General features: G+C 39.0%; 1 protein-coding gene across 1 annotated transcript; it reads right to left on the minus strand.

The window, feature by feature from the left end:
- Positions 1-22,857: 22,857 nt before the first annotated feature.
- On the minus strand, positions 22,858-60,185 carry C18H18orf63 (chromosome 18 C18orf63 homolog). The gene is made up of 12 exons (XM_008013778.2): positions 60,052-60,185; positions 57,444-57,522; positions 55,409-55,465; positions 50,098-50,209; positions 49,123-49,164; positions 47,226-47,302; positions 38,738-38,847; positions 35,270-35,366; positions 35,072-35,157; positions 33,707-33,890; positions 23,114-24,109; positions 22,858-22,914 (listed from the first exon to the last, which is right to left on the minus strand). Exons 1-12 carry the CDS (start codon positions 60,183-60,185, stop codon positions 22,858-22,860), a joined length of 2,031 nt encoding a protein of 676 aa, XP_008011969.1.
- Between the last annotated feature and the right edge of the window lie 9,335 nt (positions 60,186-69,520).

Consider the following 69,520-nt stretch of genomic DNA (forward strand, 5'->3'; position numbering starts at 1 on the left):
TTTATTTATATATAAATGGTACATACATACGTACATACACACACACACACACACACACATACACACGTCCTTAATGAAGAGAGAATATTTAAAAGCTGTAAATTTAAAGTTCCTGCGATTTCCTGCCTCCTAAGGGATAGAAACTTGAATTTGTTTTTGAGGCCTCCTTTATTCTTGGAAATCACCCCAGTGGGGCATGAATCTCCTCCAGGAAGAAGCCAGAATGCGGCCCTCCCTCCAAGGAGCTAACCCGTTTGGATAATAATGTAAAGGTTGTAATTATTGTGGGCCGAGTTACATGCTGCAGATTGTGATTCTTTCGAATAATTTTTAAGAATAATTTTCTTTCCCAAATATGGATATAGACCACAATGTGCAAATATTTTATTGCTTATTTTTGTGGAGTTGGTGCAGGCTGTAGGAAACCCTGATAGCTTGGCCTTCTCTTCACTTCTCTGCACTGGAGGAGAGATCATTGTAAAGGAAAAAGAGAGACAGAGAAAGAGAGGAGGGAAAGTAAGTTAAGGTCAGGATCAGGAGGGAAACAAAGGGAAGGAGTGAACTGGGCTTGGGGCTGTGCAACTTGCAAAAAGGAAGGAGTGAACTGGGCTTGGGGTCTTGCTATGCAAAAAGGAAGGAATGAACTGAGCTTGCGGCTGTGCAACTTGCAAAAGGGAAGAAATGAACCAGGCTTGGGGCCATGCTATGCAAAATGGGAGGAATGAACTGGGCTTGGGGCTGTGCTACTTGCTCTAGGTTACTGGTGTTTCATCTGTTGTGTTGTTTAGAAAGGACAATCCAGCCTTTGGGAAGTGTACCAATGCTGGGCCATGCACCCTAATATTTTGGAAGACTGGGGGGCAGGATTATCCCAACTAAATTTCACAAATACACTTTTCTTCTAAAATAAGTGGATATAATCACTGCTGATTAACCCGGGAAGGGGTCACTAGCCCATGGCATCTGCAGCCCAGGGTGGAATGAAGAGAGAGGTGGAAGCGCCTGAGGGAGTTGTTCTGTAAGCTCCGCTTTCTCGCTTCTTTAATGACTTGCAATTAACTCAGATCCAACATGCGCAACAGTAAACCCAAGGAGTTCTTTCATGCCCTTCCCTACCCATGTTTATCACCCTGGATTTTGTCATCTCCATGAATGGGACCATCATCCACCTGCTTGCTCATGGCAGTAGCCTCTAAACTGTCCCTGACTCATTGCTTTCTCCATAGTCTCTGGATCTCATTAATGAGGGTACACACGCTTCTGGCCATGAGGGAGTGAGATGGCCTGTGATCTCCCTCCCTCTGTAAGCAACTATAAAAAAAGGATAAAATATAGAAAGCAACTATTTGGATATAGGGCAAAACAAGGCTGTGATTCCTGAGAAAAAGGAAGAAAACAAGGTGAGCCCTACCATCAGCTGGCCTTTCTGCCTAGAGGTAAGTCTTGGGCTATAGTCCAGGGAGGGAGAACTCCAAAATAGTGAGGCAGCTTCACAGAGAGGAAGAGACAGAGGTCAGAGACCAGGAAGGTCAAGTGGCTCTGTGAATAACCTGTGAGGCAGAGTTCTCAAGGGAAGGGCCTACACAGATAAAAGCGCTCCAGAAATCTGCACAGGAGTTCATGGAATCTTTTAAAAACACAAGTCTATAGAAATATAAGGCCAGATAAGAAAAGCTTCTGGTGAAAGAGTAATTATGAGGAGTTTTTTTGTTTGTTTGTTTGTTTGTTTTGAGATGGAATCTTACTTGCTCTGTCGCCCAGGCTGGAGTGCAGTGTAGTGGCATGATCTCGGCTCATTGCAACCTCCACCTCCCATGTTCAAGGGATTCTTGTGCCTTATCCTTTTGAGTAGCTGGAATTACAGGCACCCACCACCACGCCCCGCTAATTTTTGTATTTTCAGTAGAGATGAAGGCTCACCATGCAGGCCAGGCTGGTCTCAAACTCCTGGCCTCAAGTGATCTGCCAGCCTCGGTCTCCCAAAGCACTGGGATTAACAGGCATGAGCTACTGCACCCAGCAAGGAGTTCTAAAATGAACAATTCCCTAAAATTGCAAAGCCAAAAATCACTCAAGTTCCCTCTAGCCAGAGAAAGACCTCACTGAATATATGGGGCATTTAGAACAAGCCCCAGAAAGACCATGACTTGGAAGAGGAGTCAAATCAGTCCTGGAATAAATGCTACTCTAGGCCCAAAAAAGCTTATAAGTAAACCTCAAGGGAATCAAACTAATTTCTGAATAATTTATAGAACAAGTAAATAAAAAATCAGTAAGAATATAAAGACTCAAACACAGTATTAATCAAATTGACCTCACTGACATTTATAGATGGCTTTACTCAACAACAGCAGAATACATATTTTCATAAGTGCTCGTAAAACATTTGCTACACCAGATCATACATTGGGCTATAAAATAAGCTTACATAAATTTAAAATAGATAACCACAGTGGAATAAAACTAAACAGCAATAAGAGAAAGATATAATATATGGAAAAGCCACAAATATTTGGAAATTAATAAGCTTCTAAACAGAAATTGGAAAGTATTTTAAACTGAATGAAAATGAAAATATAATTGTCAAAACCGTGAGATATAGCTAAAGCAGTGATTTGAGAAATATAGCATTTCATGCTTTTCTTGGCAAAGAAAAGTCTAATGTCAGTCATCTAAGCTTTTACCATATTCAGTTAATAGTAAGTCCTGTCGATTGTACTTCCTAAACAACTCTTAATCAGTTTCCTTCCCTCTGTCCTGCTGTCACAGCCTCCAGATCCTCCTATCTTAAGTCATCTCCAATCCCAAATCCCCAGTTCTTTCTGGTCAGCTGCGCCTCTCACCACTACTTTCTCCTTGCACTTCAGCCTTACTGATGTCTCTAGTTCCTTAAAGCTCTCATGGTCTTTTCTGGGCCATCTCACAGACATTTGCCTTGCCTGACCACTCTTATTTCCAATTCACCCTGCTAATTCCCACCCATGGAATTTCTCTTCTTTCTGGAAGGCTGGGTCCTGCTATATGCTTCCGTTCTAGCTCATTGTACTTCCTTTGTGGTGGCATTTAACGTATGCTGGTGATTTCCTTAATTGTCTGTCTTCCCCAGCAGCTGGGTCTCATCTTGTGTATCAGATTGTTTATCTGTCCCCTTGCACAGTTTCTGGCACTTATTGAGTGCTTAATGTCTATTTGACAAATGAATGAAAGCCTATTTTAGTGGAAATATGACCACTGAGTTTGTGGTTACAGGTTGAGAAGATCAGCTTTCCTGGATCACAGTTCGCAGTCAACACTGGGTGTCTCCCAGCATCCATTTGTCTTTCTTTTTTAATAGCAGCCCTGAATTCTGTTGGGGGCTCATGAAGTTCCTAAGAAGCCACTTGTCCTGGCTCCAGTAGCTACTGAAGTATTCATCACTGAGAAAATGGATCTGCTTTGGGGGCTTCAGTTCCTTGAAACTGTCATTTCTCAGTTAAACATGTTACTGGGATTCCCTGGAAGTGTACAGGGTCCTCCAATTTAGTCACCCCCTTTAATGAGCGGCACTGGGGTGAAGTTATCTGGCAGGTTCCTGTTAGGCTTTTCTGGCTGGACTCTTTACTTTTTAACTTCGCATGTTCAAAAGGATCTGGGAGGTTTCCTAGTGCACTAGAAACGGCACAAGCCATAATGTGAGATCTCTGAGTGAAACAGGCCTAAAGCCACAAAGGAGATAAAACAGATAAGGTAAGAATAAGACAAGAAAATCGAAGTGGAATTAACCTAAATTTAACACTATCACTCCTGTGGTATTTTTGCATATATCAAACAAAACGAAATAGCTATGTGGCCTGAAGACAAAATGCAGTGCCTCGTACCACGTTTTTTTAAAAAAAACAATAATATGAATGATCTTTTCCTTGATAATACAAATAATCCACATTCATTATGGACAGTTTGGACACTTTTAAAAAATATTTAAAAATGGGTCACCCAAAATAATACACAAAATAACCACTGGTACTGTCTTTTTTTTTTTTTTTTTTTTTTTTTTTTTTTTTTTTTTTTTGAGACAGAGTCTTGCTCTGTTGCCCAGGCTTCAGTGGAATGACATGATCTTGACTCACTGCAACCTCCGCCTTCCAGGTTCAAGCAGTTCTCCTGCCTCAGTCCCCCAAGTAGCTGGGATTATAGGTGCTCGCCACCACGCCTGGCTAATTTTTGTACTTTTAGGAGAGGTGGGGTTTCACTATGTTGGTCAAGCTGGCCTCAACTCCTGACCTCAAATGATCTGCCCACCTCGGCCTCCCAAAGTGCTGGGATTACAGGCATGAGCCACCACTCCCAGCCCATTGGTAATGTTTTGATGCATTTCTTTTCCTACTTTTGGTACATGTACAGACAGATGTGTATTTTTCTTCTCAAAATTAGAATTCTTTTGTAGATTACTTTTTTCACATACATCATTACCCAAAAAAGTGATTTTTGGTCAGGCGTAGTGGCTCATGCCTGTAATCCCAGCACTTTGGGAGGCCAAGGCAGGCGGATCATGAGGTCAGGAGTTCGAGACCAGCCTGGCTACCATGGTGAAACCCTGTCTCTACTAAAAATACAAAAATTATCTGGGCATGGTGGCAGGCACCTATAATCCCAGCTACTTGGGAGGCTGAGGCCAGAGAATGGTTTGAACCCTGGTGGCAGAGGTTGCAGTGAGCCAAGATCATGCCATTACAATCCAGTCTGGGCGACAGAGCAAGACTCTGTCTCAAAAAAAAGTAATTTTTATAACTTTCTATTTTGTGGATATGCTATAACTTTTTAAACAACTATTTTTCTCTTGTTGCACATTTAGGTTGCTCCTACTTTTTTTACTCATATAAATTACTCTGTGTGAGCATCTCGGCTTGAATCACAGGTCCCCTTCTCCTCTTGTGTTCTGGGCCATCTTTTGCTTTCTCAGGACCTCATCCCTGCCATTAGCCACGTTCTCTCCTGCTCCAGCAATGTCTCCCTCTCCCATGAATTCTTCCCATCTGCACATACATTCTCTAATAGTCTCCATCACAAACGAACAAAAGCCCTCTTCTCACTCTGCATTCCCCTCCAGCTTTACCCTGATATCCCTGGCTCCCTTGAAAGCTACACTTATTATGGGAAGATCTGATCTTGGTTACAGTGCCCATTTCCTTACCCAGTGTTCACTCCCATGCATGCTGACCAGGTACGTCCCCTACCCCTGAATTAAAACTGCTTTCTCCAAGGTGACCACCCATTGCTGATCAGATCCACGCCTCTGTCCTCGTCTTCTCTAGCCCGTTGGCAGCATTCAGTAGCGCAAACCCTCCTTCCAGACACTCTCAGCTCCTGGCTTCCCAGACACACTGTCAGCTCCTGGCTTGTGCCACCCCAATCCTTTTGCCTCTCCTCTCACCCCTGCATCCTCTGCTGGCTTTTCTCCCTCATCTGGTCTAAAAACTGTTGAGAGTACTTAAGGGTTTCCTTTCGGACCTCTTCTTTTCTAGACATTCCTGGGGTAATCTTATTTTCTCCCATGGCTTTGACTACCAGGGATCTGCTGACGATACCACACTGACTTCTCCAACCCAGACCTTTCTCAGAGGCGGTGCCGTAACTGCCCGCCAGCTACTCTCTGGGTGTCTATTACGCATCTCAAACCTAACATCGCTAACACAAAAGTTTTATTTTCCTCATATCTCTAAAATACCTCTGCTTTCCCCTAGCCTTCCACATCTCCAGTACCCACCATTATAGTCACCTGGTTTCTCAAGGCAGGAATTCAGGACTCAAGCTCAATTGCTCTCTTTTTTTTTTCACCCTTCATGTCCAACCCAGCAACAAAGGCATCTCTCTCTTTCCAAAAGTTTTCAGTTCGTTCTCATCTCTCCACCTCCAGCTCCTCTTATCTAAGCCACCATTGCATGTTGCCTGGATTATTTCAACAGCCTCCTAATGGCCCTCCTGCCTTCTGTGTTGTACAAGTATAATCCGTTCCCTATATGTTACCCAGAATAGCTCCTGTACTCCACTCACTGCATCCAGCCTTGACTGGTCTGTGTGATCTTGCGTCGGTCTGCCTTTTAGATCTCATCTCTACGGCTTTCCCCTGGGCTCCCAATGCACTGGCCGCTAGGGCCTTCTTGTTCTTCCTCTAGCACCCCAAGCTTCTCACCGCAGCCTTGGCACGCTTCGCTCCTGTTTGGAGCACTCTGCTCTGTTCATGTGGCTGCCTCTTTCTTACCACTGGGGACTCGGCTCAAATGCCACTTCAATTTAAAGGTGGCCCTCCCTTCACTTTCACCTCTAGTGTCCAGAGAAACTTACACATATGCAAATCACGCACAAACAAAAACAAACAAATGACAGTGACAACTGGGGATGATCCAAATTGCTTCAACAGTGGAGTAGATAAATTATGGTAGATTCATATGATGAGATTGTATATCTAAAGGAAAATGGATAAACCACAACTAAGGCATTGTCATGGTTGAACCTTAAAACATAATGTTGAAAAAAAGAAAAAAGTCACAGAAAAGCACATACAGTATTGAGTCCATTTAGACGACATTCAGATGTACTGTATAGAGATGGATACATCAGTGGTGAAACTAAAGAAAAGCAAGGGCGACCCCTGGAAGAGCCCTTAGGAAGCTTCTGCGGTGCCTGCGGGGCTCTGTCTCAGCCTGGGAGAGAGTGCAAGGTCTCTGTTTCTTTATTATTCACTATTATCCTTTCAATTGTACATATGACTGCATGAACTCTCTTGAATCCATGATATTCTTCACAATAAAAACATTTTACGAGTTGATGGGTGCTGACGAGTTGATGGGTGCAGCACAGCAACATGGCACAAGTATACATATGTAACAAACCTGCATGTTATGCATATGTACCCTAGAACTTAAAGTATAATAAAAATAAAAAATAAAAGAATTAAAAATAGAAAAAAAACATTTTAAAAGAAACAAGAGGAAGATGGAAATACACAAAGTGACATCGTGGTATTTGCTCATACTCATCGTGTGATTGGGAACTGCATGGTGTCCTCATATTCCAGCTCCCTCCCTGCCAAGTGGAGGCTCTGGGCTCACAAGGAGGAAGATCCCTTTCTGTTCTGTGTCCTGTGACCCAGTCAACCGCAGGCAGGCTTGAGGAATCTTGAGGGGACACCTGGGGCATCTCCATACTTTCCTTGCAGAATTACTAGTTAAAACCAGTTCAGGCAAGACAGCGCCAATCTGATTTGGAAACCCCAGTCCTCCCTTTCCCCAGGAAGAAATTCCACAGCCTGGTTATATCATCAGCTTTAAGTGTCTGAAAATTCTTTCTCTTGACCTACGCAGATTTTCCACAATTTGGAGCCTCTCTTCAAACAATGTGACAACACATTCAAGGTTCGCAAAATTTTGGAGGACTAAATCTAAATGGAGCTGCCTGTCAAAATGTCACAGTTCCCATCAGACGATGGAAATCTATATTCTTTCCTAGACACAACAGGGCTGAGATGCTGCAGTTGGGTGCGGGGGTGGTGTGTGTGTGTACACACGTGTGTGAAGAGGTGACTAATGAGGAGTGCAGGTTAATGTTCTCCTTGGCTAAATAAAGTTGTGAAGTTGATGGCAAATGCCATGTTCGGTGATCTCTGAAAGTAGAACCTGCCTTCTGTGTGTTAGTATTCCTATGCAGCAGGGAAACTCAAAACTACGTGTTTCAATATAAATATTTTCTGATAATTTAGAGCAAGTATTCTGTTTTTCATAGTCCCAGAATTGAACCGCACTTGTAATCAGGTTAACTAGAGCTAAATTTAATCACTGTGTGACCCGATTGAGTATATGCAACCTGGGGTATTGAATATCCTCCTTTATGTTGTTTTTATTCTCAATTTCATCTACTTATTTCCTTAGGGACCACAGAGCAATAGTAGGCAGCAGAGTAATGAAATGTGGTAAATCTCCTTAAAGAGAAACATAACTAAAAATACTTTCCTTTGTTTCATCTCGGCAGCCCTGTACATAGTGTGGTTTACTTTGGTTAACAAAATTCTAAAGTTCTTGGGAGGAAAACGGCTGAATTTATTGCTCTGGGAAATACCACACTTGCTCAATTTTACAAGATATAAAAGTTCTTTGTTTTATAGATATGCCATGAAAATCTCAGTTGTAACCATTAGCTGTCATTTACACTGGGAGCCGTAGCAAGTTTACCAGATTTCCTGGGGACCTTCTGAGGCAGTGGATCACATGGCCACGTGCGTTGGGGGCTCTGTCAGTCCCCCGGCTCCCCTGCCTGCAAAACAACTCTGGCTGGGGACTGGGGATTGGCAGGGAAATGTGTGACCATTCGATGGACTTTGGATGCTTGATCACAATCTCTGAGGGCCAAGCCTCTCTGCTGATAACTAAGGAGCCTTTATGCTTGTTTCTCAAAAAGTTCTCAGTGCTGTAAACGAGGAAGATTTCAGAGTACTGGTGCAAACCAATTAAGAGTGATTGTCAAGGACAACAGAGGAGAAGCAGGGAGGGCGCTCCCTGACTACACGACTAACTTCAGGAGGGGTTTTTCAAATAGATTAGCTCGGGGCGCTGCCCTCAAAGCCTCGGCCACCCCTGAGTGAACTGAGCAGTGAGGTTACATGGGAACAGGGAAGGACAGAAAAGACGAAGAGTTACCAATCTGAAGAAAGGTTTTCAAAGGAGTTGTATGTACATGCAGCGGAGACTGCTGACACCCATGAAAATGACCACGTGAACATGCCTTCTAGATCCTTCCTTTAGATCACACGTTTCTGTTTATTTGTTTTGTTTTGTTTTTTGAGACGGCGTTTCACCCTTGTCGCCCAGGCTGGAGTACAGCAGCACGATCTCGGCTCACTGAAACCGCCACCTCCCGGCTTCAAGCAATTTTCTTGCATCAGCCTCCCACTTAGCAGGGATTACAGGCACACACCACTATGCCCAGCTAATTTTTGCATAAAAAAATTTTTTTTAATGTTTTTAGTTTTTGAGATGGAGTCCTGCTCTGTCACCCAGACTGGAGTGCGGTGGTGCGATCTCTGCTCACCACAACCTCTGCCTCCTGTGTTCAAGCAATTCTCCTGCCTCAGCCTCCCAAGTAGCTGGGATTACAGGTGCCTGCCACCATGCCCAGCTAATTTTTGCATAAAAAATTTTTTTTTAAAAATGTTTTTAGTTTTTGAGATGGAGTCCTGCTCTGTCACCCAGACTGGAGTGCAGTGGTGCGATCTCTGCTCACCACAACCTCTGCCTCCTGTGTTCAAGCAATTCTCCTGCCTCAGCCTCCCAAGTAGCTGGGATTACAGGTGCCCACCACCATGCCTGGCTAATTTTTGTATTTTTAGTAGGGATGGGGTTTCACCATGGTGGCCAGGCTGGTCTCGAACTCCTGACCTCAGGTTATCTGCCCACCTTGGCCTCCTGAAGTGCTGGGATTACAGGGGTGAGCCACTGTGCCCAGCCTAGATCTCGTGGTTTTAAACACTGCTTGAAAGTAGCGATGAACTGTGTGGCTTAGCAGGGAGAATGCTGCACTAAGCATTGAAAGATCCAATTCTTGCTCTGTGTGTCACCGGCCTGCTGAACTGACCTCACGCAGAGGTCACTTTGCCTCTCACAGCCTTGGCTTTCTTTCCAGGCTGCCAGGCATGTCAATGCCACATGGCCCCTTCCTCCCAGGACTGGCTCAGGAGCCCAGCACGGCCTAGAGAGAAGTCAAAGAGCAATTACAAAACCAAGAAAGTCCCATGCAAGGGAAAAGACAGGGTGCTGGGAAGGGGGCACCTAACCCTGACTCGGGTTGACCAGGCTCTCTGACAGAACTGGTATGTTAGCAACACTGGGGGGAGTTAACCAGGGAAAGAAACCCTGGCATTGCATCATTGCCCAATCTTGAGATAACAGTTAGATCATGTTTCCCATGGAGTGGGTAGACTTGGTGAGAACACAGGTTTCCCCAGACTTTCTAAGGAATCTGTTTTGGGTAGTAAGGCTTCAGAGCTTTGTTCTCCTCCTACGCAAAGCGAGGTGAGAGTGACCCCCGTCTAATTTGCACAGACGTTTTCTCAGATTTTTCATATGACTGTTCTCAAGGGCTTACCTAGCCATTTGTCTTGCAACCCCTCATTCTTGACCTTGTTCCTACACTGCACCACTGTGTTAGTTATCTATTGCCCTGTAACAAATTAACCCCAGCATCGAGTGGCTGAAAACAGCCGTGAATATTTACCCCTTGCAGTTTCTGTGGGTCAGGGATTTGATTGGGGCTTGGCTATGGGAAGAGATGACACAGGGCACATGCAGAGGAAGGTGGGACTCCATGGGAGCCATCCTGGAGGCCCGCGGTAATCCTGCTGGGATTGATAAGATGCTGGGTGGACTCTGCCTCCCATCTGTCCACACTTCCCGTTTGCAATACTGACTATAGCTGTGAATCCTGTTCCCCTATCCATTCTTAAACAAGCAAACTTTTTGGTGACTATCTCCTGCTTTTCTGAGTCACTTAGTTTTTGGAGGGGGCGTTTCCCCCTCCTCCCCTTAAAATTTAAGATATGCTAGGTCCTGGCTATTTCTTCATAGTGCTTCCTATTGCACAGTATAACAACTTGCATTTGCTTTTCAAGTGAGGAGAAGAATCGTTTTCTGGTGTACTCTTGTTCTCCAGTTGATCCTGAAGAAGACACATCAAATAGTAATACCTTAGATTCGCATGGGTCGCAAGTAGCTCCATCTTGGAGCTTCCTTCCCCCTCTTTGTCCTCAGGTCTATCTCTCAGCATCTTCATTATGTGGATATCTATTAAATTAAACTAAATTGGAAACAGAGAGTATGAGATATTGTTATTTTCTGGAACTCACATGAGTTGATTTTTTTTAAAAAGAGGCCCCGAAAGTAAAAGCCATGCAAGCCAACTGCAGACCTAAGACCACGGTTCAATTCATGTTCTTATCACTAACCATTTAAAGTACAAACTTCTCCAGCAGCCTCATATGATTTACATTTCATGCCATAGCAGGTCATATGTGAGGCTTCCGATCTAGTTCTACGAAGCTGTGGGCGTATTGGTTGGCGACCACATTTTCTGAAAATTCTGCTTATTTCTAGGACTTTTCAATTCACTCAGAAGTTAAAAATTGCAATACTATCTCCGGAAAGCATTTTATAGTCTTACCAGTTAAATGAAGTGATTTCCTTCTTCTAAAGAATTTCCTTCTTCTTAATAGACACATTTTCCTACATAAATAATGGATCTGGAAGACAAATCATTTTTTGTTCCACTTTCTAAACTTCCAAAAAACGAAATACATTTCCTTGCAATTGTGCTGGATCTCTCCCCTGCAAGCGGCTGTCCAAAAGACAACCAGAACTTATCAATAACAAAAACAGGATCCCCCCACTCCAGGGCGAAAAGAGCTCAGCTAGTTGGACAGCAGATTGGACACTGGAGGCCCCCCACCTGCCAGGCCTCCTTTCCATTTTCACCCTTTATCTTTCTTACTTTAAATAGACCACTTGTTGGCTGGCCAGAACTTGGGCTTCTCAAGAGGAACGCAGTGGAGGTTAATTACACTCTGGATTAGGAGAACTCTTCTATCTCACCCATTCTTATCAGAGGAGGAGAAAGAGCAAGAAGGAAGTTACAGGGTCCACAGGGTGGCTGAAAAGCTTCATCTTCAGAACTGCTCTCAGCTCCCCACATTCAAGGTTGGATTCTTATTCTTTACTTGGCTCAGGAAAGGCTAACTTACTTTTTTGTGAATGTCACCCTTTTAGAAGGTCAGGAGCCATAGCCACCTAAAAGTAAAAATCTAAGAGTCTGAACACCTGGGTTCCAACCTTAGCATTGCCACGTGCTTAGTTGTATGACTTTGAGCGTATTTTATAAATTCTCTCCACATCAATTTTTTCATCTCAATGAAAATAATAACCTCAAGATATTATGAGGAACAACAATGGAAAATTGTAGTGAAAGTGCCTTTAATTATAAAATATAGTACAATCTAACATTATTATATATATTTTTTCAGAATTTGGTATAAATAATAATACTGATCAAAAAGCTTTTCTTTTGTGACCTTGAAAAGCAACTGTACAAATTTTAAAATTTTTCATAGAATAAAAATAGAAATAAAAACATTCAGGGTCAAGGTGAGTACCTGCAAATTATATAAACTCTGTTTCCTAACTACAAATCATCATTTAAAAAATGTCTAAAGGTGGCGCATTTTACTTAGTTTGTATTTCTTTTTTTGTTCGCTTTTCAAAGTAGAAAGAATTCCAGTAGATCCTAGTTGCTGTAAGCTCATTAATTTGCCGCTATGATGAAACGCTATTGGCTAAAGTAGTATCACTGCTTTTGTTTTTTGTTTTGTTTTAAATAAAGGATTCACCTAGCAAGGTTGTATAATTATTCCCAGTTTTTTTCCTAGCAATAGCAGAGATAAAAGAAGGGCCACGTCGACAGTCGACGCAGACCCTGTTCTTCTCCCTACACGGATGGTGTGGGTTTCATTCGAGTCAGAATGGCTGGTCCCTAACCCACGAGGCACACTTTGACTATCGGGATTTTTATTTCTGTATCCTCGATGCTCATAATAGGAGAGAGTCCCAGGAGTCAAAAATGGTTTACTAAATTTCTGCTAATGGAGTAGTTTTCAAACTCAACAGCTACTTAAAAAGAGTAGGATGTCTGTCTGTCTTTTTCTTTCTTTCTTTCTCTTTCTTTCTTTCTTTCTTTCTTTCTTTCTTTCTTTCTTTCTTTCTTTCTTTCTTTCTTTCTTTCTTTTTATTATACTTTAAGTTCTAGGGTACATGTGGATAACATGCAGGTTTGTCAAGGTTTGTAAAAAAAGAAAAAAGGGACAAGAGACAAAGCCTGGGCACTAATAGGGCAAGAGGTTTGGATCAGAAACTATATAAATCTAGCACTCTCTGAAAAGTGATACCTTCAATTAATAAACTTGGGAAAAACCAAAAAAAAAAAAAAGAGTAGGATGTCATGTCTGTAATCCCAGCACTTCGGGAGGCCAACGTGGGCGGACTGCCTGAGCTCAGGAGTTTGAGACCAGCCTGGGCAACATAGTGAAACACCGTCTCTACTAAAATACAAAGAAATTAGCCAGGCATGGCGGTGTGTGCCTGCAGTCCCAGCTACTCGGGAGGCTGTGGGAGGAGAATTGCTTGAACTTGTGAGGTAGAGGTTGCAGTGAGCCAAGATCATGCCACTGCACCCCAGCCTGGGCGACAGAGTGAGACTCTGTCTCTACAAAAAAAAAAAAGTAGGATAATAATAAAACAATTATTATGTTTTGGCATATTCACATAATGAAAATTTATACATTTCTTAAAATAATTTTTGAAGCCTATTCAACAAATGAGGGTTATATAAAACAATGTTAACTGAAACAAATCAGGGTACAAAACAGGCAGTATGCCAGGAATTTTGTAAGAATAAATAATAGGTTTCTACACATACACATGAAAATCTAGAGGGAAGAATGCCAATGTGTTGACAATGACTATTTTTGGGAAGTGGGGTTTGGGGTGATTTTTAATTTCCTTCTTCACATTTTTCTGTATAAACTCTTTATAATTAGGGTGTGCACTGGTGATGACTCCTTGAGTCGCAAGAGTCAATAATACCCAACATAAACCAGCTCAAAAGCAAAGGGAAATTTTTTGTCCCCAAGACTGCAGAGCTGGCTTCAAGCACTGTTTCACTGGGACTCAGACATCTCTGGGACCAGTTACCATCGTTTTTGTGTGGATCCCAGTCTCACACTGCCAAGATAGCAGCTGACGGTTTAGGTTCAACAGAAAAAAGTGCCACCTGTTTGCTCATAAAGATCTCCTTGCTCACTCTCATCTCTGGAATGAGTTCTATCCACATCTCCAAGACCAATCTATGAACGTACCAGAGTTCTCCATTTACTTTGATTTCCTTTAATGCCACTCAGTAAAGTTTCATTTTTCTCCCTAACGTTTTTGAGATTTCTGATGTTATTTTAAACTAAATTCTTGGTTTGAGGTTTCCTGGATCACGTTGCTGATATGAATATAGGCTGAAATCCACCGGGGATGGTGAGGGGGTCTTTTCAGGGATGCTTTTCCCCTACTTTATTCAGTACCAAGGCAATAGACCCCCATGGTGCCCTGCGGGTGGAGGGAGTGGAGCTGGTGAACTCATGGCTTAGGTTTACTCTGAGGGTGTAGCCCTGCAGGGACCCAGCAAAATGTGTGTGTGGCTGGGATTGGTGGGCAGCTCTGGGGAGACTCCCAGCTTTGGTGGGACCTGGACTTCTCTGTTTCTGTTGCCCTCCCTCCTCTGCATCGTCGAAACTGCAGCTTACCTTCAAATCTGGGTTATCAAATCTTTTCAGAGCAAAGTTCATTTTGGCTTCTGCTTACCTTTCTGGTTTTAGACAGGTAATTCCTTATATTATTTTGGTTCTTTGATGTTTCTATAAACTTTAAAAAATTAATCCAGCATGATGAGCTGTTGTCTGTGAGAGGCAAATTTGAATAACCTAGGCTGCCATTGGCCCCAGCAGAAAGCGATTAGTTTTCAAATTCTGATTCAGACCAAAACAAGAGTTTAGAACTAAAGAGGAAAAGAAGGTAGTGAGGCTCTCTTTGCTTAATATATTTATATATTGCTTAATATGCTTCTTTGTTTCAGTATGGCAATATTGGTAAACAGCAGAACTAGAAACGAATTTGAAAATTTATATAAAATTTTTATTCTCAGAAATAAAAACTTTATTGTTCTGTGAGTTAGGAGAATAAAATAATAAGACTTTGTAATGGTTTAAACAGTTAGTTTATAAAATTCCATTATGTTATTCGTTTTAGCTAAATGATTATACTGATGTATGTTCCCTCTAAGCACTGACCCAGGACTTTATTTTAAGGCAGCTTAACTCATGTTCGTCACATATGTGAAGATTTTATTTCAAAATTATTTTAGTGGTGAAGTAGATATAGAATAAACCATACAACAATTATGTTTTGCCAATTTTCTCCTTGAGGACGATTGCAGATTTGTATTTCTTAATACAGGAATACAGGCTGTCAAGTAGAAATAATTCCTTTCGATGCTTTGGAAAGAAGCTAGTGGAACAAAATTTAAAATATTGTGTGTATACTCTATATAATTTCATAGTATCAAAGTGTATAATATATAATCTTTGAATGCAAATAGCGAAACATTTCTTGAATATTTTTAAATTCAGGGATTTCATAGTACAATGAATATATATTAGTAAATAGGATGATCTTTGTGGAATACAATAAAACATGAATGCATTTTATTTTTTATGGAAATTAGGAAAATTTTTACTGCAGAAAACAGGAGTAAAAATACATGTAATATTTAAAAATTCAGTCATATTACTCTTTAATAAACTAAGATGACCATTTATGAGTTTTCTTCTGTTAATATTAAGTGGTAGCAGATTCTCCAGATTTAAAAAATCAGAGGGGAAAAGGTTAAAATGGACAAATCCTACCTATTTTTATATTCTCAATAGGTGTTTTTTAATTTCCTGGCTAAATTATACAAATTATAATTATAAATTATATAATAAATATATATAATATATAAATATATAATTATAAATTATATAATAAAGTGTCTATCCATTTCTTCACACCACAAAGATTCCTTTGCTCTTTCTCTGTGCTGCCTCACAGCCACACTTCTCGTAGAGGCCTCAGACACTCGTCTCCTCCATGCCCGACCACCCCTCATGTCTTCAGGAACTGAGTTTGGATTGTGGCAGCCACCCAGACCCCCTCAGACACCAAGTCCCCTCATCTTTTCTTAAGTCCTTTGCCTGGACTTTTCACTGCACTTGACACTGTGAGCTCCTGACGCTTCCTTCTCCCCGGCCTCCCTGACCTAACCTCTGCTTTCTGACTCGAGCCGACTGTCTCCGTCCTCTTTCCTCCCTCCCCGCTCTGCCAGCATCAGCAGCGCTTCACTCCCTGCACTTGCACACACACTTCCAGCTGACATGTCTACATGGATGACTCCCCAAATGCTGTCAGTTCCTGAGATTCTGTCTCATCGATGGGTTACCTTTACCTGGGTTTTCCGCTAATGCCACCAACCCAGTTTGTAACACATAAACCAGGCATCTATCTGCTAACACTGTTTCCTACCACACCTTCATTTTCTGTTTTTAAGAAGCGACACTCTCCTTGCAGTGACTCAAGCTTGAAAATGCAGCTTCATCTCTGCCTCCACCTCTATAGCACACGGTGATCTCGGCTTTCCAGGAGCTGCCATTTCTGGGTCTATCCCTGGGGTCTGATTTTCTGTCTCCGCCCTCTGGATTCCTTTTCTGAAAGTCTCGGGATGAATGTCCCTGGCCTGGGACAACCTTCTAGTTTCATCTGCAGTCATTCTAGTCCCAACATGAAGCTCATGCTGAACACACCAGAATCGGCATCCACTGCTCCCTAAACACACATGCGTCTTCATGCCTCTGCTCATTGTAGTCTTTCTCTTTGGAATGGCCTTCTTCCCATTTCTCCTGTGACCCAACGTGTTCTTCCTTCAAGGTCCCTGGGGTACTTAATGCCAGTCAGTAAAGGAGACTGAAAAAATGCATCCAGAGATGTAAGACTGTAACGGCCATGGGAGAACAGCATTTAAAGAAGGAAATAATCAAAAGCAATGATATTTAGGGGAAAATGAAAATAAGGATTTAGAAAAGTCCCCTGATGATTCTTCCCTAAGGAGCTGTCTGTTCTTGCGATTTCCAATCCTGGTCTCCCTTCTCTCTTAGATCCACTCCAGTAGGGCTTCTACATCACTCCATGGAAACTGCTTCTCAGGGTAACAATGGTCCCCATGTGTAAAACCCCACCGTCAATTCCCAGTCCTCTTCTTACTCCAAAGCCCACTCCTCATCGTGGTTGACGATAACCCCACGCTTCCAAGTGAGCCAATAATCTTGCTGCCATCTCATACACGTTTCTCTCAAATCCCCAAGGCAGTGGGCTCTACCCTTCAGAATCCCCACTTCTCATACCGTCTGCTGCTACTACAGTGGTGCAAGCCATCATTGCCATCTGTTTCTTGGATTTTTTTTTTTTTTTTTTTGAGATGGAGTCTCGCTCTGTCACCAGGCTGGAGTGCAGTGGTGATCTTGGCTCACTGCAACCTCCAGTTCCCAGGTTCAAGCGATTCTCCTGCCTCAGCCTCTTGAGTAGCTGGGATTACAGGCATGTGCCACCACACCCAGGTAATTTTTATATTTTTAGTAGAGACAGGGTTTCATCATGTTGCCCAGGATGGTCTCAATCTCCTGACCTTGGGATCCGCCCGCCTCGGCCTCCCAAAGTGCTGGGATTACAGGCGTGACCCACCACGCCCAGCCACTTCTTGGATTCTTAACTGGTGTGCCTGTTTCTTCTCACACCCCCGCCACCCCAAGTCTATTCATAACACAGTAGCCAGAAGGGTCCTGTTGAAACCTAAGTCAGACCACTTTACTTCTTTGGCCTCAATCCCATTTCAGTCAGGGTAAAGCAATTCCTCTCTGCTCCTTTTACTCTAGCCTGGGCTCCCCCAGAAACATTCTGCAAGCACACAGGTCGTTCCTTATGCCTGCGAAGCACGTCCTTCAGAGGACAACTCCATGTGGCCAACCTGCTCTCCTCCTTCAAGTCTCTGCTCAAGGAGGCCTACCCTTACTATTTCTCTTACCTTGCTCTGTTTTTTTATTTTTCCACTGTACTTGCCATTTTCTAATGCATTATATAATTTAATTACTTATGCTTATCATCTGTGTCTGCCTGCTAGAATGTAATTTCAGTGTTCACAGATATATTTTAAGTATCTACAATAATGGTTGCACATAGCAAATACTAAAATATCTGTCGAATGAAAGCATGAAGGCCTTTGGAGAAAAAAAGTTCTATGAAGCGCTAAGAACGTCAGGTAGTTTACATGGGTCCAGCAGCAGATGCATGTGAAGAAATGGAACCACAGAGGGAAAGAAACTTGTAATTTATCTAAGCCTTTCCATTCCTATACAGAGTCACTCTGACATATGAAAACTACATCTATTAGAAATACCTTTATTATTTTCAATTTTGAATAAGACACTGTAGTGTACAACAATGTGAACATTTTAAAAATCAAAACATAAAGACCATGACATTCTTAAATATTTATAAATACTGACGGCCTATTCTTAAGTATCAATAAATACTCAATATATTAGCAGTTTCAGCATAATACCCCATCATATGCAATTTGAAAACAGAGCAAAAATTGGTCAACTGGTTAGTCAAATAAAAGCTGATCATTAACAAATCCATAAATTTTTTTACCTTTTTACTACAGTAAGCAACAAATGTAAATAAAAATATGTAATTATGATATATAATAAAAATAAAAACAAATATAGTAAGCAACCAATACTGTAAAACATAACATATGAGTATGTGAGAAGCACTTTTGCATTCCTAGAAATATGATTCTTGGCATTAATTTTGACATAGCCATAGATTTTTTAAAGTAATCGCTGATTTCTTCAGCTCCTGGAAATAGGCAAACATAAAATTATTTGCTTATGGTTTTAAAATTAAAATGGTTCTAAAACTAATGTACAATTGGAATATAAGAATAATTTCTGGGGGGAGGGTGGTCCATATTGCATATGAATCACCAATAACTTACACAAAGAAGTAAAATGTAGCTTCCCCTAATTAGATTTGGAATTATCTTGGCTTTCAAAACTTGCAATGTTTAAAATAAACTAAAATCTTATTGATTTCTCTGGTGATGCTGAACACAGAAATTTGATCTAGAACCTCTTTTTGGAACATGAAATATGAAATCAGCTATCTATATACCTATTTATATTAAATCTTACATATATACATATATGCATATATTTTTATAACTTTCATTAGGATAAATATTTTAAGATAAAGATAAAACCTACTTTATACAAAAAAAATACACTAATATTAACATGGCAGGTTTTGCCATGTAGGTTAACACTGATCTAACTCAAGTACTATACTATATATTCTAAATTTTAGACACGAATGGAGTATAGGAGGGGCTATCAAGATTATTTATATAAAGAACTGGAAGATGTTAATACCACTTCAGTAGTGGATGTATGGTTTTCATTATTTTGCTCAGTGTAATAATAAAGTAAGTCTCCACTACCTGAGGCATAGTGACTGGGCAGTAACAGGAAGGTGGCCTGGGAATCTGTGGAACAATGGGGAAGGCTGGTTTTAGGAATTATTACATGCTGTGGATGACTGTGCTCATCAAATACGCATATTTACTAACGTTATTTTCACCACAGCCTCACAAACAAAATGACATACCACTCTTTATAAGAGTCTACTAGATATCTATAATACAAACTTTGGAATGAGAAAAGCACACTCAAAATGGGCTTCAGACAAAATGCTTATCCTTATGAAAATGGTAACATCATTGGGAAAGAGAGATAATTCTGGAAAACAGAAATGCTTACAGTAAAGGTATATAGCAAATTAATTAACACAATTTCAGGAGCAGAAGTTACATTTAATGTTTGAAGGAGAGTTTGTGTTTACTTTTGCTTTTAATTGCAATGGTTTAGTGAAGTGGTGGAGACAATAAATCACATTTACAAAATCAGAGTTCAACTTATACTTAGATCTCTACTGGCTATTTTTATATAATTATTGTTTCAGTGGAATAGCCAATGAAGATTTTAGTTTCTTTTAAATATATTATAACAATTAAATAACATTTTGTACATCAAACATATAAAATGTTTGAAAGCCAGAATAATATTCATTGCCTGAGAAGCTCCACTTCTGTTTCTCTTTTTTTCAAATGTTAGATAATTTATTTGTAATATGGACCAGGAGGTCATTCTAGACATGTGCTTCAATACATATATATCCCTAAGTCTGTGCCGGGAACGCAGAATGAATGTGCTTGAGACTAGACCACCAGCCCTCAGGGGCTCAGGCCATGGCTGTCTCATCCATTTCTGCAGTGGACACAGTGTTTTCCCCACTGCCTGGCACACAGAAGATGCTAATGAGTATTGATGAACACAGAAATCTCCACCCCAGTAAAGGCTCCAGTTTTGTTGAGAAATAGGCTTTACATTTATTCAGGGCTTCCTGTTAGTTTGCATATAAAAGCAAAAGTGAAATTTAGTGAGCCTGCAGAGATATAGTAGAGACCCCCAAAATGTAATATATATGCACATTCTTTTTTTCTTAAAAAGTATACTGTATCTTATATTAGAAATATATACACTTTAGTGTTTATGGGTAAAATTATATGATGTCTTGAATTTGCTTTAAAAGATTATAGCAAAAAAAAGCATGTCTGTGAGGAACAGATGAAACCGTGACAAAATATTAATAACTGATAAATCTGGGCGATAGGTACTTAGAGGTTCTTCATACTCTTATCTGTGCTTTATGTGGTTTGAAAATTTCAATAGCAAAAATGATAAATTCAAATTTCAATAATAAAATAGGGCAAAATAAAGATATTTTCAACCATCAAAACTACTGTATAAGATCATTGGATATTTTGCAAAGATCTGCAGGAGACTATTTACATGACATTGTTGTAACAGTAAAAAGTTGGGAAGAACTGAAGCATCTGTCAATAGGGGACTAGTTAAATACAGAAACCCACATACAACAAAATGCTATGCAAACATTAAAAAGAAACTGTCGAGTGAAAAAGGAGGCTCCACAGCAGTCTGTAGAGCTGATTTCATGGTCACAGGAGTGTGAGAGACATCCGGAAGAGGGTTCATTCTATATTCAGAATGGTCATCTCTGCAAAGAGAAATTACAGATGGTTTTTTACTTTTTTCTTGAAACTGCTCTGTACTACTCAAGCTTTTCACAGGAGTATGTATTAATTTTATATTTAGGGGAAATTATTTTCTATAATGATTCCTTTAATTGGGGGCTAAATAATACATACACATAGACACAGAGTGCAGAATGATAGACAATGGAGACTCAGAAGATTAGGGGGTGGGAGGTGGGTGAATGATAAGAAATTACTTAATTAGGTACAATGTACATTATTCCAATGATGAATACACTAAAAGCCCTCACTTTACCACTACAATACATCCATGTAGCAAAGTTGCACTTGTACCCCACAAATTTATACAAATAAAATATTTTTAAAATTCTCATTATGTTATTCTTTCTACCTGATGAAATGATTTTTAAAATTTACTATTTATTGACTTTGAGACAGGCTCACTTTGTCATTCAGGCTGGAGTGCAGTGGCAAACACAGTTCGCCACAACCTCCACCTCCCAGGCTCAAGCAATCCTCCCACCTCAGCCCCTGAAGTAGCTGGGACTACAGGCATGCACAACCACGCCCAGCTAATATTTTTGGCAGGGGACAGAGTCTCACTCTGTCACCCAGGCTGGAGAGCAATGGCATGATCTTGGCTCACTGCAACCTCTGCTTCCCGAGTTCGAGTGATTCTTCTGCCTTAGCCTCCCGAGTAGCTGGGATTACAGGCACCTACCACCACGTCTGGCTATTTTTTTTTTTTTTTTTTTTTTTTTTTTTCACTAGAGAAGGGGCTTTGCCATGTTGCCCAGTATTGAACTCCTGATCTCAGGTGATCCACCTGCCTTGGCCTCCCAAATGCTGGAATTACAGGTGTGAGCCACCGTCCGTGCCCAGCCCTAGTTTTTCTTTTTTTTTTTTTTGTGGAGACGGGGTCTCACCCTTGTTGCCCAGGCTGGTCTGGAACTCCTGAGCTCAAGCAATCCACCTGCCTCAGCCTCCCAAAGTGTTGGAATTACAGGCGTAAGCCCCCACTCCTGGATGACTTTTTAATTTTAAAAATTGTATCAGGACTTTAGTAGTTCAAAGTGGAAAAGTGCTATGTTTCTAAAACAATATGAAACCTAGAATAGATTTCATTTATTTCTAAAAATGCAAGTAACATCTTAAAGGCACATGCATTTTTCCCTCAATCACCTACTGAGTACATTAAAATGTTAAGATGTCAAAAAGTACATAAAATACAACACATAGCATATATAGGAATAGACTTAAATACCTTTTGGTTAATTAAAATCAGGATGAAGATTCTGTTAGTTATAGGAAGAAATAGCAGTTGGAAAAGATAATGTTTTCTAGTTGGTTCTTAAAGAATCTAAATTGAAAGTATTCCAATAGTTCTATGTAAAAAATAACTTGTGGGTATTTTAGTAATATGTTTGTTCTTAGAATAGAACAGATGGCAGAACAAAATAAAATGTAACTTCCAGATGTATCATGTTGTAAATTCAGTGCCATGAACTCAGCATTATCAACTGAATATCACGTTTAAACAGCCAGCACTGTAGCACTTTTCGAGTAAATTTTAACTAAATGATTAACCTTTGAAATATCATTTAAGGTTTATTATCTTGGGTAGGTATCCCAAAAAGTGGATATTATAGTAGCTGTTCAAATCTTCTGTTTTTAGATAATCTGCTGCTGCTGCGTGAGCTCTTCCTAGTCTGCAAGGATCCTCAGAACAGAGTTGGAGGGGGGAGCCCACAGAGGACCATTTGCACTCATCCCTCTTTGGAGTCATTACAAAACAGCTGCTGTGTACGGCCCTTATCCAAGGAGTGTACTGTTCCCACCATGTCCTATTTCTTTGCTGATTTTAGGATTTCAAAGAATTAATTTAAAAGTAGCTGCTTTTTACCAAGAGGTTGGGGACCCCTAAACTTGGCAATCCCAATTAAGATAATGTAAAAGCAAATCAAAAGCTATCACCTCAGTTACCTGGTAGACATTTCCTTCTTTCAGGTCCATGTTCTAAGCATTAGGAATGATGAGAGATTTCTTAGGTTTTGATTTATCTGAGTCAAGTATCTGTATTAGATTGAAGAATCACATTTTGTTACAAATTAACTGCATATACTTACAGTTGCTCTAAGGTAGATATTCTGTTTATTAATTAGATGGTTCTAAATGATCTCAGGGAAATCATTTAAATACTTATTTAGGGATTTTAAAGGTCTAGCATATGACAAGTAGTGCCAGGTTATTATTATTATTATTATTATTTTACCTGCTTCCTAGAAGAACTGGATTGGCCATAGTGCGCAGTCTTGGAATGATGCTTCTTTGAAGTTTTGGAAGACTCTGGACATAATTTTCTTTTAGACTTGTGGGCTATTTTGCTTACTATCAACCTGTGGTCACTTGTACCAACTTCTTTAGCTTGATTTTCTGATTGCTGCTGTAGCAGTCGGGGATCTTCTGTTTCTCCATCTGATTCAAAAATGTGTGGCTGTCTTTTCAGTTTTAGTGACCCATGGCTTTTCCCTAAAATTTGTGTTATACATTTGCCTGTTAAATTTTCTTTTCCTTTCATTTGGAAGTCAACAGCACTTTTTAATACCCCTAAATTGTTATTTGACCTCAGCAATACTGCACTGTTAGGTAGTTGCTTATTTTTGTTTAAACTCACAGTCGATTTTCCATTAGAAGAGGGAAATTTTGTCATATTTTCAGAAGACTCTGTATTTTTTTCTTGCAGAGGTCTGGAATTCTCCTGATTTAAATTGTTAGCAGCCTGCATCTGAATGTTACTATTATATCTGTTTTTTATAGCTGGACCTAAATTCAGTTTGTCATGCTGGATACTAGTTTTGAGTGAAAACAATTTAGATTGTGTCACAGCATGCTGTTTTCTTTTCGGGCTGCCAAGTACTGAGGTATTTTTGAAAACTGGTACAAACTTAGGGGTGATGTTGCTTTGGGAGCTAAGATTTGTGTGTTGAATTTGAGCATTTCCTCTGTTGGGCATTAATACTTCCGAACGTACTTGTGGAGCTCTGATAGACAGGGATTTCTTTCTACTCTGAACAGACTCTGGCTGGAGATGCAAAGCTGAGAAAATGCCTGCTGTTGGCTGGCTGACTGAAAGCTCCACCTTGTGGTCCACTGCTACTGAACATGGTAGAAGACTTTGAGCACAGGCAGGTTTTATGGAAGTGGCTTGAGTCAGAGATGCCCTGAACATTTTTTTAGTGGTCAAATTGGGTGGCTTGACTTTGTGTTCCTGAAAGGATAGAGATTTAAAAAAAATTAAAAATATTAATAATGTCCTTAATGGAAAAGAAATAAAATATAAAATACCATCCAATTAAGAATATAAAGCAACACTATGATTTACAGAACAAGTAAAGAAAAAACAAAATAAAAATGAGCCTTCTGGTGGAAATGTGTACATTTCTTAAGGTTTGTATCCTCCTTTAGATACGATCCAAGATACTATCTTAAGATAAAGGTATATACTACATTTCATATAAATCTACTATAAAAACCATTCACACAGCTACTCATTGTCCTCCAAACATGCTCATGCTGCTGTCTTGCTCACTGAACAAGGTATGACCTCCTTCAGATACTCAAAGTCCCACCTTCTCCCACCCATCAATCTACCATAGAGTGACTGTTTTTCTGTCAACTCTCCAAGGATCTGCTATAAATTAAATATTATTTGTCACAAAAAAAAAAAAAAAATAGTACAAGGTAAGCTATCTTATCTTTTAGTGTACATGTTCCATCTTCCTAAGTAGGTACTAGATTCTTGGAGGGTAAGAACCAGGACTTATTTACTCTTAAATCCTTCACAGTTACTAAAAATCCTTGTTGAAAGAAATTAATAAAGAGGTGGCTGCACCTACACTAGGCCTTTAGGAATAAGTGGGATTTTGACTACAGGGAAGATGCCATCTGTGTCTTAATCATGTTTGTTTTTTCACTGCCTACCACAGTGCCTGGTACCTGGTAGCAATTCAGCAAGTATTTGTCAAAGAAATTTGTCAGATGCATGAAAAAGATTCAAGTGTTTACAGTCTTTTAAAGATGAACTGTGGATACACACACACATACACATAAATAATATAAAATTTACCATTTTAACCATTTTTAAGTGAACAATTCAGTGGCTTTAAGTACATTTACCACTGTACTGTGTTATACAACCATCAACACTATTTCCAAAAATTTTTTTTTCATTCCAAACAGAAACTTTGTACTCTGTAAATAGTAATTTCCTGTTTCTTCTTCCTTCTAGCCCCTGGTAACCTCTATTTTACTTTCTCTTCTATGAATGTGCCCATTCTAGGTACCACATGTAAGTGGAATCATAAAATATTTGTCTTTTTGTGTCTGGCTTATTTCACATAATGTTTTCAAGGTTCATCTATATCGCAACATGAGTCAGAACTTATTCCTTTTAATGACTGACTATTCCCCTGTACATATATAGCATATTTTATCCACTCATCTGTTGGTGGAAAGTATTCTTTTAAAGTACATGTCTATTGAGTCCTGTTGTCTGTAAAAGACTGATACGTGGCAATAATCTGAAACACTGAACACCAAGTTCTTTTCTTACTTTCCCCATCAAAACACAGGTTCACAGCTTGAAATAAACATTTTAAAACTGCTAGGAATAATATGCAAACTTGAATGACTGGTTTTTCTCTCCACTACTGGAGGCTCCACTGTTGAATGAGGTTGAGAAGAGAATAGGAAAGATTTTGGGAAATCAGAGTTGGAAATAGGCACAAGTAAGAGACTAATCCAATTATCTATTAGGCATAAACAAATCACACCAAAATGTAGTTGCTTATAACCAATAATAATTATGTTATCATCTTTCACTATTCTGGGGGTTGGCTTGGCTTAGTTTGGCATCTCTCATGCTGTGTGGTTAGATACTCTGCAGCTGGAGATCACTTCTTCTTTCACATGTGATAGGTGATGCTGGCTGCTGACTGGAATGCTGACAGGCAGTCTCTTCCTGTGCTGGGGATCTCTCACAGATTGGACTCCAAGAACAAAAGTCCCCAGAAAGACCAGGTGGAAGCTGTTTCTCCTAAAGACCTAACCTCAGAGTATGTTGCATCACTCTGTCATAGGGACATCCAGACTCAAGAGAACAAGACCCATACCTCAATGACAGGAGTATTGTTCCATGACCAAAATGATGTGGAGAAGGAAATTCCAGGAAACTTAGTTCCATAATACTTAACTTGACATAATCGAAAGTCATTACAGAGAACAATACTTCTCCTTCCATGTTGACTATTCTTGGGAAATATGGAAAGTCTCCAAGAAAATATTGAGTGAGATTTTGGGGTGATGCTGAAAATAGGTGACTGGGATTCATTTCTGGAGATTACTTCAGTTGGAGGCTTACCCATACCACCAGGGCAAGAAGACATCCTGTCTTAGTTTGTTTTGGCTGCTATAACAGAGTAGGTAGTTTATAAACAACAGTTCTGGAGGCTAGGAAGTCCAAGATCAAGGCAGATCCCTCTTGGGCCTTTTAAATAAGAGCCCTAATCCTGTTTAGCACAGTTCTACCCCCATGACCTAATTACCTCCCAAAGACCCTACCTCCTAATATCATCACCTTGGGAGTTAGGGTTTCAACATTTAAATTTTGGAGAAATACATTCAGACCACAGCACATCCTTCTTAATTTGCCCATTATTTTCAAGGGATACAAAGAAAACCCAGCAAAGTTTCATGACCCTGAATGACAAAATACAGAAGTTAACCAAGGAAGAATTACTGGCTTACTGCCCCTTGACATTGCTCAGCTGAGTGAAAAAGCATGCATCAAGAAGGGGTTTGTATTAGTTTGCTAGGGCAATGTGGCACAAAGTGCTACACACTGGATGGCCTACACAACAGAAACATTATCTCAGTTTTAGAGCCTTGAAGTCTGAAACCAAGGTGTTGGCAGGGCTGGTTCCTTCAGAGGGCCAGGAGGAAAGGATCTGTTCTGGGCCTGTTTTCTCGGCTTGTAGATGCCCATCTTCACATTCACACAGTGTTCTTCCTCTATGTGTGTCTGTATCCAAATTGCCCCTTTTCATAAGAACACTAGTCATATTGGATTAGGGGCCCACCCTACTACAGTATAACCTCATTTTAACTAACTATATCTGCAGTGACCCTATATCAAATAAGGTCACATCCTAAGGAGCTGCGGGTTAGGATTTCCGTGTATGTATCTGGGGGTACACAATTCAACCCACAACAGGATTGGGTATATACTTCTGGAGAGAGTAGAGAGAGGAGGCAGATGTTTTTCTGAAGACTTCCTGTACAAGGGAGCTAGGGTAAAGCTAAAAAGTAACTGATAAAACCTCATATACTATCTCTGTCGAGATACCATATAAGAGACCACCACCATCAAATCAACCCAGGTCAAGAAGTGAAGGTGTGAAGGCCTCCTACCCCCACACTCCCCACAGCCAATCTCTCTGCTGTGACTGCCATGGATAGGACGGATTGGTATTCAACCTCCATTCCACCCTCCTCCTAGTGCTCCTACATAGACTAAAGCCTGGAAATCTAAAATTTACATTTCATCTTTTGCAGCTAGGGTTTGGATGTGATTTAGAAACAGCCAATCAGATGCACTCATAAAATATTTGGAGGTAGAAGTAAGGTCAAGCCACACTTCTGCTGTTTTTGCAGAAACGCTTAATTATGAACGCCTTTGGTTTTCAGTTTCAGAGTTAGCAGCTTAAGTGTAGGGGAGGAGAATGTAGGGTACCATTCTCTTGCTACAGAGGAGTAGTCCTCAACTTGACTTTTTGGCACCAGGGACTGGTTTTGTGGAAGACAATTTTTCCACGGACCAGGGTGGCAGGGGGGATGGATTTGAAACGAAACTGTTCCATCTCAGATCATCAGGCATTCGAATCTCATAAGGAGCATGCAAACCTAGATCTCTCGCGTACGCAGTTCACAATAGGGTTCGTGCTCCTATACGAATCTAATGCTGCTGACAGGAGGCAGAGCTCAGGTGGTAATGCTCGCTCGTTCTCCTGCCACTCCCCTCCTGCTGTGTGGCCTGGTTCCTAACAAGCCATGGACTGGTAGGTCCACGGCCTGGGGGTTGGGGACCCCTGCTATAGAGCATACTAAGCAAACATACCAATGTACTTCACCACATACCACTGCCCTTGTCCTATGCAAGGCCTCTCTGCACAGATGCTATCGTGAGAAGAAGCGTTCTTAAATTGGATTGAAGAACATTTCTACCTTAAAGAGATGTTTTGTCATAAGGGACTGAGTCACCTTGAAGTGTTCAGATTGAATTTTTTTCCATTTGATGAAAAAAGGGTTAAATAATTAAGTTAAAATGAATATAGAAAAGCAAAGAACACGCACTGTTTGGACCCTTGGGTTCTATAAACTGTAGTAACGTTTAAACAATATATCTACTACTTGAGATAAAAGAAAACTCATAGGCAGATTCATATAAGTTACTTGTATTTGGACAGAAAACTACTAGAATATGTGTGTGGTGTATGACACATGTTTATGTTCACACACTGTTTCTTCTTCAGCTGTCTTTTGGAAATATACATATGGTGAACATTCTAGAAGTTTCTTTTGCTCCCTAGCCTAGCCTGTCAATATATTATTTACTCATTCTTTCAATTTTTAAGATAAAGTAAATAGCTCAAAGGGAGAAACCTCTAGGTTTATATTCAAAATTTATAAAAAGACTACAAAAGAGCCTATGTAAACAGCAGATGAGATCATAAATAATTCACAGAACTTAAATATACTTAATAGTCAACAAACTACAGCTTTGTGAAGTCATAAGCCAACAAAAAAAATATGCTTTATTATATCATTATCATTATTCTGCCAAGTGTCACTGGAAAATGCAACCTGGTTGAATTTTAATTTCTAGAATTTATATACAACTTATATAACTTTATACATTAACATAACATTATAGAAGAAGGCTAAAAGCTTGAACTTACATATCAACGAATATCTCACAGAAGCTTAATATTAAAGTAATAATTAAATGAAACTTGAGAAATGACGAAGATGACTAATCAAAAGTTTTATGGCTCAAAATTTGGTTCTGTGCATTGCATCACCTCAGTGTATTTCTTGCTTCAAGTTGAAGCAGAATTCAGTCAAGCTTAGATATAACCACAGGTTTATAGGACATATGGGTTTTTAAAGAATATTTTCTTTAAGTGACATGACACAACAAGGAAGCAGTCAAATTCAGAATATGGGACATTCTCTAGGGAAAACAATCTAGTTTTCCAGCAAATAACTGGCCTAAATAAAAGGGGAGAGAGTTTGAGATGTTACAGAATAAAGAGATTTAAGAGACATACATAAAATTATGTGGACCTTTTTTTGGATTCTGATTTAAACAAAACTCTTAAAAATAAATCTGTGTGAGATAAATGGGGAACTGCAGTGTGAACTAGTACTTAACAGATATTAAGAAACTACTGTTAATTCTGTTAGGTGTAATAATAACATAGGGGCTATATAAAAATATTTTGAAATGAGATAGAATGTATATCATAGTCTTTACAGGTAAAACACTATATCTGGGATTGGTTCTAAAATCCCCCAGTTTACTCCCTACCCAAAAATATGTCAAGGGGAAACTAGATGAGAAGCACATGAGAGGTGATTATACTAATTTCCTTTATGTATCTTTGATATTTTCTGTATGTTAAAAAAAAAACAAGTTTGACTAAGCATTCCTAATTTTTTTAAGCTGATTGAGTTTTATCAAGTAGTCTGATCAATTTATTTTCCATTTTTAAAATTTATGCCTTTTACACTGCATGAATCTTAAGAGTTAACATGTATGTGGTCTAGCAATAATAACTTACTGAGAGCTCACCAAGAAACTTTTCTGTGTGTTATCTCATGTAGTCCTAAAAACCCCTATGAAGTAAGTACTGCAAAAGACATGACCCTCTTCAAAGGAAGGACTCACTGCCTCTGGTGGAGTGCTGTCAGCAGAAACCCCTTTAGGGATTCCTTTGGTTACAGAGGGCCAATGCCCAAGGATATGCCTGTCTCAGGGTGGCCCAAATCCAATGACAGATGCAGAAGGGGTTATAAAGGCCTGGCTATTTGGACCAGTGCAGAACAACTCTGATGGGCCATTTTAGTCTCAGAGCTCCTCAGAAGTGTGGCCAGGGCCATCTGGTGTCTGCTTTGTTTTTGACTTCTCCCTTTCTCCAATCTTGCTTCCTCCCTGCCTTCCACAGGTATTGTTTCCAAGGGCAGTCCCTAACAAACATCATGTGCACTAGGCCACCTCAGAATCAGCTCCTAGAGAACCCAATCTGTGATAAGTTTTATCATTACCACTGCTAGCCTCTGCCTCATTTTACCCATGGAGCATTTTAAAATGGGGCACATGGAGATCAAATAACTTGGCCCAAATTATACAAATAGTAAGAGGTTCAAATTCAGGCAGCCTGTTTCTAGAGCTTGAGCTCTTAGCTACAAATATAAACTTTTTCCAATTATAGGACTAAGAATATTAGGTTTCAATTCTAATTCTGCAATGCATTTAACTGTGTGGCTTTGGTTAAATAATTTTGGTGAAATTATTGGGATGTTCTGTCTCCTCTTCTGCAAAATTGAGTAAATCCTTTATCCAAAGATCAATTTTTTTTTTATTAAATGAAATAATACACACAAAAGCAGCTGGCATGCAGAAGGCACTCAGTAGAATTGAGTAGGATAAATTCTTATTGTAAAGAACAATATAAAACCATAATTTCCAATTAAGTGTTATTTTACATTCATGAAGCAAATTTTAACAAGCACATTGTTCTGATTAACTATTTCTAAAACAAACATGGGCTGGAAATCTTAAGTATCCCAGAAATATATTCAAAAAACATGTGTGATATAACAACATATCTTCTTCCAGATTCTTTAGGTTCAGACCTGGCCAGCAACTTTAAAAGATGCTATATCTGAACAAAACTTTAATACTATTTTAAAGATGTCAATGGGCATTTGTCCACTCACTCTCCCTTCTGAGGAGATGACCTTGTCTGCAGGCCTTTGTGTCTAGGTTGTCAGGTTTTTGTACCATTTTTCTCTAACTAACAGTAGGAGGAGTTGGCCCCTGACCAGGAAGATAAACAACTCTCAATTATAAATTTACATGTATCTAATATTGTGGTCTCAGAATACATAAAGCAAAATCTGAAAGTAGGAAAAGTAGATAAATCCACACGATGTTGGGAGATTAGAACACACTTCTCAGCAACTGACTGACAGGTCATAATGTATTTAAGCCAGAAACACATAAGAAAAAGACAGCTAGAAAATTCCCGTATCTTAGAAAGTTAATAAATACATTTTAAAATAATTCATGTAATTAATTCATTTTGAAGTAATTTATTTATAGGAAGTACAAAAGACTGCCCTATACCTAAAGTTATAAACTATTATTGAGAGAAATTAAATAATATATGTTTAATATGTGGAGAAATATACAATATTCTTAAATTGTTAGACTCAATGAAATTCCCATCAAAATCCCAACATGCTCTCTCTGTCTCTACGTGTGTGTGTGTGCTCGTGTGTGTCTGTGTCTATGTGTAAGTTGACAAGTTGAAACTAAATGTGTATGGAAATGCACAGTTCAATAGATAAGATGCTTTATCAGATTTCAAAAACCTTATAAAATTTAAGATTAAAACACTGTAATAAATATAAATTTTAAGATTACATAATTAAGATGATTCGAAAAGCATGGTATTGGGGCTAGGACCAACAAAGTGACCAGAGAAAGAGATTCAAGAGGCCTGAAACAACACTACACACACAGACACTGGGTGTATGACAAATGTAGTGCTGCGAAGTTTTGAGGGGAGAAAAAGTATTGAGAAAAAAGTGCTGGGTAAGAATGGTCTTTTTTATTTTTAGCTTGCACATATGGATATCCATATTAAAGAAATCTGACTCCCTACATCACATCACATTACAAAATAAATTCCAATTGCATTGCAGATCTAAATGTGAATGCAAAACAACCTTTTATTGGATGATATTAGAGGAGAAGACCTTCATGACTTTGGGGTACAGAAATATTTTTTAAACAGGATACAAAAAGTAGCAACCATGAAGAAAAAGACTGATCACTCTGATTATAAATTAGGACCTGCTGCCAAAAGATACTATTAAGACACCAAGACAACTTTAAGAGAGAAAGCATGTTATAGAATGAAAGAAGAGAATTGTATATAACTGATAAAAAACTCATATCTCACTTATGTTAAAAATACACATAAATCAATAAAAACACAAACACATAACACAGTAGAAAAATGAAAGAATGGCATTTCGAAAAAAAAAATCCAAATGGCCAAAATACATATGAAAAGATGTTCAATCTCATTAATAATCAGGAAAATGCAAATTAAAAACACACAATAATAAATACACCTATCACAAGGGCTGAAATTAAAGACCAACAATACCAAAAATAGGCAAGGATGTGAAGCAACATAAATTCTCCTATGCTGCTTTGGGGCAGAGGGGAGTACAGATTGGTTAGGGAAATAGTTTGGTGTTGCCAGCAAAGTTGGAAATACCCATACCAATTCTACTCCTGGAGGTTTCAGGTACATGAAACATATACGAGACATATACAAGAATGTTCATCACAGCATTACTAGTAGTAGCCCCTAAAGAGAAACAATCCAAATATTCATCAATAATATTCTGGATAAACCGCAGCATAATCACATAGTCAAACGCTACATATAAAGGAAAATAAGCCAACTATAGCTAAGTGGAGCAACAGGGATGAATGTCACAAACATGATGCTGAGCCTAAAAAGCCAGGCACAAAGGAATACGTACTCTGTGATTTATTTTACATGAAGTTCAAAAGCAGGCAAAATGAAATATGATGTTTAAGGATACATACTTAGTTGATAAAATAAGGAATCATTTCCATAGTAGTGGTCATCTTTTGGGAGAGGAAAGGAGTTACTACTAGGAAGGTATAAGTAGGAGGCTCCTAAGTCCTGGCAAGGTTCTATGTTTTATCTGTGTGATAGTTACATAGACATTTGATATTCATTAAGCTGTACAATATTACTTTTCCATATGTGTGCCATATGTCACCATAAGAATAGATTTTAAAATGCAGAGGAGACAAACTCAGTAGAAAACACCCTCCCTCCCCAATAGTTTCCAGCCTCAGTAAAAATAAAAACCATGAATCTGATTTCAAGTTAAGTCCTCAACCGCTTTGTTCTGACAAACTCTGAGATGTAGGCCAATCCCCATATGGTCATTTCATCTTTAATTTGTCCATTAGCAGATAGCTAATTATATTAATTTCTTAATGAAATCAGACAGGAGACAGACACCAGCCCTCTGCTTCCTTATACAGCAGGGATCATACTTTAATCTCTAAGTGGTTCCATAGAAGCCCCAACTTACTTGACTTGGTGAGGGGCAGACATCTTACCTTCCATTTAACTGAACTTGTACTGACAGCACAGTATCTCCAAATAAATACTCTTCATAAAACTCTGTCTCTTCACTCTCCAATAACCCAACTCATTTATATCCTTGATGTGGGTGAAACATTTCAGTAAACAACCACTACTATAGTACCGTGTTAAATACAATAATAATAACAAATGACTAAGTATAGTAGTAGTAACAACAAACAGTTTCAGGGAAACATTGAACTGAGAGAAAAGAATTACTGCACATTGGGTTGGGTATTCCACCCCAGAAGGCAAGAGATTCAAGTAAAATAGATGGATAGTATGTCTTGGAGAACTAGATAGGACAAGAGATCTCTTACCTGTATGTTAGGTTTATTTAGTTCTTGTGTGTAGTAGCACGGTTTACTTGTTATCTTTATGGGAAATCCACATATATGGGGCAGTTTAGATTTTAAATCTGAAAGAAAACTTTTCAACACAACTTCTGAATCTACCCTTGGAAAGAACTGTATGGGCTGACTTCTGATGCAACTGAGAGGATATCTGAACAATGTTAAAGAACAATGTCTAATTTTATTACATAAGAGGTGGCAATTTATATCGGATTTTAAAAAGTATTAAAGTAGCAATGTTACAAAGGCACACATAAATATATCCTAACTCTTTTATATTGCTTATCTGATACCATCCACAGCTGAAAGCATGTTTTCTCACAGGGATCTTCATTCCTTACATTCTAACACTCCAAATTGAGATAATTCATAGTATCTTACTACATGGCTTTCTAAATGGAAGGGCAACTATGATACTCCAAAAACAATTTATAAGAAAGATACTATAAGCCTTACGAATTACAAAATAAGTATTATAATAAACAATGAACAGGTTGCACCTCCAAAAACAGTAAAAAATTCAGGACACAGAAACAACACATACAGATTGTATTTAAGCTGTGAAAGCAGTTCTTTGAGAAAGCAGTTACTTTTTCTGATGAAACATATTCTGAAGATTTTGAATAATACATTGGCATCTAATGAAAGAAAATAACTGATATAGGTTAACCTCAGTTTTACTATTAAAATAAGTTTGGCTTAGGAAACATAGAATGCGAAAAGACAACACTAAGACAATCATTTTTAAACTCCAGCAGGTCAGAATACAGATAGAACTGGTGAAATCAGTACTGATTTAAGAGTTTCACCTGAGCACTTATGCTTTTCTCGTGTGTATATTTCAATTTTTAAAAATATTGTTTAAAAAGATGTTTTCTTAAGTCAACGGGGTGCAATTAAGTATAAGTCAAATCATCTAAAATTTGCCTATAAAATTAGATAATCTCCTCAAAAGAAAAATCTTGTTTTTGTTTACAACCTAACCTTTTAATTCAACCCTTTCAATTGTATCTGAAATGCCACTGGAGGGAGCACTTGGCTAAGGAGAAGCATGATTGCTTTTTTATCTTTCTAAGAAAGTTCTAACTTTGGTTTTCTAAATTGTTGAAATGATGTTTAAGGAAAATATCCTTATTAAGTTCATCCTCATATAAAAATAGGAAGATATTCTAAGCAAACCAAAAACACTTGTACAGATACGAAGTAGGGGGAAACGTACCATAGTTTCAGTTAGACACAGAGAAGGTTGAAAAGTATGACATGAGAGTAGGAGCAAAACTAGATTATAATGTGGGCAGACAGTATTTGTTTCAGTTAGTGTGTAAAGGATATGTGAAGGTCCTTTCTCCAAGCATTTTGAAATAGATGTTGCAGTATATTTTAATTTTTCCACAATCTTCTGGAAGTTTATAGCCATACTAAAAATTAAGCACAAAATTTAAAATATCTTGGAGAAAGCTAAACTTAGGCTAAGTTACAATAAACAAAAATCAAATAACTTCTAATGTAACATATATTTCCATTCCTTACCAGGGCATCCCAGTGTCTCTGGAAATCTCCATATGAGCGAAAAGGACAGTCAGGGGGGATGGCATGAAGAATATTTATAATTTGTCCCATTTTCATACTATGAAAAATGAGGAAGTTATTATGAGCCAATGCTTAAATACAGTTTAATAAGTCAACTACATGATTTAGAAAGTGTTCAAAAAAGATTTAACTATCTCACTAGTTATATATAGTAAACATCTCAAATTTCAAACACATTGTACTCAATCTTATTTTGCTTTAATTGACAAATAAAAATAGTATATATTTATCATGTATGACATATTTCAAAATATGTATACATTGTGGATTGCTAAGTCAAGCTAATTAACATGCATTTACTCATATACTTTGTGTGTGTGTGTGTGTGTGTGGTAGACCACTTAAAATGTACTCTTTGCTCTATTATTTATTTTTTGAGACAGTGTCTCACTCTGTCACCCAAGCTGGAGGGCAGTGGTGCAATCTCAGCTCACTGCAACCTCTGCTTCCCGGGTTCAAGCCATTGTTCAAGCGATTCTCCTGCCTTAGCCACTAGCTGGGATTACAGGCGTGCACCACTATGCTCAGCTAATTTTTGTATTTTTAGTAGAGACAGGGTTTTGCCATGTTGACCAGGCTGGTCTCAATCCTGGCGTCAGATGCCTGCCTTGGCCTCCCAAAGTGCTGCAATTACAGGTGTGAGCCACCTCACCCCTTCTTAGTGATTTTTAATATGTATGTAAAAAAAGTAATTGCGATTTTTGCCATTACTTTCAATAGCAAAAACTGCAATTACTTTTGCACCAACCTAATACTTTTTTATTAACTATAGTCACCATGCTGTACAATAGATCTTTTGAAGTTATCCTTCCTATATAACTGAAATTTTGTATCCTTTCACCAACATCTCCCCAATCCATGCCTTCACTCCCACCTACCCAGCCCCTCGTAAGCACGATTCTACTCTCTGCTTCTGAGAGTTCAATTGTTTTAGAGTCCACAAGGAAGTGAGATCCTAAGGTATTTGTCTTTCCGTGCCTGGCTTATTTCATTTAACATAATATCCCTTAGATTCATCCAAGTTGCAAATGACAGGATTTCCTTCTCTTTTAAGGGTGACTATTATTCTATTTGTGTATATACCACATATTTCTTTATCCATTCATCTGTTGCTGGGCACTTAGGTTGATTCCATATCTCGGCTGTTATGAATAATACTGAAATGAACATGGCGGTGCAGATATCTCTTCAATATACTGATTTAACTTCCTTTGTGTCACCAGTAGTGGGATTGCTAGATCATAAGATATTTCTATTTCTAATATTTTGAGGAACCTCCATACTGTTTTCCATGATGGCTGAACTAATTTACATTCTCATCAACAGTGTGCAAGTGTTCCCTTTTCCCCACATCCTTGCCAGTATTTGTTGTATTTTGTCATTTTGATAATAACCATTCATCATCAGGTATGAGGTGATCTCTCATTGTGACTTTAATTTGCATTTCCCGGATGATTAATGGTGTTGAGCATTTTTTTTTTTTTTTTTTTTTTTTGAGATGGAGTCTTGCTCTGTCACCCAGTCTGGAGTGCAGTGGAGTGATCTCAGCTCACTGCAAGCTCCGCTTCCCGGGTTCACGCCATTCTCCTACCTCAGCCTCCCAAGTAGCTGGGACTACAAGCGCCTGCCACTACGCCAGGCTAAATATTTTTTTTTTTTTTTTTTTTGAGACAGAGTCTTGCTGTGTCGCCCAGGCTGGAGTGCAGTGGCGCGATCTCCACTCACTGCAAGCTCCGCTTCCCGGGTTCACACCATTCTCCTGCCTCAGCCTCCCGTGTAGCTGGGACTACAGGTGCCCGCCACCGTGCCCGGCTAATTTTTTTTTTTATGTATTTTTAGTAGAGACGGGGTTTCACTGTGTTAGCCAGGATGGTCTCAATCTCCTGACCTCGTGATCCGCCTGCATCAGCCTCCCAAAGCGCTGGGATTACAGGTATGAGCCACCCCGCCCAGCTGGTGTTGAGCATTTTTTCATACACCTGTTGGTCATTTAAATATCTTCTTTTGAGAAATGTTATTTGAGGCCTTTGCCCATTTTAAAATCAGGTTATTTGCTTTCTTGCTATTGAGTTATTTGAGTTCCTCATGTAGTTTGGATAGTAGCTCTTTATCAGATATACAGTTTACAGATATTTTCTCTCATTTTGTAAGTTGTCTCTTCACTCTGTTGACGTTTTCCTTTGCCATATAGAAGCTTTTCAGTGATGTAAACACATTTGTCTATTTTTGCTTTTGTCAGCTGTGCTTTTTCACAGATATGTAGTTTTCAGTGTACAGGTCTTTCACCTCCTTGGTTAAATTTATTGCTAAGTATGTTTTTGGTAGCTATTACGGACAAAATTATTTTCACTGATTTCTTTTACAGCTAGTTTGTTGTTAGTATATAGAAATGCTACTTTTTTGTGTGATTTTGTATCCTACAACTTTACTGAATTTGTTTATTAGTTCTAACAGTTTTTTGGTGGAGTCTTTAGGATTTTCTATATGTAAGATCATGTCACCTGCATACAGCAACAATTTAACTTCTCCCTTTACAAGCTGGATGCCTTTTATTTCTTTCTCTTGTCTAACTGCTCTAGCTAGGACTTCTAGTACTATGTTGAACAGAAGTGGAGAGAGTGGGCATCCTTGTCTTGTTCCTGATTTTAGAGAAAAAAGCTTTTAATTTTCCACTGTTGAGTATGATGTTAGCTATGGGTTTGTCATATATGGCCTTTATTTGTATTGTATTTTAACAACTAGAATTACTAGAAAAAACTAAATTAGATTGTTGTAAACAATGTGCCAACTGTAAACACAAAATAATGACTAATAAATTTTTCAGCCCAAAGATATTACTGGTAATTGTTAGACTTTAGGGAAAAGTCTGTTAGGTGATAAATGAATTAGAGTTAAACCTGTTTTCTACCCACCTCCTCCCAGCTTCAATGATTGAATTATTATGTGTATGCCACTAAAGTTCTTTTTCCTAAGCAATTTAAAATTTTATTCCAATAGTCCTGCTTATACTAGTAACAAAATATTTTTTCCTGAAAATAGTACAAACTTAAAACTCAGTTCATATCAAATTATAATGAATCATTAATGATTACATACAAGTTTATGAGGTTTTCTTAATATTATTTTGATAGTTTTCATTTTATAATGAGAAATTTAGAAATATTACCTTTTTTGAAACTAGATCTAATAAAATTTGAACATATACTAAAATTAGTAATTTGATAAAGAAAATTCATGGCTTTTGTAAATATGACAATATTGTTTCAATACCTTTGTGAAGTCATAATTCAGTATTTTAAAATTCATCAAAATGGTTTATACTTTTGTACATGTCAATGTTAAGAAAGCAAAATAAGGGAAACCACCATATTTTGAACCCACTCTAGATACTACGAATTGAAATCTCACCTTGGCAAAACGTAGCACCAGTTGCTTAAAATGGAATGTCTCTCAATGACAGCATGCTTGTTGGTATGAAAATCCTTTACAACACTCTGGGAAATCTCAAACTCTTTTAGCTTTGAATGGAAATAAGATTTGTAAGTCCTCGATTTGGCAAAAAAGGAAACATTTTAAAAGATACGTATTTGTTACAAGCACATAGTAGGTTATAAAGTGCTTTTAAAGACTTAAGTTACATTGAATCATGCATAATCACTTTACATAAGTAATCAAAGTGGCAGCTCACCCTGCTTCTCCTTTATACAATATAAAAAGCATTTCATGCTTTCCCTCTTACCATCCAAGCCCAAACTCTTATTTTGCAGTTATTTTAGTTGGTTTTCAGGTTTTTAAAAAATTATGTTAATTTGCAGAGAGTTGAATCTCTTCCAAAGGAAGGTGTTCATATTTTAAAATAATAGCTTTTAACCTCAATTGTTTTTTTAAATGGAGGATGAGTAAGGGAATTATACTTCTATCCGGTCTTTTGGAGGAGAAAAGACAGAGCCAATGCTCCAGTCTCCTTTTATACCCCTAACAGCCTCCTAGAACACTTTCTTCCCTGTTCCTCCAGTGTCCTCCCTATAGGGCATTTTGGCTTGTATTTAACCTACAATAGTTTGCCAATTACAGCTCTCTTACCCTGGAAAATCTCCCTGAGAGGCACTGTTCCAGTTAGCCAAAGATATAAAGAAACCTCAAGGAGGGTGAAAAAACAAAGTATTAATGGGTGAAAGGACACTGTATTAAGATTAGAGAGAATGATTCATAAACCCTTACCCCATTCCCCATTTTTCTTCTTTTTTTTTTTTTTTTTTTTTTGAGACGGAGTCTCACTTTGTCACCCAGGCTGGAGCGCATTGGTGCCATCTCGGCTCACTGCAAGCTCCGCCTCCCAGGTTCACGCCATTCTACTGCCTCAGCCTCCCCAGTAGCTGGGACTACAGCACCCACCACCACGCCCAGCTAATTTTTTTTTTGTATTTTTAGTAGAGACGGGGTTTCACTGTGTTAGCCAGGATGGTCTCGATCTCCTGACCTTGTGATCCGCCCACCTTGGCCTCCCAAAGTGCTGGGATTACAGGCATGAGCAACCGCACCCAGCCAACCCTTACCCCATTTTTAACCAACCACTTAACATCTTTTGAGAAACAATGTTCTAACCGCCCCGCCTACTACTTTTCAAGGAAGTCCAACTAAACTAGACAACTTTTTATTGCCTGGACAACTCATTAGCATCTTAACAATACAGTTGCTTAAAGTATTGTCCCCACTCTGATTTCTCTGACTCCTACCAATAAGGTCCTGATGCCTGGATCTAGACCCATCTTCCCCATATCCAGTGACTGATCCTTCTCTGAGTTCCTGTGGCATTCAGTAAAACTAATGGAAATGCAGGAGCAGGGAAGAGCAGGAAAACATGAATGCAGGAAGAGGAAGATAGAATATGTTAGTTACATTGTGAGGTAAAAGAGCAAGGCCACACAGAATGAATAAGGACACATATTTTCCTGTGCACAAGAGATAAATCTTGCACTGTGATGTACTATGCTTAAGAGATCAGTTGCCTGAAAGGTGTGATAAAAACATGGTTAGAACAGGCATAGTTATGAATGTTAGAAAAGACTGGTTGTAGAGGGAGGAATAAACTGAGAGAAAACAGAACTTAAAATTGAATTCAAAGAAGGTAGGTATCAGGTTCAAATGTTTAAAGTTTATGGGTTCTCACACACACGTACTTATATAGCTTGAGTATATATCCTCTGGGTACTTTCTACAATATTCAGAGACTCAAGTCAATTGCCGCAGGGACCTCAATAAGTACCAGTACTTATTGTTTACACTAGTCTTTCTCAACACAGATTAAAGACTGGCAAACCACCCAACTGTTCACCATATACTCCAAGAGACTGCAAATGCTAACCCTTTGTATTTCCTTATTTAGCAAATATTTATAAAGTGCCCTTATATGATCAAAACCATATTGAAAAGCAGGTATTCAATAAATATTATTTTCTCCTTATAATGCCAATCTAAAGAATTTAGACTTAATTTTCTCTAGGTAAAGTTGAAATACTAAAGATATTTAGGCTGGGGACCTTTGTTTTAGAAAGTGAACTCTGTTCACATTTTAAGGAAAAATTAGATGATAAACTTGGAGGAGAAAGGCTGGAGACAAGGACTATATGGAGACTGGTTTAACAGTTCAAGTAAAAAAGGGGAGTCTGAATTACAGCAACAGAAATGGAGGCAGAGAAGAGTCCATTTCAGAGACCAGAGTAGGCTATTAAAGACTCACTGGAAAGAGAAAGTGAGAAAGAGGAAAAGCCAAGCATGATTCTGAACTCTTTAGTAGGTAAATTATTGACTGCTGATGCCACTAATGAAAAGAATAATTACACAGGAGGAACAGATTTGGGATTGGGGAAGGTGACAAATAAATAAAATCAGTTTTAGAAATAATTGAGTCTGACTGCGATTTGTACATTCATTTGAAAGTATCCAAGAGAGGACAGAAAAGTTACAACTATACAAGAATATTTGGGAGGTATGGTGTATAGCCTGAAGCCACTGAAATGGGTGAGCCTGCTAAGGAAAAGAGGGCTGAAAATGGAACCCTAAGAAACAGCAACATTTAAAATGATAAATGAAGATAAATGAATTCCAGGAGATTCTAGAAAAATCAGTTTCAGAGAAATCAAGAGAGGAGATTATTTCAAGAAGAAAAGGGTAAAAAATAGTACAAGTGTTTCAAAGATTTCATATAAGATTCCCTCAGATATTTTCTTTTTCTCTTAATTCCTGAAGTAACACAGCTCCTATAACACTAATTTTGACACTCCATTACCAAACATTGTTTTTTAATTGTATTTTTATTTAACATATATTAGGTATCTATTTCTGTAAGGCTCTATGGGACATACAAATTTGAACCAAAAAACCTAAGGATAGGTGAAGGAAGCATGGTATTATAGAAAGAACAGAGTTGAAGGACAAACTCCAATCCTTACTACCTTTATGACCCAGAGCAACTTATTTAACTGCTTTGTGTCTTAATTTACTTACTTATAAAATAATAACAATAGCTATCATTTTTAAACCTTTACTGCCAGGTACTATGCTAGGCCCTTAATGTACTTTACCCCATAACCTCCTTACAACCCTAGAAGGGATATCATTATCTCCAATTTATAAGAAAAATGGAATTCTGTGAGATTAACTAACGTACCAAAGAGGCACTGCTAAAAAGTGCAGATCTGAGAATTTTAATGTGATTCTAGGCCTACACTGAATTTTCTGGGTATGTGAATATTAACCAGTACTCAGTAAATGTTCCCTTCATCTGGTAAGTTTTATGTATGTGTGCTCTTCTTTCTTCTGACCTAGATAAAACATTCTAGGAGGAAAAGGTGTTTTCCATCAGCACTTGGCATATACACATAATAGTACCCAGTAAATATCCATCTATGAAATAAATAGAAATTTGTTTCGAGGCACTCATTTCCCAAATATTCCATATAATTAAATTTCAAGGCAAACAGTTTAATATTACATAATGCTTTTCTGAAATAGATCCCTCATGTAACTATGGATTCAATTATAATCTTAACACACCAAACAGTAAAATTCCAACTTCTGCATATAAATTCCTTTAGAAATATTCAATTACTTCCAGGAAAGTATTATTTTAAAGTTTAGCACAGTCCAAAATTTGAGAAATGAGTAAATTACTGTTTCAATTACCTCTTAAATTTTTTTATCTCTATTTAAATTGTAAAGATAAGGGCTGAAATCCCATTTTTCATAATGAATTATAATAAACTGCTTTAAAATTGGTCTAAATAGGGTCAAAGGTCAGGATTTAGAAAATGACTCCAATCTCTAGCCCAGAGGAATTAAAAAGAATTTAGAAACAAAAGTCACCTAGTTCAAAAAATAAGTCTTTCACTCCAGTCAACGCTCAACGCTCCATTCATTCCGTAAATCTTTCTTCTTCTTTTATTTTTTTTTTTGAGAAGGAGTCTCGCTCCGTCATCCAGGCTAGAGTGCAGTGGCCGGATCTCAGCTCACTGCAAGCTCCGCCTCCCAGGTTTACGCCATTCTCCTGCCTCAGCCTCCCGAGTAGCTGGGACTACAGGCGCCTGCCACCTTGCCTGGCTAATTTATTTATTTTTTGTATTTTTTTGGTAGAGACAGGGTTTCACCACGTTCGCCAGGTTGGTCTCAATCTCCTGACCTTGTGATTCACCCGTCTCGGCCTCCCAAAGTGCTCCATAAATCTTTCTAAAGTGAGTGACAGGCACTAGAGTAGGCTCCTATGATAGAAAGATTAATAAGACACAGACCCTTCCCTCTAGGACTTCTCAGTTTAATGAGACATTTGCATAGATAATACGTGAAGGAGATGGGGAATTCTTCAAAGTGGTGATGTCTGAGATAAGCCTTGAAAGATGAGCAGAAGAAAGGGAATTAAAGGCTTAGACAACTGTGTGATCAAAGACATGGAAGGATGAAAGACCATACTATCTTTGAGAAACAATTCATAGTTTGGCTACTTGGAGAGCAGTAATGGGAGATGAGGCTATAAGTAGGGTTGGTTTGGATCAGTTTGCTGAAGACCTTGCATATCATAGTAAACGGCTGAGATTTCATCTTATAGTCAATGGAGGCCATGGCAGATTTTTGATGAGGGGAATGAAAGCAAACAAAATAAACTGGAGGGAAGAGAAACAAGAAACAACCTCCTTCTCACCTCTTCACCCTTATTTCTCCCCTCCCCCAAACCTGACCAAATAACTATGAAAGAAAAAACCAGAATCCCAGAACCCCAAACTCGCTATACCAAAGGGAACATTAAGCTTGGTAACTGAATCACACAAAAACAAAAAACAAACAAAAAACCCCTGCCTTCCTTTTGTTCCCAGACAGCTTAGTTTCAGATTATGACTGTAAATGTAGATTTACTGAGTGAGAGAAATGCACAATTGACTTTTCCTCTACCCCTTTTCATGTGTTTAATGTAGATTCACTCAGCTGTAATCAAAGCCTCACAAGAATGTAACCATTTGCCTCATTGTCTACCCTCCTCCTCTTTTTTCCCCTTCCTCTTTCCCCTTCTGCTTGTTCTTTTCCCTTTAAACACTAAAGTCCTCAAAACCCACTTTGGAAAAAGCATGGGGCACGGATCCTATTGTAACTTGTATTTCTTTTCCCTGGGCATGTCATCAACCTTGGCAAAACAAACCTGAGTCAGTTGAGGTCTGCCTCAGTCACGTTTTCGTTAACATAACCAATGCCAGATTTTAATAAAAGGAAAATTAAATGCAATTATCTTTTAGGCTCCATGAGGAATAAAAATGAGTAACACAGGACCTAGAATCTCAAAAACATTACAATTTAGTGGGAACATAGGTATATATGAAACTAATTTTTGTAGCAGTCAGAATGTATAAGATGCCATATCAAAAACTTAAGTAAAAGTGAGATTCAGAGAAGCTGATGAATAATCATAATTTAGAGAATCGATTTAATTTAACAAGTATGTGTTGAGTGTATAATGTTGAATAGAGGAGAGGCATGTGTTTGCCCCATTTTTGGTGTTTCCTTCCCTGCCCAGAAAGCTCTACTAACACATATTCCTGGAATCATTCTGCTCTGTCATTCATTCCTCCCTAGGGCATATGGATGGTGATATCTTAAACCATAGTTTCCATAATCCCCACATGTTGTGGGAGGGACCCAATGGGAGGTAATTTACTCATGGGGGCAGTTACCCTCATGCAGTTCTAGTGATAGTGAGTTCTCGCGAGATCTCATGGTTTTATAGAGGGCTTTTCCCCCTTTGCTCTGCACTTTTCTCTCCTGCCACCTTGTGAAGGAGGACATGCTTGCTTCCCCTTCCACCATGACTGTTTTTCCTGAGGCCTTCTCAGCCATGAGGAACTGTGAGTCAATTAAACCTCTTTCCTTTATAAATTATCTAGTCTCAGGTATTTCTTCAGAGCAGCGTGAGAATGGACTAATACAGATGGTAAAATTGGGATGAATAACCAGGCATGCTGGCTCACCTCTTCCCCTTCCTCTTGGGAGCTGCCTGCTGGCAGAGTCGTGTTCTGCATTCTCTTTGTCATATCAGAACCAGTGCCTGGTCTCCCAAGGGAGGCCTGTCGTTTTTCCACTACTGCAATTAGTGGATGGGTATTACGTCTGCCTAATTCTTAGGTTCAGATAAGCCATGTCCTCCAAGAGCTGTTTTTCCTTTCCAGTAATGAACAGGATGACTATATATCCCAGTTCGTGCATGTTGGGCTAGTATCTCATCAGGTTAGTGCCCCTTTCACTCTCAGAAGCATCCTATTTTGAGGATAAATTATAATCTCACCCTAGTAATAAAAGTGACATTCTGATCTCTATTTATGTCTTACTCCTCTGTCAATCTCTAAATTGGTTCAAACTGAGGGGGAAAATACAAAAGTATCATCTGTAGAAAATTCAAAGGTGAGTAAGCCACAATATTAGTCTTCATGATGCTTCTCATAAGAAAATCAGAGGTATAAAAATAGAAATAAGTATGAGAGTATAAACTACAATTTGACTATGTGTCCCCTCCAAAACTCATTTTGGAATTTAATCCCCAATGTGGCAGTATTGAGACATGGAGCCTTTTTTTTTTTTTTTTTTCTCTGAGATGGAGTCTTGCTCTTCTCTAGCCCAGGCTGGAGTGCAATGGCACGAGCTCAGCTCACTGCTACCTCTGCCTCCTGGGTCCCGGTTCAAGCAACTCTCCTGCCCCAGCCTCCCGAGTAGCTGATATTACAGGAATGCACCACCATGCCCAGCTAATTTTTGTATTTTTAGTAGAGACAGGGTTACACCACGTTGGCCAGGCTAGTCTTATACTCCTAACCTCATGATCCACTCACCTCGGCCTCCAAAAGTGCTGGGATTACAGGCATGAGCCACTGTGCCCCGCCAATGTGGAGTCTTTAACAGGTGATTGGGTGATGAGGGCTTTGCCCTCATGAATGGATTAATCCATTCATGGATTAGTGGATTAGAAGGTTAATGAATTAATGGTTTATCACGGGAGTAGGACTCATGACTTTATAAAAGGAAGAGAGACCTCAGCTTCCATACCCAGCCCTCTTGCTACGTGATGCCTTTTGCCACCTCAGGACTCAGCAGAGAGTCCCCAACAGCAAGAAGGTCCTCACCGGACATGGCCTCTATAACGTTAATAAATAAATTCATTTTCTTTACAAATTATACAATTTCAGGTATTCTAAGTGACAGAAAACAAAGTATGGTACAGGAAAGTATGAGGGTTTAAATGAGGGTGGGAGATCACACAGGGTTTGGAACCTTGGAAAGGTTCCTCATCAGTCCAAGATATACATGCCATGTTACCCATTCCAGTTATTTATATGCAGGTCATCTTCCCTACTGGCTTACATGATTCTCCAAGGCAGAAAAGTGGATCCTATTCATCTTGGACTTATCCATTGTCCTTTGTTACTTATCCACATAAGAGGTAATCAAATAATTAAATGGAAATAAATGAATGGAGTAGCAGCATTTGAGTTGGCCCTTAAATGATGAGAAGGACATGTATAGCCAATCAGAGGGCTATTCTAAGCAAAGGAAGCATCATTTGTCCTATGCCTGGGGTTTCTCAACCTCCACACTATTGACACTTTGGGCTGGATAATTCTGTGGGTGGGGATAACATGACTGTCCTGTGCAGGGAGGAATATTCATTAGCATCCCTTCTCTGGCCTCTACCCACTAGACGTCAGTAGCAACACCATCCTACCTCCATTGTGATAACCAAAATTGTCTCTAGACATTGCCAAATGTCTCATAAGAAGCCAATCATTCATTTCCCTGCCCTCAACCACTTCCATTGAGAACTACTTCCCTAGAGGAAACACAATAACATTGAGTAACACTAGTGTATAAGATGATTCTATACTAGGTGCTGTGGAAATCCACAAAATAAAAGACATATCCTTCTACTAAGAAGACAAAATGTGTTATGTGTAAAAAATAGATACAAAAAAATGCTACCAGAATATCAAGGGCAGGGGAATTAATATTAAATTTACTACGAGCTGCAATTGTGCTTTTTACATTTGGAAGCGAAGGAAGAGGCAAGAAGTGGGTGCTAAGACAGGATAGCTTGTGGAGAGTCTCAGATAGCATCTTAACAAAGTTTATGAACAAAGGAATAATGTGAAGACCTGTGTTAAATGAACAGAATAATATTTTCTTTGGGGAAGCAGATTTAGAACAATATAAATATATCAAGCATTTAATAATACAGATTTTGATAATAAAAACCTTTCTACCACCCTTCATGTTAAAAATTAAAACCTAATTACATGTTAGTAACAATAATAAACATAAAAAGTATATAGTAAATATAATAAAGTATAGAAATCACAATATGTGGTACCTCAGGTGGTGGCAGTCTGATTGTGCAAGCTTCTATACTTAGACAAACTTGAGTTTCTGTTACATTGATGTTTAATACTGAAAATAAAATATTTAACTGTGAACTATTTGGAATTATTACTCTACTATTAAATGTTTTAGTAACAAAGAAAACTAACTTATTCAAGTCAAAAACAAGAACAGATTTTTTTTCCACACATGGTAAAAATTCAAATAATAACCACTTAATATTTGACAGTTTACAGATGAGACATCTAAAAGAGGACAAAGGTATGAAATAGCATGAATATGTGTGTGGGGTGCAGGTCACAGGCAAGGTTACAATAAGAAAAATGAAACACCCCACAGTTAAGAGAAAAATCCAACAAATACCTTACACAAATCTGATATATATTATATATATATGGAGATTGTCCTATTCTGTAATCTAAAGAGGTATCATACCATGTTTCTGACTTGAGTAGTCTTTTACTAACAAATATCCTCAAATATACTGGCAGATATATTCCAGATCTCCTAGAGCCTTGAAGTCCTAGAGTCTTGAAGTCTTTACCTTTCTTTTTTATAAAGAAAACTACTTCTGAAATGTAAGGATAGTGGGGACTCTGGGAAGGGTTAGTACATGAAAAAAGCATGAGGGGGATTCTGAGGTGCTCTTAATGTTGTTTCTTGATCTGAGAACTGGTTACAAGAATGTTTAGTTTACTAAAATTCAATGAGATAGACACTTAAAATTTGTCATTTCAATAAAAGTAAAAGAAAAAAAATCCTAGCACAGGAGTGAGGAATTTTCCTCTCCTAAACTGTTATTTTTAATCCCTACAGCTGTAGTGTCATGACAGTGTTTGGAGATGAAACTAGATGTAGGTAATGAACCTATTAACCCAGAGGTTGGGCACACTGACTGACACTACACAAATTAAACATAAAACTAGTTCAAGGAGAGCAAACAGGCTTTAGCTGGAAAGTCAAACCAGATCTAATAGCTGTAGATTACAGTCAAGATTTTAAGGCTATGCCCAAATGATGTGAAAAGCTACCATGATTGATTAATAATGTCTATGGTGGTGACTCAAGATTCTCATCTAACTGCTATCTCTGGACTACTGTTTAGGAAACCGTCTATCTGAAACATAACCATGCAAATCAGTGAAAGAACTGGATTAGGCCATCTAGTAAACTGTATACTTTAGATCATCTGTGTCTCTTTTTACAATTTTTTAAGGAGAAAAAGAATCCTATTCTTATAAGAAATAAAGCTTTGACTTACATCAGTACTAAAGAATTTTTGATGATACGATTCTGGAAACTACACATTATAAATGCCTACAGAATTAAACTCCTTCACAGTCATGATTTTCTTTAAGTAGAGAAATTAAAAATATAGCTTTTTCCAATTAAGATGAATTTTTCTCATACAGTTTAGAATGTACATTTTGAACAAGAAGTGATTTCCCAGGTGAAATTCTGATTACAATAATATCTAATTAAGGTCTTATACAACCTGATTAATCAATAATTATACAACCCAATGATCTATGCTATCAGTTTTTTTTTTTTTTTTTTGAAATACGGTCTTGCTCTGTCACCCAGGCTGCAGTGCAGTGGTACAATCATGGCTCACTGCAGCCTCAACCTCCTGTGCTCAACTGGCCCTCCACTTCAGCCTCCCAAGTAGCTGGGGCTACAGGCGTGGTGCCTGGCTAATAATTTTGTAGAGTTAGGGTCTCACCATGTTGCCCAGGCTGGTCTTGAACTTGTGGGCTCAAACAATCTACCTACCTTGGCCTCCCAAAGTGTTGGAATTACAGGCATGAGCCACCGTGCCCAGCATATGATACTGTTTTCTTTAGCAACTGTGAATTATATTATCTATTGACTTATGCATTTATACTTACCAACAGCACTTTGTTTTCCCATCTGAGAAAGAAAATCTCTTCCTTAAAAAATTCACAGAATATGCCATATTATTATAACTCATAATCATGTTTGATATTTATAACTATGCTTGATGTGAAATTAACAAAGCTAAAGAAAATACTTTAAAATTCAGTTGTTATATAAAGTAATATCTGATGACAGCTGAAAAAATATAATCATTCAAAAGGTATCTCTTCAATTAAAAGGATGGAAATACCAATTCTTCCCCCAAATATCTATTTCCTGCTATGAAATATTTAGAAAACAGTTAGACTTCAAGAAAAATTAGGGATAGCTTCCCAGTTTTAACAGTATTGTGTTCATTTTATCATACTGCTTTGTAACTTACATTTATTCCTAAGTATCAAGTATTATATAGTAATTTTTTAAAAGAAACATCAGGCCCCTGTATATAATCCCAAAGTAAAGAAATGCCATTTATGTTGTTGTGGGCTTGCTTGAGATTGCCTAGTTGGGTCAGTTTTAAGAATTATTTTCTAAAAATTATATATCTTAAAATTAAGAACAGATGCACATTGATATGGTTTGGCTGTGTCCCCACCTGAATCTCGAATTGTAGTTTCCATAATTCCCACATGTTGTGGGAAGGATCCGGTGGGAGATGACTGAATCATGGGGGTGGGGCTTTCCTGTGCTGTTTTTGTGATAGCGAATAAGTCTCATGAGAGCTGATGGTTTTATAAAGGGGATTTCCCATGAGCATGCTCTCTGGCTTGCTGCCAAGTAATACATCCCTTTGCTTTTCCTTTGTCTTCCACCATGATTGTGTGAGGCCTTTCCAGCCATGTGGAACTGTGAATCCACTAAACCTTTCCTTTATAAATTATCCAGTCACCAGTATGGCTTTATTAGCAGCATGAGAACAGACTAATACACACATAACAGAAATAATCTAGTTCAGAAAGCCCTAAAGACTAAAAAGAGAAAGTTACCTTGTATCAAGAGATGGCCAGTTCTATTCCAGGCTGGAGCAAGTCTAGCCGTGAATGAATATGAAAGGCAGTTCTGAAGAATTACAGGAATTACTCTTTGTGGAGCCTCCATCTAAATATATTAAATGGCAAAATATGGGCAAATTTAGAGCAATTGCTGTGTACGTATATACTAATAGGAAACGACTGCCCATTTAGATCACCACCCAACAAACTGGAGTATTCTAGGTAAAAATTATAGCCATTGCTAGAGCTAATCTTGTCTGGTTCTAAAGTTAAAGAAGTATTCAAATATATTCACTTCAAAACCGCTACTATTGTCATGCTATCATGGCCAAATACTACCTGCTTACCCTGGCCAATTAGTCTAAATCTTGAGAATTCTATGCTAAAAACCTTGGTCTTTACTTTGTATTCTGCTCCACAAAGAGAAATCCAAACGAGGACAAACTTGTAATGGTTCTCATTATTGTTCACTCTGTTCCTGGACCAAACTGAGGGTCGAGCTGCTATTTCCTGTGGCCCAATAACGAGATGCAAATGAACTGGGGAGGAAGAGAGTTTTTATTTTCTGCAACTGGTTACAGGGAGAAGGCCTGGAAATTATTGCCAGACCAATTCAAAATTACAAAGTTTTCCAGAGCTTATATACCTTCTAAGCTGTATGTCTATGTGTAAGTGTGCATTTATCTAAAGACATAAGTGATTAACTTCTTTTAATCTATAACTAAGGTCTGAGTCCTGAAGACCTTCTTCTGGGACCTCAGTAAGTTTACTTAATCTAAATGGGTCTAGGTACTGGGGTGATTACCCTTACCTTGTCTCCTGCTAAATAAAGGTTTGGGGAGTTCCTTTAGACCCCAATAAACTTGTTTGTGGAGGCCTAGGGAGTTTCTTTAGCCTCACAATAAAACTTGTTTAATCCTAACAGGGTCCTGTTAAGAATTCCTTCGTTATCTTGTCATGCTTCAAGGCCCAGGAAAAGCCTAGGCAAAACTCTTGGTGGGTGCTTTGTTACATTTCAGCCTTTGTATAAGGGCATAGGCTCAATTAGCTTTTAATGTTTAACCTTGCTACTCAGTCAGTGCTGGAACAGTTGTAATGGAGGCCTGAGTTAGTGAGACCTTGCCTGCCACAACTGTAGAAAACAATACATACTTGCATGGGCACACATGCAACCAAGAGAATATCTCTACTTGTATAATACAACATTAATTTTAAAAATTAAGATTTTTCACTTATAATTAAGACCAATAGGTAATAGGAACCAGATTTATCCTCCCACTTGAAATGCCTAAAACACCAGGCAAGCTATATGAAATAACAGTTCACAAGATATCAGACATCAGGCAACAAAGAACAGTGATCCCCAAAAGATGGGAAATGAACAAGATAAGCCCTAGGATTTCCCCAGCTTCTTGATGATAGAGGGTTTCTAGGCTGCAGTACAGAGCAGGGGAACCTAGGAAGAGGCCAGTAGTCTCGCTGAATTAAGGAGACAGAGCTGAAAGTCTAGGAAGCTAGAGGTTTCAGTGCAAAGTATGGGAGAGGAAAGAGCTGCACAGAAATCAAACTCTGGAGGTCAACAGAGAGTCAGCTGAGTATGGATTAGCACAGACATGTGAGGAAGCTACCCAAGGCTGGAGAAAGAGCCAAGGCTGTTTGATATATAAACATCCTTGAAAATACAGTCCAGAAAAAATTGCTGGCTTTGCCTCTGTGAAAAAGGACATGCAGAAGCATGAGAAAGTCGAGGAAAATTGTCTCCCGATATTATCCATCTCTAAGTTTTGTACCATTTTGACTTCTGATGAATGTTTCCAGGACATAACTGAATAATCTGTTGGCAGAGGATGGAACCAAATTTCTTCAGTTTGTCTCATACAGAATTTAATTAAGGCTACTATCATTAGGACTCCATAATGCTGACCTCAAACATGGCCCCAGGGGCCCAGACCCAAACAGTTGAATAAACCCCATAAACCACCAGGGTCTTTCTTAGAGAGCTAGGTGGATTTCTCTCTTAATTTCCGCATTGACTTTCTCTATGGCCCAAGGAATTAATCCAGATACAGCAAAATCTATCAGCACAGACTCAGCCTTGGCACGCAAGGAGGAAGTATGGGGCAATTCTGTCATTCATAACCATCCTGGTTGGTGACCTAGATGCCTTGCAGCGCAAAGATGGTGTGAGTCATCACTTCAGCTAAAGTCAGAGACAAATTCTCTACCACCTTTTCTATGTGAGTGACTCCCATCGCAGGGAAAACTGCTTTCAGGATGTGCATGAACAATGGATTGTTATCTCTCTAAGAAACTCCTCCAAAATAACCAAGGGCAGCCTCGTTTTGGAGAGTTTGCAGCAATTGTCTAAGGGCTACAAACAGAACTTCAAGGAGAAACAGATGAATTCATAATTACAGGTAAAGACTTCAATACTACTCTCTTAATAACTGACACAAGTGAACAGAACATAAGTGAGAATATAGCAGACTTAAAAACACTATCAACCAATGTGACCCAATAAATATTTATAGAATACTTGATAACACATTTATAGGATACTCATTCTTCTCAAATGGACAAGGAACATTTACTAAGATAGACTATATTCTGGGGCATAAAATAACCTCAATTAATTTAAAAAGATTCAAGTTATAAAGAACGTATTCTCTAACAACAACTACACTGGAAATCAATAGCAAAAAGATCCCTGGAAAATCCTCAAATATTTGGAAACTATATAACACACTTCAAAATAACCCATAGATCAAAAAAGAAATCAAACAGGAATTATAACGTATTTTTTAACTGAAGAAAATCAAAATAAAACGTGTTGAGGAAGAAATGTATAGCACGAATGTGTTTAGAAGAAATGTCTCTATATTACAAAACAAAGAAATTCTCAAATCAATGACCTCAGCTTCCACATTAAGAAATTAGAAAAAAAGACCTATAAGATTACCAAGGGCAGAGACTTTATCTGGTTCACAGCTTTATCCCTAGTATCAAGTACAGTGCTTGACATGTTACAGATGTTCAATAAATATCTGCTGATTATGATTATGTGAAAAGTATTCATATAAAGAAAAACTGAGCATAACCATAACAGCTCAATGAGGGTAGAAAAGCAAGTGATACTGGAAGAAAGCTTGTGAATAATAAAGAATTCAGGGTTGGAAAGTCTAGTGAAGGTAACAAAAATTTAGTTTATAGGAATGAAAACTGAGATAAATGGAAAAAGGATAAGAGTGTAAACAGAAAAATGTTAAACATTTTGGAGATGTGACACCTTGTACTGATAAAGTCATAGGTGTGAATTAACAAGGTGGAAGAAAAATAAAGTACAAAGCATTTTTATTATTGTATAAGGACTATGGGTGATATTTTCTTAATTTTTCATTTTTTCTTATAAAGTACACAAAAAAATGATGATGCTTAGTATAAATAATGCTTTATTAAATCAATACAGTAAGTCCTCATTTAATGTCATTGATAAGTTCTTAGAAACCATGACTTTAAGCTAAACGACATATAACAAAACCAATTTTGTTATATTGGTTTTGGCTACTGCTAAAACTATAGGCTAACTGATACAATTAAAAGTTCCTATGGCATAGTTCTGGTCACAAAAAATCACTAAGCTTTTAAATAAAGACCAAAAACACTTGTAATATTAACATTGAAATAAATGTAAGCTATACATACATTTAAGAAAGATTAATAAAAACAAGTAAGAATTATTCACCCAATTTTTGGTGAATCAGTGAATGACAGTGGTAGTAGTGGTGGTGGGTAAAATCAAAGAATAAATGTTTGCAAAGTGAAAATTTTAAGGAGCACCTCCTACTACCACACAGTTCAAAACAATCACAAATATGACAGGCTCCCTGAGTGCTTTCGTACCGCATCATTTACTGTAGTGCATCTGTATGATTATTGTATACTTTATGAACATTTATTTTATAATAATTTGTATTCATGTATCAAATTATTCATTCATTTTCCAACTAGCTTATTCTAGTTCAGGGTGGTAGGTGGCCAGAGCCTATCCTGGTAGCTCCAGGTGCAAGGTGGGCACCAGCCCTGGACAGGACTCCATTCCACTGCAGGGCAAACACACACATACCCACCCCTACTCAGTCTGGGACACTTTATACATGCCAATTCCCTTAATGTATGCATATCTGGGATGTGGGAGGAACCTGGAGTATAAAAAGAAAACCCACTCAGACAAGGGAAGAAGGTACAAACCACACAGACAGTGGCCTTGACTGGGAACTGAATTATTTTCCTTTCTTATTAATGTTATATTGAAACAATGTTGAACAAAATTATTTTATTCAAGGATCTGCTATACTAAAATGTTACCTATTCTCAGGCCTTAATAAATAATAGAATTTGGTAGAGATTGCTTAAAGACCCAAGTCCTAGTTCTAGGTGAATGACATACTGTAAATCTGGTTCTCATAGCTAGCTTGTAAATGGCCTTTCAAGATAACCAGAATCCTGAGATGACCAAAGACTTGTATCAGTAAAAAGATGTAAACATTCTTTCCTCATTGCTCTTGAATAATACTGTTTTCCCACAGATTGTAACTGATGGCCAGAACCAGCTTTCAGGTCATTCAAAGATTTCTCAGGGAACTGGAAAGTGTTACTGAAATTTTACTTGCCTAGGACCTAAAGGCAACATCTCATTTTAAAGATGACTAGAAACCTCATTATCCTAAACTCTACTAGACTTAGGAACAGAGGCCAGCAGTAACAGCTGGATGGGCTTCTGGGATAACCAACGACAGTGTCTCAGAGTTACATGCAGAGGCATGAAGAGAGCTCTAGTCAAGCCTCCATGACTCAATTTACTGAGACACAGAGGGGTCTCAGTAAATGAATACTAACCACTGTATCATCTTTCTCTTTGTGAAGATCCAGAAGCTCATCACCATGTAGAATACAATCTATAATGTTTTATTTCTCTACATATTAGCTATATAATATGGGCAATAATCTCATCTCTCTGGGTTTATCTGTGAAAATGACGAGATTCACTTATTTGAAGATGTATATGGCAAAAAAGATTATGCCACATAAAATGCCTGAAATAAAGCATCCAACAAAAAAGCCTCTTCTCCTCTTTCTACACTAAATGTGCACATAATAATTGTCAGGAAAAATGTGTTAGGTTCTTTCATATGTATAACAATAATCTGTGAGAAAGATACTCCAATTTTTGTTTGTTGACAAAAGGAGTGGAACATATAATCACTATAAACAACATATGGTATTAATATCATTTTTTAACACTTACCTTAGCTCTATATTTTTCAACATAGGCATTAAGTTTTCTTGCTTTATAAAATGGTATCTGTAACAAAAATCCACATTTATAAAAAGGACTTAACATAAATATATAATTAAATAATGCAACAAAGAAAGATTTTAAGCATTATTCTACAGAGGGCAAAGAATCAGGCCATCATCCAATTAGCATTTGTGACTTGGAGAAGAAGTGATGATCATTCTCTCCCTGAAATGGAATCTGTGGGCACATTTTCTTTCCTTTTTTTTTTTTTTTTTTTTTTGAGACAGAGTCTTGCTCTGTCGCCCAGGCTGGAGTGCAGTGGCTGGATCTCAGCTCACTGAAAGCTCCGCCTCCCGGGTTCATGCCATTCTCCTGCCTCAGCCTCCCGAGCAGCTGGGACTACAGGCGCCGCCACCTCGCCTGGCTATGTGGGCACATTTTCAAAGTGAGGAAAGCCTTTCTAGGAGTGACATGACCCCAGTATCCATATAAAGGAAAAAGCCAATAAATTTTGTATAATAAATATTTAACACGTTTCTTAATATATAATTCTTAGGCATGAATAAGGAAAATAGATATAAATGGAAGATCATGTTCAAAGGCCTAAGTGCTCCAACTCATTAATAAAAGGAATACAAATTAAAGGAAAACATTATTTGTAACCTAACAGGCTGACAACTATTTAAAGGCGTGAATATCTACAGTGTTCGTGAGGGTATGGAAAAACAGGTTTTCTTCCAGACTATTTGTTAACATACAATCCAGCAAAAAGCTTTTCAGACAGCAATTTAGCAGTATCTATATTACAGTTTAAAGTGCATTACAATCTATCTCTAAAAATGTAACCGACAAACTATCAGACAAAAGTGATACAGTTTCAATGATGCTTTCTGAAACACTGTAACAGCACAGACTCAGATGTGCACTGGAAAGAATATATTAAGTAAATTACTATACATCCATACAATGAAGTATTTCACAGCCTTAAAAATGAGGAAGATATGCGTACTGACATGGAAAGATATCCAGGAAAGGCTGTTAAAGGGGAAATGAATGGCAAGTTTCAAAATAGTATGTATGCAATCCCATTTTGTACTTTTAAACATCAACTTTTTTTTTTTTTTTGGAATACCTTTGTAAGAAAGCAATACATTTTTTTAAAAAACAGATAGCTACTTTCCTCTTATCACCCTTGCTTAAATTCACATACTTGAATTTACTAGTACTGTAAAATAATGTCCTTGTTCCATAAAGATGTTTAGGTAGAAAAAGATACGAATAAGATATTAATTTACTTGTTCACCAACAGCTTGCCTTTTAAAAAAACTTTATTAAGAATAAGAAAATATGGCTGGGCACGGTGGCTCAAGCCTGTAATCTAAGCACTTTGAGAGGTCGAGGTAGGAGGATTGCTTGAGCTCAGGAGTTCGAGACCAGCCTGGGAAACACGGGGAAACCCTCTCTCTACACAAAAGACAAAAAATTAGCTGTGCATGTTGGCGTGCACCTGTAGTCCCAGCTACTCAAAAGGCTGATGGAGGAGGATTGCTTGAGTCTGGGAGGTGGAAGTAGCAGTGAGTTGAGATGGAGCCACTGCACTCCAGCCTGGTCAAGAGAGCCATACCCTGTCTCAAAAAAAGGAAGGAAAGAAGGGAGGGAGGAAGGGAGGGAAAATACGAGATGGACATATAACCAAGACCTAGGAGAAAAATAAAAGAACTAAACTTTGAATAAAATATGATAAAATGTATCAAACCCGTGCTATCTTAAAAATTATACCGTAGCATGTTTTATTCATTAATAGTCTTTATCTTAGCATTTATAATGAGAAAAATAAATGTTAAATTAGAACCACAAAAATGGATTTTACACATCAGGCGTTTCAATATTAGTTTGTTAATAATCCAATTAACCTATAACACATTGTGATTAATCAATTAATCCTCATAAACATCTTAACTTTAGCTATAATACATAAATTATTATTTATCAATATTGTTCTCAACTAGTAATAACATTTCAAAAATATTAAAATACTAACCGCCATCACCACCCAAATTTGGTTTAATATTCCAGACACAGGTGATGCAAGAACATCTTGATGCAAAAACAGCAATTGCCTGTGGAGATGAAATATATTACAAAGTGGACTTGCTCACTGATGTGATTTGGTTCTGTGTCCCCACCCAAATCTCACGTTGAATTATAATCCCCAGTGTTGGCAGAGGGACCTAGTGGGAAGTGATTGGATCATGGGGGCGGATTTCCCCACTGCTGTTCTTGTGATAGTCAGTTCTCACTAGATCTTGTTTAAAAGTGTGTAGCACTTCCTCCCCGCACCACTCTCTCTTGCTGCCATTAGAAGAAGGTGCTTGCTTCCACTTCACCCTTCTGACATGATTGTAAGTTTCCTGAGGCCTCCAATCATGCTTCCTGTTAAGCTTGTGGAACTGTGAGTCAATTAAATCTCTTTTCTTCATAAATTATCCAGTCTTAGGTAATTCTTTACAGCAGTGTGAAAACAGACTAATACACTCACTGTCTGTTCTTACTTAATTGGAACATTTTAAACATTTGCTTAGCTAAAATGTTAAGTTTCTCCTAGGCAACAATTGTGTTAGATATTTTCTCTCCTCACACTTAGCATAGCACCTTGAACAGTGTAGGTGTAGGTACTCAGGCAATATTTGAATTAAGAGAATTAGGAAGTTTTAGATACTAATACTAACATGAGAACTTGTCCCTGCATCTGAATTTCCTAACCTTTTTCATCTGTGAACCTAAATTCATCTTTTAGAACTCAAGTTTTGTCCTAAATACTTGAAGAAATCTACACACAGTGAAGAATCTGTCTCTTTTAACTCCTATTTCTTCCATTTTTCCTTTTAAAAAAAAAAGGTGGTGGGCAGGGGACACCAGAGGCAAGAGTCTAAGGATTCACCTGTCAGTGAAGTTACCAACCACTTAAACATTTAGAGCTACTGACTAAATCCTTTTCCTTCAGAAAGGAAATTCTTCCCAAGCCAGAAAGAACTAGATAGTGGTTTCAACAGCCAAATGAACTTAAAACAAACATCATCAGAATCAAATTACCATTAATAATTTCATTTCAAGGTTCAAGGGAAAGATAGGAAAAATACAAAAAGAATACAACTGGAAATCTGAAAACCTTCAACATTAGTAATCATCAAAGAAACAAATTAAAATAACCATTAGGATGTATATAGGGTTACCTTGAAAACCAATATAGGCCAATCTGTTTCCGGTGGCTGCATATTTGTTGGAACCCAGGTGTATCAGGTACTTGCCTTGGCAAGGCCTGCCATTATCTGACACAGCCAAATGCTAATAGAGAGAGCTCTGCAATCTCTATTCAAGACTCTCTGTCAATTACCATTAGGGTGAGTTAAGATAACCCCACTCTGTAGGCATGGCTACCTTCAATTTGAGGGCAAACAGAAAAAAAACCTCACTTTAGGTTTTCTACCTATTTTAGTATTTCCAAAAGGAGTCACAGATTAAGTCCTTAACAGGTATCAAATTATACTTTAGCAGGAAGGGTACAGGCTCCCTGATGCCCTTGGGTGGGAAAATATGCAATAGAGAGAAGAAAAACTTTGTAAATAAGAGGAAAATGAAGGACACCCCAAAAGTGGCTTCCCTATTTCTTGCCTCTGGGTATCTTCTAGTTGTTTGTTCTTCTCTAAGCAATTCATTTAAATATAGAATCCTCTCATATATTCTATGACTCTTCCTTTGAGTGCCTCAAACAATTTAAAGGAGGGTCCTCAGTAATCATGGAATTATACTTTAGGTTCCCTCTAAGCTGTTTTTCTTTTCTTTTCTTCTTCTTTTTTTAAATTTTCAGATCGAGTCTCGCTCTGTTGCTCAGGCTAGAGTGCAGTGGCACAGTCTTGGCTCACGGCAACCTCTACCTCCTGGGTTCAAGCGATTCAACTGCCTCAGCCTCCTGAGTAGCTGGGATTACAGGTGCCTGCCACCACGCCCAGCTAATTTTTTTGCATTTTTAGTAGAGATGGGGTTTCACCATGTTAGCCAGGCTGGTCTCGAACTCCTGACCTCGTGACCTGCCCACCTCAGCCTCCCAAAATGCAGGGATTACAGGCGTGAGCCACCATGCCTGGCCCTCTTAAGCTGTTTTTCAACGACTATGTGGGATCAGATATTTTGAGACAGATCCTAGAGAAATACTTACGAGTGTCTCATACTGACTTGAGAATTAAGAAACTACTAATCTAAGATGTTTATAGGATCTCTAAGGGCCTCACCTACTAGAAACACCTACTGGAAAACAGTAGGTATTCCATAAATATTGATTAATTAGGACCTCTACATTTCTGGGAGCCTGAATTTAATTCATGAATGTCTGTGGAGATTTTAAACTTTTAAAAAGGATATAAGAGGTCACAAATATAAAAACTCAACAGTGACATAATTCTATTGCAAGTATTTTAAGTCCCTGCTTAAATGTAATCCAATATACCTGGTCAAAACAAAATATGACTTCCTTTCTTTTAAAATTATAAACACAAATTGAGTGAATATTTTGCTTTATAGAAAATTCCCCTAAAACAGCTTTTAAGGTCTTAAAGTTTTAAAAGTCTTAGTTATAAGATGTATTTTTTTACCTGCACATCTTCATTTGTATAGTCCTTATCTCAGTATCTGCCACCTTATTACTCAGTATTATTCTGACAGCACAGAGTTTGTTTAAATCTGGAAGTGTGATGAAGAACAGAGACTGCTGACTAGAATCATTCATACTTTCCTGACTGAGTGTGTCAGCAATCAGGCCTTTAAAAATAAATAGCAAAAAAAGGTAGTAAATTATCTTACCAATAGAGTTCCAATACCAAGTCAGCACACAATATTTGATGTTGTTTTAGAATAGGATCATACAAACAAGTTAGTTTGCAAACTTCAGCAGTTAAGTATCCCTACAATTTACCTTTAAGGTCTTCTAATGATTTTCTATGATTTTTGGTACAAGTTTTACTAAGATATAGTTCACATAACATAAAATTCACCCATTTAATGCATACAATTCAGTTTTTTACTATATTCAGAGTTGTACAATCATCACTGCAATAAATTTTAGAATATTTTAATCACTCCCTTTTCCATAACGATAATTATTTTTTAAAAGTCAAAATGTATAGCAAAGTATTTTGTTGTTTCAGATTTTTCTGTAAAGCACTTCAAGGTTGAGGAATATTTGTCATTGTACACGAAAGAAAATGTTTACTGCAGTCTCTAAATTATTACCTAGTTTTTGTTTCCACTAATTATCCAGCTTTCAAATTCTATTGGAGGCACAGTTTACAGTTGATAATTCACAAGGTATACCTTTGAAGTCTACATTACGTTTTACTACAGAAACAAAAACTAGAATATAAAAGTAAAGCAACCTAGTGAAGCATCAGTACCCTAACATACCCAAATACATTGGGGAAAAGTAAGCTGGACTCTAGTACTTTCAACTTTTCAACATCAACATGTTTTTTCTTTTTAAGAAAGAATAACATACTGGCCCGGGAATGTGCAGTGTGACCAGCCTTCTGATCACAATACTGAAATGAGTTTGTGGTGTCATCTGAGGAATGCTGGCAATGCCCTTTGGCTCCAACACATCTCCCTCACTCTAGCATTACAGTGTTTGAAATTCTCATCACTAGAGAACCACTTGGTTCTTTTAAAAATAGAAGTAGTCTTACGAAGGTTAACACAAATTCACACGAGGTGTTGATGAATTAAGATGATTCCTGTTATCATTAACAATAAAAATATTCCCTTTCTGATTTGACGTTTTGAAAAGTTAAAAAGAAAAAAAGTACAAAGTTCCAAGGTAAACACTGGTGACTTCACAATTTTAATTCTTTTCACCCGAAGTTTTTTAGTAGAGAGCATCAATAATGATCAAGGTAAAATATATGGCAAAAGGCTGATTACAGCTTAGGCTCAGCACAAATACATGTTTTAAAGAAAATAGGTCAAAGACATGGGCGAAAGTTTGTGATCTGTTACTTTCATTTCTAATGCACATTTCCCACTAAAATTACTTTATTTTTTTTTTCTTTTTGAGACCGAGTTTCGCTTGGTCGCCTAGGCTGGAGTGCAGTGGCGCAATCTAGGCTCATTGCAGCCTCCGCCTCCCAGGTTCAAGCGATTCTTGTGCTTCAGCCTCCCAAGTAGCTGGGATTACAGATGTGTGCCACCATACCCAGCTAATTTTTGTATTTTAGTAGAAATGGGATTTCGCCATGTTGGCCAGGCTGGTCTCAAACTCCTGGTCTCAAGCAATCCACCCACCTCCGCCTCCCAAAGGGCTGGGATTACAGGCATGAGCCACTGCGCCCGGCCTAAAATTACTTTCTCTCTCTTTTTTCCTCTAAATTACAGTAGGGTGTAGATTCCAGGTCACCAAAAAATTCCTGGGTGCAAGTCCCCCCGTTCTGCCAATCTTCAAATACTCATGGATTGCAACGCTGTATGTTAACAAGAGTGATCTGTTCAAGGATAAGCATGAATTTATTAGAATTATTACTATTTTTTAATTATGGGAGTTCCTAGTTGGCAAAACTTGCAGATTCAAAAGGAATGTCGTTTTCTTTGACTAGGCTGTAGAAGAACTATATCGTGAAGCTCAAAACGTAGGCCAAGCCTTATTATGATCTACGGATGTGCCAGTAACATCCCGTCCAGGGAGTGGCTCCACTACGTTTCTGTCCCAGGATTTCATCTTTGTCCCCAATCCCCAGCAGGGCAAGGAACAAGCGCCAGGAGCGCGCGACAGGAACCTGCACAGCTCTACACACGTGAGGACTCGGAGAACCCCAAAGGACCAAACTCTGGGGGCGCCCAGCTCGTGCAGTGCCGTGCGCGAAGCCTGGGGACCGCGGTCCCATCTGGCCTCTGGCTACGAGGGGCCCTTCCTAAAAATCAGTCTGGGGCGCGGGGTTCAGGGCGGCCCCAGACCCGGCTTCCCGCTGCCCCAGGCGAGCGCCCACCCCTCATCGGCCTGGCTTCTGTGTCCGCAGTCATGGCCGTGAGTGGAAACCAACCTACGGTCTTTGTTCGGCTGAATCCATTTCAAAAGGTTTTTCTATAAATTTCCAATATAATAAAATGCCCGAAAAACTAGGACTCAATGGGTCTTTGCAGAGGAACACAATTTTTTTCCTGATCCAAACCAGCGTCCTCAGGGCGCCGGCACCGGGATCCTGCCCTCAGAGCGGCCCAGACCTGCTCCTCCGCAACCGTGGGCAAGAGAATCAGGAAAAGGGTCTTACAAACCGGAAAAGCAACGCTTCCAACGCCCGCGGCCTCCCGCACTGCAGATATGCCGGCTTTCTCCTCAGGGGGAGGAAAGGGCGGGCGGACGGCAGGGCCTCCACCGGCCTCCCTCGCTTCCGCTCTGCCTCCTTCAAGCAGCTGCCCCCCAGGCCAGGCCTCCTGGTTTCTGCGAGGGGTCGACTGAGAGCCCGCGCGCCTCAGCTCCCTCCTCGCCACCCTCAGGAGACGCTCCTGGCTTCTGGCTTTCCTCGGGGCCCTCAGGAGCCAATCCCAGCATTCCCCGTGCTTTCCCAGCGTGCCCTGCGCTCTCCCAGCATGCCCTGCAAGCCTTGCGCTCCCGGCACGCAATGCAGGTCAACTTTTCCCGCCAACGCAGGAACCGACCAAAGCCGGCCATGGATGACTCAGTGAATCCCTGAGAGCGTCTCTCAGCCCAAGCAGGTGTGGGTGAGGCCGGGACATAAGGTTCTGGCCACCGTCCAAGACGGGGAAGCTGGATCAGTGCAACACGTCCCACGGGGAGCTGCAGCGCTGAAGCCCCGGCTAACTGCGTGCTGCACAGGGCTGCCCAGCCTCTCGCCTCCGCACGTTTCCCCTCAGATTCTCGTGCTCGACTTTACAGCTTCTGCAGTTCCTTTAGTGGTGGGAATCTCCATGACTGGAACATCTTCATGCCCGCTGTGGAGGGGAAGCGTGGTGGTGCAAGCTCGTGGGAGCAAATGCCCGAAGCGCCTACCATAGTGCAGATGCATTTCTAGGGGCTGCTGCTAGAGCACTAGGCAAACAGCATTCCCAGTCTTCCTGGGACGCACATTTTACGTGGGAGTTGGGGAAAAACAGATAAGCAAGATAAATGTGCAAAATCTTAGTATGGCAGATGGCAATAGGTGCATTGGAAAAAAATTAAGTAGGGTAGGGAGGCGGGGAGTGCCAAGGAGAAGTCATTAGGTTTAATAGCATGGTCAGGAAGGCCTTGTGGAGAAGGGGATGTTTGAGAAAGACATGAAGGTGTTGAGAGTGGGCAACCTTGTGCATGTCTCACGGGAGAATGTTTGTTACGAGAGAGGGAATCCTACAAAAGACCAGGGCAGGAGGGGCACCATCTGGCTGCAGTAGAGCAGGAAAGAAGTGGCTCCCTGAGACCGGAGGAGATACAGAGAGCCAGACAGGGTTAGGCCGGATAAGCCACGAAAGTATTAAAGGTGCATCCAGCCTACTGTGCTGGAATGGACTGAAGGGGACAGAGAAAGGATGAAAAGCAGTTAGGAGGCAATGGCAGTAAGGAAAGAGGTGGCTTGGATCAGAGCAGTGAGAGTGGAGAGGATGGGATGGGATGGGATTGGATTCTGGATATACTTTGAAATTAGATTTAATAGGATTTGGATATGGATTGATGTGGGGTCTGAGAGAGAGGGAGAGGAATCAAGCATCACTCCAGGGTTTTTATACTAAGAATTCAGAAGGATTGTGTTGCCATTAATTACAAAGGGGAAGACTAAGAGGAGCAAGTTTGGAGTTGTTGACACTGAGAAATGAAGAGGAACAATAAGAGTTCTGGGGAAAGATCTGCATCTAATAGATGTTATTTAAAACCCTAGACCAGATTGGATCTCCAAGAGAGTGCATGTAGGAAGAAAAGGAACCCTCACACTGGATCCCGGACACCCCAGTGTGAGGTCGGGGAGATGACAAGGAACCTCATGGGTGGAATTTCAGGAAATTTTCATTAAGTCGGAGATTTGCTACTTTTCAATCCCACATCTTCCCAGCTCCCAGATGTGGTATTGTGAAAGAATGAGATTTTATATTGTGTTTAATGTCTAATCAGTTAGAGTCATTTACCTATTTTATTTGCAAAATAATTTTTGGCAAAGAGGAATGTTTTTAGATATCCTCCTATCAATAAGAATGTGTTCAATGTTTATAAGTGTTTGGTTACTTATGTGAGATCATAGTAAATGGTTATCACAAGGTTGTTTAGACAAATCAGCCTCCTAAGACAAATACACTTTACATTAATTGAACAAAACACAATCTTCTGAAATAGCCTAACAAATGTGATGTCTCAAATTTAACACTTACAGTCTGAAGGTTTTATGTCACAGTCCTTGGAATTATTAAAACAAACCTTTTAATCAAACAAGCCAGAAAATCTCTTTGTCCTACTTGGTATATACACATGGGGAAAGAAACCCCTCTGTTCTATGAAGACAGGTAAAAAGTATAGATTCAATTTAAATTTTGTGATAACTATGGATATTCACTAGCCTTTCCTATGTATCTAAACAAAGGGAAGCCAAGTGTTCTTTATTCCAAAAAGCACATGTATCAACACTTTCTGTTCTTAATATATGTGCTATTGAACTTATGGCCTCTGGTTTTAACAATAATTTTAACCAAGGCAGAATTAAAGACATTTGAAGTTTGTTTGTTTGTTTGTTTTGAGATGGAGTCTTGCCCTGTCTCCCAGGCTGGAGTGCCATGGCACGATCTCGGTGCACTGCAACCTCCGCCTCCCAGGTTCCTGCATTTCTCCTGCCTCTGCCTCCCGAGTAGCTGGGACTACAGGTGCGTGCCACCATGCCTGGCTAATTTTTGTACTTTTTAGTAGAGACGGGGTTTCACATATTGACCAGGCTGGTCTTGAACTCCTGACCTCGTGATCTGCCCGCCTCGGCCTCCCAAAGTGCTGGGATTACAGACGTGAGTCACAGTGCCTGGTCTGAAGTTTTAAATTATGTTCACATTACCAAATACCAAATAGGCCATTTCTAATCACATAAAAGGTGCTTAACAAATATTTATTGAATGGATTCACAGGCAGATGTCTCCCAAGCTTTTATATTATGCCTGTGAGAAACTGGTATGATTTTATGTCATGAATTCTCAATCTTGCTACCATCTTCGATTTAGCCGATAAGCTCAAAACCAAATTTGAGATCCACTTTGAGCAATTGTGCAGGACTTGAGGAAATGCATCTTTATATTTGCATGAGAGGAGCTGTTGTTTAGTGGTTGAGAGCATGGTCTTTGGGGCCAGGCTGCCTGGATTTGAATCCTGGTTCTGCCAATTACTAGCTATGTGATGTTAAGGTAGGAAACTTAGCCTCTCTGTACTGCAGTTTCATTACCTTAAAAACAGGGATTATAATAGTACTTTTTAGGGTGATAATAGACCCCTTAACATAATAAAGGAGTTAATGCACATTAAATACATAACATACTTATATCAGTGCTTGATATAAAGACAATTTAAGTGTCAGTTATAGTTGATACTAAAACCATGGGAAGAAGTATAAAACAGGCTATGGAGACTCTGGTTTTAATACTAGTCACGTTTACTATGTGTCCTTCGGCCTGATAGTTTGCTTATCTAAGATGCTATTTGACCATATGACACATGGAAATGATAGTCACTAGCTCAGAGTCTTCTTGTTAGGGTTAAATGAGATAATGTATATATGTATATAAAATGTTTGGAAATACTTCCACATAATTAACACTTACTGAATGTTAGTTCATCTTCTTACTAACTTTACTCTTGTTTTATCTTACTTTACCACCTTGGTTTTCCTTTGCTTTGGTTTTTATCTGCTATAGATTGAGTCATGTGTCTTCCCTAATTCATATGTTGAAGCTTAACCCCCCTACATGTGACTATATTTGGAGACAGGGCCTACAAGGAGGTAATTAAGATTAATGAGATCATAAAGATGGAGATGAGTATATGTCAGGAGGACAAGCTAGAAGAGCTACGCACTCCAGGGCCTCCTTTCTGTGGAAAGCTGCAGAGACATCAGGAGGACCTGTCTGCAGAGAGGAGCTACACACTCCAAGGCCTCCTCTGAGCTATTGTGTCACTCAATAAACCTCCTTTGCCTTGCTCACCCTTCTCGTATCCACATACCTCATTCTTCCTGGATGCAGGAGAAGAACTCAGGACCTACTGAATGGCAGGGCTGAAAAAGCTGTAAGACAAACAGGGCTGAAACACACCCCTTGCTCACCACGTTGTGGGTGAAAAGGAAAGAACTGTAGCCCTTCAGGGACCCCAGACCTGGGAGCTCCCCAAGCCCGGGTTGTGACTCCCTCTTTGGGGCCCTGCGGTTCCTGGAGTCTCCAAGCTTCTGGGCAACACCACATTCCCTGGTGGCAGCCGTGGAAGCTGCTTGCAGGGTGCCTGGTCTAGTTGTAGCTTTGCAGAGAGCCAGCGCCTGTGCCAGCACCTGGAGCTGCTCCTCCTGCTGCAGCAGCCAGTGTACCTGACTGTGTGTAGTGGCTGAACCCCATGCTTGCTCACTCACACACCCCTTGTCCTTCCACACCTGGCTCACCATTGGCAGGCATGGGATCCAGGCCAGTAGTGTGAGCCAAGTGCCGCCTGCCAGGCCAAGTGGGTGGAATAAGCCCAGGGGACCTGAGCAAATCTCAGGCAAAGGTGCCACCAGCCACAGAGGTTTCCTGCCAGAAAAGTGACACCCCAAATATCCTGTAACAGAATCATTGTACTTTATGCATAATTCCTTTTTTGCTATCCTTTAGCAAAGTTCGCTTGAATATTCTGACAGTGCTATAAGAAAGCAAAGAAAAGGCTATGCATCCCCACTTGTGCCACAGTAACGAAAAGAGAAGAGTAGTGGTGGGTGGCAAGGAGTGATATTGGTAATCACTGAGGGAATTGAGGGAAAGAAGGATCCAAGGGATGCAGTTGCATACTTGGACACTAACGTCCAGTCTTCAGTTTCTTCTAGAATCAACCTTAGAGTTCCTAGACTCTTTTTATCAAGGTAGATAGCTGTTTATCTGACATGTGACTCCCAGCAGCATAGGGTATGAAAATGCCGTTTCCGTCTCCATTGTTCCAGTTGTGTTACTTATCAAGCGTCTCAGACTTGGACTTAATCAAGTCCAAGTTGATTACAGCACACATTTTTGTTGTAAACTATTTTCACGCTGCTGCTGATGTTAGCTTCCCTTTCCCTGTTTTCTATACTGGAAAAGAAATAAAACAATATTTCAGCTTTAGTAGAGGTCATGGAAAAAAATTTAAAACTTTGCTGATACTCTTGCTAGTGATACATAAGTAAGTAAATCCACATTTCTCAGTGTGGTTACAATGTAATTATGATTTTCCATGTACTTAAAATCTATCTTCTGGATCACATTTGTGCCCTTATTCATTCAAAAACATTTATTGAACATCTGCTGAGTGCTAGGCACTGTGCTAGGTGCTGGAGATAGAAATGTGATTAATCATCATTGTCCCGAAGAACCCATGGCCCAGTGAGAGAGACAGCCATGTAGCTGGACGATGTAGTTGGTGTGTGTGATATGACCAAAGAATCAAGGAAGCACTGAGAGGGCACCTAATGGGAGGGAAGGGTGTGGTCAGCACATGCCTCCTCCAGGAAATGACTCCTAAGCTGAGTCATAAAGAGTCCTCAGCCCGTGGCCAATACAGAGAAAGTGGGATAAAGAGAGTACTCTGGCAAGGGAGAGGACTTGAGCAAAGGTATGGAAGTGAGGAAAGTGTGCTGTATGGAGAACTAAAAATAGCTAATTCTTGCTGGGTTCTAAGGTGTGAGGCAGAAGTGACAAAGGATAAAGCTAGAGAGATAGGCAGGTACCAGATTTTGAGTGATCTTGTATGTTGCGGTAAGCAATTTGGATTTTGGTTATCAAGAGACATGGGAAAGTCTTAGGCAAGTTGTGATATGATCAGATTTTAATTTTGAGTCCAGTCCTATATGGAGGATGGATCTGAAGAGGTCAGGACTACAGGTGAGAATAATTGAAGTTATTGAACGCAGGGTATGCAGGCAATCCTGGAAGGAAGATCTGGAGCAAAGATTGTAGGAATAAAGAGAAGAGCACTGATTGGAGAGATGTTTAACAGGTAAAATCTATAGGACGTGGTGATGAATTCATTTTTGATGATGATGTGGATGATTCCCAAGCTTCTGACTTGGATCACTGATAAGGTTAGCCTTTGCGTCCCCACCCAAATCTCATCTTGAATTGTAATCCCCAAGTGTTGAGAGAGAGACCTGGTGATGATTGGATCATGGGGGCAGTTCCCTCATGCTGTTCTCATGATAGCGAGTGAGTTCTCACGACATCTGATGTATTTATAAGTGTGTGATAGGTCCTCTCTTGCTTGCTTCTTCTCTCTCCTGCCACCCTGTGAAGAGGTGCCTTCTGTCATGATTGTAAGTTTCCCACGGCTTCCCCAGCCATGCAGAACTGAGTAATTAAACCTTTTTTTCTTTATAAATTACCCAGTCTCAGGTAGTATCTTCAGAGCAGTGTGAGAACGAATTAATACAGTGACGTTATGACAATGGCAGCATCAACTATTTCATGGAACTGTGTAGAACCCTGGACACTTTACAAAGTTAAATATGATATCTGGAATTTCCTTTTTACCATTTTACCCTTGTTCAATTTATGCTGGAGACAAAAAGAGATTTAAAAAATAAATTTTATAGTTCAACCATGTCCTACAATTAAACATTTACTGTCCTTATTGGCCTTCTTCTACTTAAAGATGGACCTACAAGAAAAATGTGTCTAAGGACATATTTACAGTAAGATGCCCTACATAATTAACTTGTCATTGAAGTTACTGAGGAAAATTCCACTATGTCAGCAATGAACTTCAGACATTTGTTTTGGGTTTATGGTGAGATATTATCCGTTGCTCTCTGCTCCTTGTTCTGCCTTGGCAATCCAAGTGATCAGAGGCTCTCAGCAGACATGCTGGTGGGTTATTAATGTACATGAGGGAAAAACAACTTCGAGTCA

This window comes from Chlorocebus sabaeus, chromosome 18 (assembly GCF_047675955.1).
Source record: "Chlorocebus sabaeus isolate Y175 chromosome 18, mChlSab1.0.hap1, whole genome shotgun sequence".
NCBI classification, from domain to species: domain Eukaryota; kingdom Metazoa; phylum Chordata; class Mammalia; order Primates; family Cercopithecidae; genus Chlorocebus; species Chlorocebus sabaeus.

Coding starts and splice junctions, on each gene's coding strand:
- C18H18orf63 (XM_008013778.2), bottom strand. CDS start 60,185: ATGAATGATTCTAGTCAGCAGTCTCTGTTCTTCATCACACTTCCAGAT. Junction 38,848..47,225: donor TCAGACTGCCACCACCTGAG/GTACCACATATT, acceptor TTCCATTCAAAG/CTAAAAGAGTTTGAGATTTC. Junction 35,367..38,737: donor TGGTGCTACGTTTTGCCAAG/GTGAGATTTCAA, acceptor CATTTTTCATAG/TATGAAAATGGGACAAATTA.